The 66,216-nt window shown below is 56.5% G+C and overlaps 6 protein-coding genes across 13 annotated transcripts; 2 read left to right on the plus strand and 4 right to left on the minus strand.

Moving 5' to 3' along the window:
- Positions 1-443: 443 nt before the first annotated feature.
- Positions 444-5,757, plus strand: HSP90AB1 (heat shock protein 90 alpha family class B member 1). The gene is made up of 12 exons (XM_040983461.1): positions 444-520; positions 1,530-1,676; positions 2,020-2,226; positions 2,315-2,474; positions 2,568-2,701; positions 2,785-3,093; positions 3,348-3,513; positions 3,597-3,787; positions 3,891-4,038; positions 4,142-4,410; positions 4,966-5,299; positions 5,390-5,757. The coding sequence occupies exons 2-12, from the start codon at positions 1,530-1,532 to the stop codon at positions 5,497-5,499; spliced, it is 2,175 nt and encodes a 724-aa protein (XP_040839395.1). The 5' UTR covers positions 444-520; the 3' UTR covers positions 5,500-5,757.
- Positions 5,758-5,845: 88 nt separating this feature from the next.
- Positions 5,846-9,172, minus strand: SLC35B2 (solute carrier family 35 member B2). 8 transcript variants are annotated; one of them, XM_040983463.1, is made up of 5 exons: positions 9,049-9,139; positions 8,349-8,545; positions 7,768-7,922; positions 6,090-7,039; positions 5,846-6,054 (listed from the first exon to the last, which is right to left on the minus strand). In XM_040983463.1, exons 1-4 carry the CDS (start codon positions 9,057-9,059, stop codon positions 6,101-6,103), a joined length of 1,302 nt encoding a protein of 433 aa, XP_040839397.1. In that variant the 5' UTR covers positions 9,060-9,139; the 3' UTR covers positions 5,846-6,054; positions 6,090-6,100. The 8 variants fall into 8 exon arrangements, with proteins under 8 accessions (XP_040839397.1, XP_040839398.1, XP_040839399.1 ...); XM_040983464.1 differs by lacking the exon at positions 5,846-6,054 and having other exon boundaries at positions 6,072-7,039; positions 8,349-8,542; positions 9,049-9,172; XM_040983465.1 differs by lacking the exons at positions 5,846-6,054; positions 9,049-9,139 and adding an exon at positions 8,819-8,853 and having other exon boundaries at positions 6,072-7,039; positions 7,768-7,918; positions 8,349-8,542.
- A 537-nt stretch (positions 9,173-9,709) lies between these two features.
- Positions 9,710-16,380, minus strand: NFKBIE (NFKB inhibitor epsilon). The gene is made up of 6 exons (XM_040983472.1): positions 15,867-16,380; positions 13,672-13,774; positions 12,861-13,083; positions 11,818-11,906; positions 11,456-11,695; positions 9,710-10,608 (listed from the first exon to the last, which is right to left on the minus strand). Exons 1-6 carry the CDS (start codon positions 16,247-16,249, stop codon positions 10,543-10,545), a joined length of 1,104 nt encoding a protein of 367 aa, XP_040839406.1. The 5' UTR covers positions 16,250-16,380; the 3' UTR covers positions 9,710-10,542.
- Positions 16,381-21,614: 5,234 nt separating this feature from the next.
- TMEM151B (transmembrane protein 151B) lies at positions 21,615-27,121 on the plus strand. The gene is made up of 3 exons (XM_040982986.1): positions 21,615-22,039; positions 24,083-24,523; positions 25,421-27,121. The coding sequence occupies exons 1-3, from the start codon at positions 21,917-21,919 to the stop codon at positions 26,567-26,569; spliced, it is 1,713 nt and encodes a 570-aa protein (XP_040838920.1). The 5' UTR covers positions 21,615-21,916; the 3' UTR covers positions 26,570-27,121.
- A 2,802-nt stretch (positions 27,122-29,923) lies between these two features.
- Positions 29,924-37,962, minus strand: TCTE1 (t-complex-associated-testis-expressed 1). The gene is made up of 4 exons (XM_040983085.1): positions 37,701-37,962; positions 35,946-36,514; positions 32,144-32,593; positions 29,924-30,133 (listed from the first exon to the last, which is right to left on the minus strand). Exons 1-4 carry the CDS (start codon positions 37,960-37,962, stop codon positions 29,924-29,926), a joined length of 1,491 nt encoding a protein of 496 aa, XP_040839019.1.
- Positions 37,963-49,091: 11,129 nt separating this feature from the next.
- AARS2 (alanyl-tRNA synthetase 2, mitochondrial) lies at positions 49,092-59,621 on the minus strand. The gene is made up of 23 exons (XM_040983473.1): positions 59,409-59,621; positions 58,155-58,346; positions 57,530-57,675; positions 57,253-57,420; positions 56,632-56,776; positions 55,382-55,527; positions 55,146-55,254; positions 54,791-54,829; positions 54,583-54,694; positions 54,042-54,175; positions 53,505-53,649; positions 53,136-53,308; positions 52,932-53,045; positions 52,685-52,825; positions 52,160-52,297; positions 51,915-52,024; positions 51,663-51,771; positions 51,293-51,415; positions 50,965-51,075; positions 50,335-50,418; positions 50,122-50,232; positions 49,587-49,831; positions 49,092-49,505 (listed from the first exon to the last, which is right to left on the minus strand). Exons 1-22 carry the CDS (start codon positions 59,619-59,621, stop codon positions 49,667-49,669), a joined length of 2,928 nt encoding a protein of 975 aa, XP_040839407.1. The 3' UTR covers positions 49,092-49,505; positions 49,587-49,666.
- Between the last annotated feature and the right edge of the window lie 6,595 nt (positions 59,622-66,216).

Below are 66,216 nucleotides of genomic sequence, written 5' to 3' on the forward strand. Positions count from 1 at the left end.
CCCGCCCCGAGCGCCCCCCGCCCCGAGCGCCCCCCGCCCTGCTCGCCCCCCTCGCCCCCCGCCCCGCTCGCCCCCGGCCCAGAGCGCCCCCCGCCCTGCTCGCCCACGCCCCCCGCCCCGAGCCTAGTCGGCCTCGGCGGGGGCCAGTGAGGGCCTCGCTCGCAGAACCATCGTGTGCACATAGGAGCACTCGTCATTCCCGACCCCGGGCCGGGGGAGGGTCGCAGCTCGGGCCGCCGAGGCGCAGCTCGGGCCGCCGAGGCGCAGCTCGGGCTCCCCCCGGCCCGCCCCCCGCTCCCTGCCCCCGCCCCCCGCTCCCGGCCATGACGTCAAGGTGGGCGGGCGGCGGCAGGTGCGCGGAGGGCGGGCATCCCGCTTTAAGGCGGAGGGATCGGGGCCGGGCGGTGGGGCTGTGCTCCGCCCTATATAGGCCGGCCGGGCGCTCCGCCGAGCTCTCTCGAGTCGCCGTCCGGCTGTCCACCCCGCCGTCCTCCGAGCGCTTGCAGCCCTTTCCGTCAAGGTAAGGCCGCGGTGTCCTTCCGGGCCGTCGGCCTGGGAGCGCCGTCGTGCGGCCTCTCGTCCTCGTGCCGCCGCGGGGTCCGGCGCTGCGGTGCCGGTGAGGGGCTCGGGGGCGGCGGGGCGCGGCTGCCGCAGCCTGGCTCGGCGGGGTCCGGCGGGGTCCGGCGGCCCGGGGCGGCGGCCGGGGCAGCTGCACGTGGTGGCCGCGCCGGCCCGGGGCGCTGCCATGTTGGCCCCTGCACTTCCGGACGCGGCTCCCGGGGGCAGCGGGGCGGCCGGTGACTCAGCACTGGCCGCGGCTCCGCGAGGGCCGGGGCGGGCGGGGGCGGCTCCGGCGGGGTCAGCCGGGAGGAGAAGCGCGTTCGGCGTCTTCCAGGTCTTTCCTGCAGTCCTCGTGGTGGGGTGGGGGAGGGAAGGGGCACGTTCTGGAAGATTCGTGGACTCCGTCTCCCGCCCCTCCCTGGGAGCGCAGATCGTTCTAGAAGCTTCTGGAGCCTGATGCCCCGCCCCAGTGCCCGGATGCTGGGGCGATGGGAGGGCTCACGGCGGCGCCCCCCTTTCGCGTGGTCTCGGCCAACGCGTGTCCGACAGTGACCAGGGTCGCTCGGCGGCCCCGGCCACCATTTTATTTGGGTTTGGGGCGGAGCTGGGGAGTCCCGGTGGAGCTTTGTGCGGTGTCCTTTGTCCCGCGTGACCGGACCCCCTGCCCCCACCTGGTTACCCCTCATTCCTCTGCCGAATGCGGTGGTGACCGAGCGGGGGGGTTGGAGTTACCCTATGGGGAGCGATTGGGAAATGAGGTCAGCGCCGTTTTTGTGACACACCACCTTGTCGCCCACATGGCGAGGACCCTGCGCTCGTGACTGCACGTGCGGGGGTTGGAGTGGCGACCCCCGGTCCCCAGCGGTTTGGACGCCGGCTCCGGGGTCTGCTGGAGGTGGAGACGCGGCGTGTGGTCTGGCTGGCTGTGAGGCCCCGCCGTGTTCTGACTGGTGACCGGCCTGTTGCAGATGCCTGAGGAAGTGCACCATGGCGAGGAGGAGGTGGAGACCTTCGCCTTCCAGGCAGAAATTGCCCAGCTCATGTCTCTCATCATCAACACATTCTATTCCAACAAGGAGATCTTCCTGCGGGAGTTAATCTCCAACGCGTCCGACGTGAGTTTTGCGGGTTGAGTGTAGTGTTTCATGCTAGATTTTCCTCCGGAAGAGTATGCTGTGCTGTCAGAAGGGATAAACTGGCACAGTTGTTCAGGTACTGCCTGGGAAAGTGGGCAATCCAGTGAAGTCCAGTTCTAAGGATATTTCCAGGACATCTGTTTTCCTAGTTTTTGCTTAGTGATACGTGTACTCAGATTAGATGTTTCTAGTTGCATGTATAGGATGGTAGGAAAGTCCTGGAGCAGTCAGGATTAAGGACACTGGGGTAGAAATAATATTTTTGAAGAAATGAGTTCAAAAAAAGTCCAGTCCTACTTGGTTGTTCTCTGTTTGTTTACAGGCTTTGGACAAGATCCGCTATGAGAGCCTGACAGACCCGTCCAAGCTGGACAGCGGGAAGGAGCTGAAGATCGACATCATCCCCAACCCCCAGGAACGCACGCTGACCCTGGTGGACACGGGCATTGGCATGACCAAGGCCGATCTCATTAACAACCTGGGAACCATTGCCAAGTCTGGCACCAAAGCTTTCATGGAAGCTCTTCAGGTGAGAAGTTCTGCCGGTTCTGCAGTTTATTAGGCCGTGTTCTCTCTTGAGTTTTCCTCAGAATTTGCTGGTTTGTTTCTTCTGGCAGGCTGGTGCAGACATCTCCATGATTGGGCAGTTTGGAGTTGGTTTTTACTCTGCCTACCTGGTAGCTGAGAAGGTGGTTGTGATCACAAAACACAATGATGATGAGCAGTATGCCTGGGAATCTTCCGCTGGGGGCTCCTTCACTGTGCGCGCTGACCATGGTGAGTTGGGAGTGTCTTGTATGGAAAGCTGTTCTCTGGTTACCCCAGTTTGGCTTTTCAGCAGCACTCATGGGCTCTTGTGATGGACTGCAGGTGAGCCCATTGGCCGCGGCACCAAAGTGATCCTGCATCTTAAAGAGGACCAGACCGAGTACCTGGAGGAGAGGCGGGTCAAAGAGGTGGTCAAGAAGCACTCGCAGTTCATCGGCTATCCCATCACCCTCTACGTGAGTGTCCCTTCCACTCTGGGGCTGGGTGTGCTGTTAGGTTAGCCTGCGCTTCAAAAGCTGACTCCTGTCTGGTGCTTTAGTTGGAGAAGGAACGAGAAAAGGAAATCAGTGATGATGAAGCAGAGGAAGAAAAAGGGGAGAAAGAAGAGGAAGATAAGGACGATGAGGAGAAGCCCAAGATTGAGGATGTTGGCTCTGACGAAGAAGATGATAGTAGCAAGGATAAGAAAAAGAAAACCAAGAAGATCAAGGAGAAGTACATTGATCAGGAGGAATTGAACAAGACCAAACCCATTTGGACCCGAAACCCTGATGACATCACCCAGGAGGAATATGGGGAGTTCTACAAGAGTCTGACCAATGACTGGGAAGATCACTTGGCAGTCAAGGTGAGAGCTTGCTTGGTGGCTGTTGCAGGTAGTAGCCATTGAACTTGACTGATGGCATGGCTGTAAATGAGGACTGCCCTCTCCAGGGACCTTGCGCTTGGGTCTCACTGAGCCAAGTTCAGTGCAGCATGTACTGCTGTGGGTTGGCTCAGTGCTGGGGGAGAAATCCAGGTTTTGCTGGTTGGTTCTGGGGTGAGGAGTGCTCTCTGGTCCTGAGGTTCATGCTTGGCTCACTGTGGGCTTCTTGTCTGCAGCACTTCTCTGTGGAAGGGCAGCTGGAATTCAGGGCATTGCTCTTCATCCCTCGCCGCGCACCCTTTGACCTTTTTGAGAACAAGAAGAAGAAGAACAACATCAAGCTGTATGTCCGGCGTGTGTTCATCATGGACAGCTGTGATGAGCTGATCCCAGAATATCTCAGTGAGTACCCTGACAGGGCCGGGTACTCCGGGGAGAGAATCCAGGTGACTGGGTGAGGTCTGACTGTCACTGCCTGGTTGCAGACTTCATCCGCGGTGTGGTCGACTCTGAGGACCTGCCTCTGAACATCTCCCGTGAAATGCTGCAGCAGAGCAAGATCTTGAAAGTCATCCGCAAAAACATTGTGAAGAAGTGCCTTGAGCTCTTCTCGGAGCTGGCGGAAGACAAGGAGAACTACAAGAAATTCTATGAGGCTTTCTCGAAGAACCTGAAGGTAAGGCAGCAAGCGCGGTCCTCCCTTGAAGCACTTTCTGGCAGCTTTGTTATGAGAAAGGGTGTTTCCTGCCAAGCTGATGGTCTCCTCCTGAACCTTACAGCTTGGCATCCATGAAGACTCCACCAACCGGCGCCGCCTGTCTGAGCTGCTGCGCTACCACACTTCCCAGTCTGGAGACGAGATGACTTCGCTGTCAGAGTATGTCTCTCGCATGAAGGAGACCCAGAAGTCCATTTACTACATCACTGGTGCGTGCTTGCCTGGGTCTGTGCAGAGCTGTGGGGGTGGGGACGGAGATGTTGATGTCTGGCGGAGAGTTGGCAGACCTGAGTTGCTTTAATGACCTTCCAGGTGAGAGCAAAGAGCAGGTGGCCAACTCTGCTTTTGTGGAGCGTGTGCGGAAGCGGGGCTTTGAGGTGGTATACATGACGGAGCCAATCGATGAGTACTGCGTGCAACAGCTCAAGGAGTTTGATGGGAAGAGCCTGGTGTCGGTTACCAAAGAGGGCCTGGAGCTGCCTGAGGATGAGGAGGAAAAGAAGAAAATGGAGGAGAGCAAGGCCAAGTTTGAGAACCTCTGTAAGCTCATGAAAGAGATCCTGGATAAGAAGGTTGAGAAGGTATGCAGCCTGGGCTAGGGTGTATGGTGTAACACTAGGTGTGCAGTTCTTGAGTCCTAGTGTAACTGAAGTTTTTCTATGGTCACCCTCATTTGTGTAGGATCCCAAGCAAACCAGCCATCCTGTCACTCAGGATGGCTCAGTTGGTTAATCCTCCCCCTTCAAGTGCTGTAATCCTGTAAGGGAGGTGGTTTAAATCCCAACTGCTCCACTACCTAGCTAGCTCCTTGCTTTTGATCTAGTAAAGTAGTGGAAGATGGTAAAAAGCCCATATCCAGAGGCAGCTTCTGACTTTGAAATCCCTTGACTCAGGCTGCTGTGGCCATCTGGGGAGGAAGTAGATAGAAAGTCTGTCAACTTGTAAATCTGATTTGCTCCCAAAGTATTTTGGAAATACTTTTAAAAGGCAGAAAGAACACAGGTTATGGTGGCAGGGGTCCAAGGACTTGAGTCATTTTCACTGTCTTCTCGGGCACATTAGCCAAAACATGGATTCCAGGATGTTTGACTATGGAAGTCTGACTGTATACTCTGCATTGTTTTGGCTGTCCTTAGGTGACCATCTCCAATAGGCTGGTGTCCTCACCTTGCTGCATTGTGACCAGCACCTATGGCTGGACAGCCAATATGGAGCGTATCATGAAGGCCCAGGCGCTTCGAGACAACTCTACCATGGGCTACATGATGGCCAAGAAGCACCTGGAGATCAACCCTGACCACCCCATTGTGGAAACACTGCGCCAGAAGGCTGAGGCAGACAAGAACGACAAAGCAGTCAAGGATCTGGTGGTGCTGCTGTTTGAAACTGCACTGCTCTCTTCAGGCTTCTCCCTTGAGGACCCCCAGACCCACTCCAACCGCATCTACCGCATGATCAAGCTAGGCTTAGGTATGGGATGGCGGGCAGCAGCAAGGGGTGTGGAGTGTGGTGTAGGAGTCTGGAGCTTGCCTTCATGTGATTTGTTTCCATTTCTTGTAGGCATTGATGAGGATGAAGTGACAGCAGAAGAACCCAGTGCAGCAGTTCCTGATGAGATTCCCCCTCTTGAGGGAGATGAGGATGCCTCCCGTATGGAAGAAGTGGATTAGCTTCTCCTTGGAACCCTCATGCCCTCTGTATAGTGTCTCCCTGGCGCCCCCACAGCCCTGAGTGGCCCTGTCCCGCCTGGTTCCCCTGCTCATGTCTAGTGGTCTGATTCTCTCCTGTCTGGTGTCTTAAGGCAGGAAACAAGGGCCTGAAGCCCCACTCCCTCCTTGACAATGGGGTTGGATGTTGTGTATTGTTTTTTTGTTTTATTTTGTTCTGAAATTAAAGTATGCAAAATAAAGATGATGCTGTTTTATACAGTTCTGCTCTCCCTTGTACAGTAGATACACTGACTGCCCTCTCCCTTCATGAGTTAGTACATGGAAAGGAAAGCATTAATACACATCATCCATTGCATCAGTTTAATAAAATCACAGAAAGAAAATGTCATGTTTCCAAGAGTACCAAAACTTGGAACCAGCTTGCAGAGCAGCACCTGGGCCCCACCCTGGTCAACACGAGGAGCCCAGGTGGCTTGTGCTTGTCCCACATTAAAAAATGCAGGTGTGTAAGGAAGGTGTCCACAGCAGAGGGTTGAGACCCACAGGAAGTTGGCATCCTGCCCCCAGGTGATAGGAGGGTCCTGTGGTCCCCCTGTTCCCCTCAGACCTGCTGCACTTGGGCATCGTTAGGTACAGCCTTCTTTCCTCTTTGCTTTAGTCGGCCTCGAGCATAGACTCTGAGCAGAAGTGCAACAAACACCAGGGCCACCCCCAGTCCTCCCAGCACAGTCACCGTGTGCCCATAGAGGAGGCAGGAGAGCAGGATGGCAAAGGCCTGGCGCAGGGTCATGATGATGGTGAAGACAGCAGCTCCGAATTGGCCAATGGTGTAGAAGATGAAAAGCTGGCCACAGGCTGAGCATATAGAAAGCAGCAAGGCGTGTGCGGCGAACTCGCTGTGCCGCCCCATGAAGCGGGTCCCCTCCAGGAGGGCCCCCTGCTGTAGCAGCGAGCCCATGGTGAAGAGGCAGGAGAAGAGGTTGACGCCAAACATCATCTGCACCGATGACATCTTGTAGGCAAACAAGGCATCCTGCCAGTTTGAGGTGAAGCTGTCGAAAGCAATGTAACCTGCTAGCAGGATGAGGCCAGACAGTGTGGTGGCTGGGGAGCTGCGGGGCTCAGGCCCGCTGGACAGCAGGAACATGCTGACCCCGGCTGAGATGAGGCCGGCTGTGAAGTACTCCCAGTGCTCGTAGCTGCGCCGGGACACCAGCTTGCCCATCAGCATGACGGGGATCACCTTGGAGGCCTTGGCCAGCACCTGCGTGGGGAAGCTGACAAACTTGAGGGCCTCGTACTGGCACCAGCTGCTGAGCACGTTGGAGAGGCTGGCAAATGCGTACCGATACATGGGTGCCCCATGCCGGGGCTGCTTGCAGAGCGCACAGTAGAGGCCAGCCACGACCAGTGCCAGCACACGGTTCATCAGCACCAGGAACTGCGAGTCTGTGAAGCGCTCGCCTGGTGATGTGGCGGTGGCCCCATAGCTCCGGGTCATCACTCTTTCCTGCAGCACGCCCCAAGTCAGATAGGACACCTGGGTGAGGGAGGGTGGGGACAGGAAGGAGACAGTAACCAAACCGGCTCTCAGCTGCCCGCCTCCTGAGCATGGCTGCGTGGCATGACCTGAAGGACACTCAAGAGAGGACACCGTTCCTCTCTAAGGCATCTCTGCCCAGCCTGGGCTCACCTTTCAGCCACTGAAGTGTGGAGGGGAAAACCTGCGGGGACAATCACCAAGTTAGGGCTGCCCAGGCACCGTGTCCCCACCGTGTCCAAAGTGCTTTCCTAATCCAACACTTGGAACCAATTTGGGGGGGAGGAGGGAAGAGAGGATGGGGTCCCTGCAGTCCCACCCACATACAAGGTAGAACTAGAGCCCAGGTAAAAAATGTGCCCCTCTTGGATGCAGTGCTGGGGAAGGCCGATGGTTTCCCCAGACTTCACGGGTGCAGTTTATAGGAGCTAAGACGCGTGTGCACAGGGGCAGGGTACTAACGGGACCGGTGAAACCCAGGGAAACAAAAGGAGCTAACTGCCAGATGTCATGAAACAACTGTGCAGTGAACCAGTGTTGGACAGGCAAGAAAGCAAACACCCCACCAACAAGGCAGGGCTGGGTGCCCCTGGGAAGGGGGGGAACAGTGGGCAGGCATGTGACAAACCCACCAGCAGGCCTTCGGGACCAGGATGGTGACAGATGCGGTCTCACACCCCCTGCCCGTGGGGACTCACACGTCAGAGAAGCAGGTCCTGCTGACCTACCTGAAGTCCCGATGCACAGAAGAGCAGCTTCAGGGCCTGCCAAGTGGGGGTGGTCTCTGTGCTCTCTGGCCGGGGAGCCAGGGGCACCTCATCAGAGGCCTTGGGCTCATTGCCAAACACGCAGGCCTTCACCAGGGGGAAGCACAGCCCCCTGCCTGAGGGAGGCACACAGTCAGGCCCCTCCCCCAGCCCCACTGCCCCTATGTGGGCAGCTGACTACCCGGCCCCCTCCTCCAACCCCACCGCCCCTACTGGCCGGCTGACCACTGGGCTTCCCTCCCCCAGCGCCACCACCCCTATGCGGGCAGCTGAGCACTCCTCCAACCCTGCTGCCCCTGTTGGTCTACTGACTAGTGGGCTTCCCTCCCCCAGCGCCACTGTCCCTGTGTGGCCGGCTCCCTTCCCCCAGCCCCACTCTGTGCAGACAGCTGACCACCAGGTTTCCTTCCCCCAGCCCCACTGTCCCTGTGTGGCCAGCTGACCACCTGGCCTCCTCCACCTGCCCCTCCCTCGGACAACGCACGCAAACAACCTATAACCTGGACCTAACCCAGTTCCCCACCCTTTCTCCACACACACACCTGTTTCTAGGTAGTTCTTCCGTTTGAAGTACTGCACCAGAAGGTAGCCAGGAACCATGAAGCTGGCATAGCCAGCAGCATTCACGAAAAAACGGAAGAACCATAGCTGGGTCCACGACTCCGGAGGGGCTTCGGGAGTCTCCCCACCTGCCCCCAAGGAGGGGAGGAAGGCCAGCACCAGCACTGTCCACCACCTGCTGGGAGGGCGGACACAAGGATTAGGGTGCTCTCCGTCATCCCTCAGCCCTCTCCAGAGGGGACCACGCTGGAGCAAAGGCCTCGACGCCTCCCCGCCCCCTTCCACCGCAGTCCAGCCCGGACAAAGAGCCTCTCTCTCTCTCGGGGGGTTCGGCGCCGGCCAGCTCGGGCCTCCTCCTCCGCCGGGGGGCGGACCCGCCTCTCCGGCCACACAGGTCTTCCTCTGTTCCCACCAGGGCTTCGCGGCGGCCACCCCTTACCCACTACGCCACCCCCACCTTCCCGGGGCGCCAGGGTCCACAGTCCCAAAGCTGAACGCTCCGGAAGCCCTCGAGCACCAGGCCCCGTCCCCGCACCGCACCACCCGCACCAGCCCCGGCAAGCGCTCTGCCGGCCGACAGCGCGGCAGCGGGGACCCCACCCGACCCCCGAGCCGAGGCCCGGCGGTCACGTGGGCCGGGGGCCCTGTCACGTGGGCCGGCCCCTGCCCTAGTCCCCCAACCTGGCGTCCATGGTCCGCGCCGCGTGGGGCGGACGGGGACGGGGGAATGGAGTCCCCGGGCGGCGCGAGCCCTCCGCTCCCGCCGCCGCCGAGAGCAGCCAGTCAGCGGGCGGCTAGCGGAAGTGCCGCGCTCTTCCCGCCTCCCTCCCCGCGGCCGCCCTCCGTCCCCTGCCCCGACCACGTAGCGCCCGCCGCCGGCCCACAGCGCCCCCGCGCGGCCCGGAGGCAACCTCAGCTCGGGTCCCGGCACGGCGGCCGGGAGCCCCAACCCTGGAGGGGGTGCCTGCCCGCTCTGCAGCGTCTTGACATGCGATGCTCACATCCCGATGTTCCGCGTGCCATGAACAGGGGCATCCCACCTTCGCAGGGCAGTAAGATGTGACCTTTTTGTCGCGGCCCCACTCCCGGTGACCTCCGAGGCCCCGCAAGGCCTGGCCCTGTAGTCCTCGCCCACTCACTCCCTGCACCCTCGTGCATGCTCTCCAGCTTATTCTCGGTTCCTCTAATGCATCACAGGTTTCCCGCACGCTCTGCACGAATCACAGTGACAAAGGACACTGAGTGTGCACCTCCACCCACCCCACTCTTCTCCCACACCTTCCCATGGCCCCTTGCCCCGTGCAATGGGACCGTAAGCTCCACGTGACCAGAGCCCATGTTGCTTTATTTCCCCTCTTTCCACATGCACATGGCACAACAGAAAAGAACATGCAAAGTCTGACTCCACTGCCGGGCCTGGATCTCTCTCCTTTCTCTTCCTCCTGCCATTGCTCTCAGCTCTTCCATGGGCAGAATCACATCGTGTCTGGGGCAGAGCAAAATGGGAGGGCTGTGAGATGGCAGACCTGGCCCAGCAAGGCCTCACTCAGCTCCTGGTCCTTCTAGAAGTCCCCAACGCACAACACAGGTGTGCAGCCATGCGCGTGCACATAACCATTCTGGAGGGGCCAACGTTTTGCAAAGAAAACAGTCTGTATTTTAGTGTCATGTTACTGAAACTTCTCTTCCCCAGCTGCTCAGAGCAGGGTCTTCCGTGGCAAGTCCTCAAGCAGGCACTGGAGCCCTTGGGGCCTGCTTGCTGCTGCTTGTACCCAGTCTCTCGGCAGACACTCCACATCCTTCTCCCACCTGCTGACCCACAAGAGCCTCCAGAGCCTGCAGCGAGGCTGGCCACCGGCTTCACCTGGGACCCTACGGGCTCTGGGAGGGGTGAGGCTTTTCCGGAAATCTCCATCCACCTTAGAAGTGCTTGCTTCCCACACTGGCTCTCTCTTTTCTTGCACTCCTTCCTCTCTGGCTCTGGACCCCCCCGCGCTGGATCCCCATCTCTGGTCTCAGCAGTCCTAGTACGCCCCCTCTCGCCCCCCGGAACAGCACATCGGAGCTGAGCTCAAGCTGTAGCAGTGTGGCGGCCCCAGGTTTCCAGAGGGGGAAGATGGGGAGCCCCGTCCCGGGGGGTGCAGGGGCCAGAGGGCTTCAGACCCAGCCCTGGCTTCAGTCAGCACACAGCAGCGGCTTTCCCGAGATCTTCAGGTCATCAAAGGGCAGAAGAGTCAGGGGCTGGGCAAGAAAATGCAGAGAAGCGAGAGAGATCAGAGGTCAACCTCAGGCAGCCCAGGGGAGCCTGTGGGACTGCTCCCTCCCACCAGATGGCAGCTAATGGACAAGGAACACCTCTTCACAGAACTTCCCACGTCATGGCCAGCCCTCCTGTCCCCGCTGGGCAGGGCGAAGATCTGAGGAGCCTTAGGGAAGCTGCTGGCTTTTCTAAGAGAATACCAGCATGGCTCCAGCTGCAAGTGACAGCAGAGGTCACCCAGCCCACTGACCTTCCTATTGGCTGCTTTTGGGGGGTGGGGTGGGGAAGACTACTCAAAAAACCCGAGTATCTTTCTGTAGGAGGTTACACAGGAAATCTGGGTTTGTCTCTTTAAAAAGAAAAACCTAAGCCCTGGGAACAGAGCTCTCAAGGGTTGCTCGCAAGCTTCTTGGCAAACGCAGCTGGAAGGTAGCTAAATGTGGAGCCAGCGTTGCGGCCACCTTGCCTAGTTTCTTCATCTCTGTGTCCTATACAGCCTTCTGAAGGGTCGCATCCCCTCCTATGCTACCAACATCTGCCGGAAGCTCCATGAAGAAGCCCCGTGCAATGCTCTCGGGGTTCCCCACCCAGCCCTCTTATCCTACACAGGCTTGGGTGGGGGCCACTTCACCCACTGCCCCCTGCAGGGCTCCAAGCTGGCTCCCTTTAGTCTCAGGGGATGCTAGGGACATAGGCTGGCCCAAGTGGGCACCGCAGGCAAGGGGTGGAGTCCTGACCCTTTTTCACTGCCCTGGTGCACTATCCCCTGCTATGTGTGATGGCAGTCCCCTGCCCCAGGGAGAGGAGAGCTGAGCCTGTGCCTCTTACATCCTCTGCCAGGTCCTGGGGAGTCTCGTCCTCCACGTTCCTTAGCAGGGAGTCAGCGCCTGCCTCGCACAGGGTGGACGAGATGGTGCTGAGGCCCCGGCCGGCGGCCAGGTGCAGGGGCGTGCAGCCGTTGAGCATGCGGGCATCCACGCGGGCCCCAGCCTGCAGCAGGAACTGCACCAGGCCCCGCTCTTGGGTCTCCACCGCCAAGTGCAGCGCCGTCTTCCCACTGGTGCCCTCCTGGAGGGGAGGAGGCAGAACTTCAGTCCAGGCAGGGGCGTCTCAAGGAGGAAGGCAGTGTGCAGGAACTGGGCTCAGGATGAGGATGGGGAAGAGGTGGGGGTGCCCTGACTGCACCTCACCTGTGCATCCACGTCAGCTCCGTTCTGCAGCAGTAGCTCCATGAGTGGTTGGTTCCTCTGCAAGGTGGCGACGTGGAGACAGGCCAGCCCTGGGGAAGTGGGGCCGAGCAGGGCCGGGCTGCTGATTTGAAGTCACATTCCCTCCCCCACCAAGCCCCAGGGGACCCACTGCCCACTCAGTGCCTCTCTCATCACAGGACCGTTAAAATGCACACACACCAAAAACTCCCTCAAAAGTCTGAGGCGTGTGTAATGGCGGGAGGGACTCAAAGTTTCCACGTTTTCGGTCATGTTATTGAAACCTTCATGCTTCAGGAGTCAGGCTGCTGAGTGACGCCCCCAGTGCACACCCCCTCTATACATACACACATACACACACACTGCACCTGTTCTCAAGGCAGTGGCAGTTCCCAAACCACTTATTCCTGTCCCCACCGTGCCCTCCAGCCCTTCCCCAGACACCTCTGCCACCTCTCTAGTGTGGGCTTCCTGAGTTTTTTTTTGTTTTGTTTTGTTTTGTTTGGCTCCTAATGTGCTGCATTGGACCCCCCACTGCTTGGCAATAGAGATTATGGTTCTGTAGCTGTCCTTTGTCCCCTCCACGTCTCTGCTCCACAGTGCCCTGCCACTATGCTGTTTATAAAGCATGTCCCCCGTTCTGCCTGGTGTGTGCTGCCTTGGGACCATACCTGTAGCATTCTGGTGTATTTTCTGCATGCCTCAGCTGTAGGTGTAAACCTACTCACAGGTGCAAACCTACTCCTAGGAGAGTGCCTGGCACCTAGATGGCTTGCCAGGATGAACTAAGTCCACTTAACCTCTAGGAAGCTGAAAGTTGAAGGCCCAAGATGTCCTTTGCAAGCTGGGTACACAACAGGTGCAGAATGAATTCTGAATCAACCATTCATTCATTCTTTCACTCATCAAATGCATACTGAGTGCTTCCTTGCATACAGTTGCCAGGCAGATAGGGATGGGACAGTCCTAGGGAGCCCTCCTCCCACCTCCCCACACCCCAACCACAGCCTCTGGGCTGCCCACACCTTGCCAATTCTGTAGCTGGAGATCCAGGGAGTGAGGTGGTCCTCTGCCTGGTTCTGGCTGCCCCTCCAGCAGGCAGCGGGCACAGGCCAGATGCTGGCGCTGGCAGGCCACATGCAGGGCCGTGTCGCCGTGCCGGTCCTGTAACGTCCTACTGGCCCCTTTTAGCACCAGTGCTTGCACTGCACCGGGCTGGTCCAGATGCACAGCCAGATGGAGCGCTGTCTGTAGGCACAATTGGGTGGGGGTCACCAGGGCTGGCAGGCTCCCACCTCTGGGTACATGGCAAGATGGGCATCTGCTTGGAGAGCAGCTTATCAATTCCACAGCCAGGTATCTCTAAGCCCTTCCCGCCATCACCTTCCCAGCACCTAACTCCTGGGACCCCAGTTTTGGAAGCAGGGATGTGTCAAGTGGTTTTCTGCTCTTCTTATAGGTCCCTTTAGGAAGGACACATGGGGATAGACGCAAGCTGTACCCCACTGCAGGGAACTATCCAGGGACAAGAGACGGGGCTTAGCCTGGAGATGGAAAGATGGAGGCACCAGGCAGTTTCTGCATGACTAGTCCCTCCTAGAAGATTCCACTTGGATTCCACCTGCTGTGGCTAGGCAGCACCTCCAGGCTGCTCCACTGTGACATGGGAACCCACAGCAGCCAGCAAGTGATATCCCAATCAGAAAGGCTGTGTGACTGGGCACTGCCACAAGTACCTCGGCCTGGGCTAAAGGCATTATTTATCTCCCTCCTCAGCTCCCATTCCATTTCTGGGCATACACGGGCATCTAAGCACAGCCTCTCATCCCTACCCACCTGGTAAAGGTTGTTCTGAATGTCCAAGACCTCCTGGGGCAGCAGAGCCAGGCAACACAGCAGCACTGCGGGGGCTTCGTGAATCACCGCCAGGTGCACCAGCCTGCGAGAGCGGATGAGGGCTAAGGAAGCAGGGCTTGGGCTGGGGTCTGGGCCCAGGCTGGACAGGGTGGGCTGGGGTCTGGGCCTTGGCAGGCAGGCACACATCAACCTCCAACTAGCTCTCCCTGGGGTAGGTACAGGAAGTGAGAGTTAGAGTCAGGAAGTGAGGGGTTGGTATGGAAAGCCAAAATCCTGTGGGTGTGGGAGGTCCAAGTTCCCATCACTGGCTTTCGGGAAGACTGGACGCGTGGGCAAGTGGGGCAGGGTGCTGACAGCATTGGAGCTTTCCTGTCCAGCCTGCCCATGCCCCACTCTTCCCCTCTGTGCCCTAGGCCCTGCCAGGCCAACTGCTGTGTAGAGGCAAAACGAAAGCTGTGGGCCTTGGGCAGAGGGGTTTTCCACTGCCGAGTACCCCACCACCCCTCCCTGCATGGAGGCTGCTGCGGGCTCCCACTCAGCGGCCTTCCACAGGCCCAGCCCGGACGGGGGCGTGGTCAGTGTGCCACCCATCTTGTCCTGCTGCCCAGCCCAGGGGAGTTGGGGAGGGGGAAAGGAGTGACCAGAGACCCCTCCTCCCCTTCCTGCAGGCACTACCTGCAGAGAGATGTGGGCAGTGCCAGCCGTGGGGGTTTGATGGGTGAGAGCAAGACCTTTGACCTCAGGACAAAGAGGGGGGCAGCTGGAGGGGAAGTTCCATTCTCTTGGGGTTTCCCCTGTACCAGGTGGGGAAAATGAAAGCAGAGCTGGAGGGTCCAGGCCCCTGACAGCTGCCTCTGGGGAGCAGGTGACTGAGGGGCCTGGCGGGGGGCCTGGGGAGGGGGCTGCTGTGGTAAGAGAGGCCAAGCTCCCGGAGCCAAGGCAAGGCCCAGGAGAGAGTGCTGCGGAAGGGACCAACGGCTTTGGAAATCCCCGCGGCCAGGCCTGCTCTCTGGGTCACATTCCTGCAGCCACCTCCCTCTTTCCCTCCGTCTCCCCTCCTCCCACTTCCTTTTCCCACTTCCACACCTCCCACAGCACAGACACCTCCGAGGCAGGACAGAGCCCCCTGCCCTCACCCTTCAACTTCTCTTCTCTCGAGACCCTCTGGGGACTCCTGACGCTCCTCCCCCAGCTGGACATGCCACCTGCAGAGGCCCAGGTTCCCGCACCAAAGGACAGTGACAGGTGTTTGGAATGGCACCTCCAGCACCTTGGGGTGCTAGGCCTGGGGGGTTGCTGATCCAAGTTCAGGGTTCCAGGAGGCCTGTGGTCTGAAGTGACCTTGGTCAATGCATCCCCCAGAGCAGGCCAGCCTAGGAAGGCCCTGGCTTCCCTCCCTGGCTCTTTCTGACATTTTGGATCTGGGACTTCAGCCCCAGTCCCCAGTTCCCGAGTTCACACTGGCAGACATTTCCTCTTGCTGGGACCAAGAGCCTCAGCTGGCACCTGTGCATCCCACCCAACAAGTGCCCCTTGGCAACTGCCTCCTGGCCTTGTCCCCACCAACTTCCACTTGGGCCTGGGGAAGGGCAGGACAGTGAGGGGATTTGGGGGGGTGCTCAGGGAGCCTGACTCCAACCATCACTTCCCCTTCACTGGTGGAGGAAGTAGGCTGAGGCATCCAGCTGTGGCTGTCTGCTGGAGTTGGTGTCCCCAGCTGGCTTGTCCCCTCCTCCTTGGGGCCAGCCCCAAGCCTGCACCTCCTTTCAGGGCCCTGACGGCACCACCTACCTTGATCCCTCTAGTTCCCCGAGACACCAGCCTTTCGAGGTGAGCAGCTGGGACTCCCAGAGATTGAGCAAACAAGGAGGCCCCCTCCCCCAGCCAGAAAACAAAACTGGACTAGTCAGGGGAATTTTCTACGGGTGGGTTCGCGGTGATTTCCAAGATGCTGGGTAGCATTCCAGGGGTTCTAGATGAAGGCCCCCCACTGCCACCCTCACCCCCTAACTAAGGAGGGCATACAGCTGATACTAGGTCTCCTGGTTCCAGCCTGGCTACAGCTCAAAAGTGGGCGGGCAGGGGCAGCGAGAGTGTGCAAGCTTTCCCTCCCAGCTCGTGCGCTTGGAGGCCCGGACCAAAGAACCCGTTGTCGGCCAAGCCCCCACACTCACGTGTCTCCATCTTCTGAGATGTAAGTGAGGGCTTCTAGCTGTTGTGGGCTCAGTGTCCCTGCACGGGAGAGCGGCGAGCCTGGGGCCTCCGCCTCGTCCTCGCCTTCAGCCTCTGGGCCCTCCAAGAGCGACAGGGGCTCGATGAGCGAGGAAGAGTCGTAGGTAGAGTCGGCCCGCTCCCCCTCCGCGTCTTCCTTCTCCGGAGGCTCCTTGGTGCTCCCCGTTAGAAGGGTCCAGCCTTGGGGACCGCCGCCGTCCGAGGGCGCAGCGGCCGAGGTGGGCGTGGGCTCGGGCAGGGAGCGCAGCGAGCGCAGAGACTCGATGCCCGAGTCACACTGGCCCTCGTCCGCCTCGTCCGCCGGCCCCTTGCGCGTCTCCGACATCCCGCGGTCGGGGCCCGCTGCGAGCGGGGAGCTGGTGGCCGCCGGCTCCCGCGCGCGCTGCCTGGCCGGGTGCTGCGCCGGGCGGAGCGCGCGCCCGGGCCGAGCTGCGGGACGCCGGGGCGGCTCGGCTCGGAGGCTCGGGCAGCGCCTGCGGGGTCCAGCTCAGCGCGAGCCCCCCGACTGCCCGACCGCTCCTCGGGTCTCCCCTCGCGCCCCGCCCCCGGCCCGCCCCCGCCGGGCGCTTCCGGGCCCGCGCCCCGCCTCTCCGGAATCCCCCGGAGGCGGGCGTGCGCGGAGGCTCGGAGCCGCCTGCGGTTTCCTCTGCCCTGCCCAGTCCTTCGTGGGCTAGTGCAGCCCTGCGTCCCTCTGCCAGTCCGTCCATCACATCCACTCATCCTGTCCTTTACTTCTATGGGTCCAGCCCCCTCCCGGTCTCCACCCCTGGGCGTCTTGGAGGAGGGCACGTGGCTGGTGGATGAGGCGAGGCAGCCTCGCTTCTGAGAGTGCGCGCCCATTTCTCTCCGCTTCCCTTGCTTTCTCACTTCTTCTTAGCAGTGCGCCCGGAGTAGGGGACGCGACAGGGAGGGGGACACCCATGATCTGAACGGGGGCGGCTTTCCCCTGGGGTCCCTGCATCCGCTCCCCAGGTGGTCACGTGTCCTGGGCAGGATGCTGTGTTTTTTGGAAAGTGAGCTTTCGCAGGAGCACAGAGCGGGTCATGGGGTTCCCGTGGTTACAATATCTGGTTACCGCTCCCTCGGGCCCTACTGTGGTTAGGGAACTTTAGTTCCTCGTGGTGGGGCCGAAGTGGGGAGCCCCCGGACATGCTGGGTTGCCCGATATGGAGGGCTCCACCCACGCCCTACCCCCAACCCCTCTAAAACGCCCTGGCTCCTTCTGTGTGTTTGCTTTCCCTGGCCGGGACGCCACCCACAGAGGAGTCCCCAACCGGGGCCCCATCCACGGCGGGCTGCTTTGTTCCTTTTTCCTACTCCCAGCGCCCCGCCCACCTCTGCCCAGCAGTACCTCAGGATTCCTGGCCCAAGCGGCCTGCCCCGTCTGCCTCTCATGTCTTGGGGGTGAACGCTGGGGTGAGTGTGGGCAGCATCTCAGCAGCCTGTCCAGGCAGCTGTCCACTAACTCAGACCGGCCCCCAAACACGGGGGAGTCTCTGCTACCCCACCACCTGGAAGCAGAGCCCAGGACTGCGGCACCCAGCCCCACCCCCACAGAGCAATCCCGGTCCTGAACATCACAAAATGCCCTGACAATTCCAGCAGTGACACGGTGACAACAGCTGTCACACGCAGGAGCCCGCAGTGGGGTGAGAGGCAGGGAAACCACCTTCTGAGCAAGACGTGGGAAAAGGAAGTGGTGTGGCACACGGGAACGGTGACCTGCTGTTTGGCATGCCCTGGAGATGGAGGAGTGTTGGGGAGAAAGTCCCAGGAAATCAGAGCTGTGCATTCCTGTGTGTGTGTGTGTGGGGGGGGGTCACAGTGACTGTGTCCCCAGCCTCCTTGCCTGACTTGTTTCTCCCTCAGACCCAGAAGCTGCAGCACTTGGTTTTGGGTAACATGCCAGGTGCCCACATCCCATATTAGCGTGCCAGGGTTCAAATTCCAGTTGCATTTCCAGCTCTAGCTTCTTACTGGCCTGCACCCTGGGAGGCAGCAGCGAAGGGCATGTCAGCCACAGGGCAGACCTGGACTGAACTCCTGGCTCCTGGCTTTGGCTGGACTCAGCACTGGCTGCTGCCAGCATTTAGGGAAAGAACCAGCCAGTAGGGCAATCTCAGGCCCTCTGTCTGCTTTACATAAGTGACAATTTAAAAATTTGTCATTATCGGGCCCGACGCGGTGGCGCAAGTGGTTAAGGTCCTCGCCTTGCACGCCCGGGATCCCACATGGGCGCCGGTTCTATCCCGGCGGCCCCGCTTCCCTTCCAGCTCCCTGCCTGTGGCCCGGGAAAGCAGTCGAGGACGGCCCAAAGCTTTAGGACCCTGCACCTGCGTGGGAGACCCGGAAGAGGCTCCTGGCTTCGGATCGGCATAGCATCGGCCGTTGCGCTCACTTGGGGAGTGAATCATCGGACGGAAGCTCTTCCTCTCTGTCTCTCCTCTCTGTATATCCGCCTTTCCAATAAGAAAATAATAAAAATAAATCTTAAAAAAATTGTCATTATCTCCTTGAAAGGTAGAGCGACAGAGAGGAGCAGAAAAAAGATGAGCTATCTTTCATCTGCTGACTCATTTCCCAAATGCACACAGCAGGAGCCCTTGAACTCCAGCTTGACCTCCTACATGGGTGGCAGGGGCCCAAGGACTGGAGTCATCAATTGCTGCCTCCCAACATGCATTTAGCAAAAAACTGGATCAGAAGTGGAGTAGCTGGAACTCAAACTGACAACTGTGATGTGGGATATAGGTATTGCACAAGCAATGGCTTAATTCTCTGTGGCAAAACACATTCCCCTCCGTTTCAAAAAAGATTTTAAAATTTTTATTGGAAAGACAGATTTAGAGAGAAGGAGAGATAAAGATCCTCTTCCTCTGGTTCACTCCCTAAGTGGCTGCAACGACTGGAGCTGAGCTGGTCCAAGCTGAAGCCAGGAGCTTATTCTGGGTCGCCTGCGTAGACATAGGGACTCAAGGCTTTGGGCCATCCTCCACTGCTTACCCAGGCCACAAGCAGGGAGCTAGATGGGAAGTAGAGCAGCCAGGACACAAACCAGCGCCCATACGGGATTCTAGTGTGTGCAAGGCAAGGATTTAACCACTGAGCCATCACTCTGGGTCCTCAAATACATTTTAAAAGATTTTATTTTTTAATTGCAAAGTCAGATATATATGCATATATAAAGAGAGAGAGACACACACACACACACACAGAGGAGAGACAGAGAGAAATACGTTCTGTCCAATGATTCACTCTCCAAATGACCACAATGGCCGGTGCTGCACTGATCTGAAGCCACAAGCCAGGAGCTCTTCTGGGTCTCCCACGTGGGTGAGGGTCCCAAGGCTTTGGACCATCCTCTACTGCTTTCCAAGGCAACAAGCAGGGAGCTGGATGGGAAGCAAGGCAGCCAGGATTAGAGTCAGCACCCATATGGGATCCCGGCGTGTTCTAGGTGAGGACTTTAGCCACTAGGCCATAGTGCCGGTCTCCCTCAAATACATTTTTATTTGAAAAGCAGAATTACAGAGAAAGGGAAAGAGAGAGAAAGCTCTTTCATCTGCTGGTTCACTCCCCAAATGGCTGCAACATCTGGAGCTGAGCCAATCTGAAGCCAGGAGCCAGGAGCTTTACCCATGTCTCCCACATAGGTGAAGGACCTCAAGGCCTTGGGCCACCCCATTCTGCTTTCCCAGGCCACAAGCTGGGAGCTGGATGGGAAGTGGAGCAGCCAGGTCTCCAAACGGAGCTCCCGTAGGATGTTGCTGTGGCAGGTGTTGATTTTACTCACTATACCACAACGTTGGCCCCACTTTCAGCTTCTTCAATGAAATCCTTCCTTATCAAAATCTAAACCACACGAGGCAGGCATTTGAGTACCCTGCGGGTATGCAGAACCCAGGAGCGTGAAATGACTGCCCACCTAATTCAAGCAGAAGCTGAACTTAAGGAATAATGTACCCCAAGCCAGTCCGAGCAGGTGTGTCAGTCCCTTTTCACACCACATGAGGTCAGCAGTGAGTCATCCATGTCTCCTAGCACCATGGCCTCCCCTCTGCCAGGGAGCCCTCCTGGCACTCCAGGATTGGGGAATGCACCATGGCCATGTCATCTGGAAGGATGACCTGGAGACTTTGACTCAAGGGGCAGCGTGACCAGGTCCCTGGGTCCCCTCCTCAGCAGGCGTCTTCTGCAAGGCTGGGTCCCTCCACCCCTCTCTTTCCACCAATGCTTCCCAGATCCCTTTGTCATTGCCCCCACTGCCTACCCCCGCCCACCCCAGCCAGGCTCATCTTCAGGGAAACAAGCCCTGTTTCCATGGTGACCAGCTGGTCAGCTGGCTCCTTGCACCTCCCCCTCCCTTCAACCCCCTTTTGGTGGAGCTTCCACAGAAGGGTAACGTGTATAAATGGTGGTGGAGGGTGGGAGAGCGATGAGCAGGGGTGGTCTTTTGTCTCTGGGGAGCTCCAAGTTTGGCTGCCCGTTCTCCAAGGCCCTTGAAGTAGTGACAAGTGGAGAGTCAGGAGAAAGATGAGAACCACTACATGGTAGTCAGGAAGGGCCCACGTTAGGGCCATCTTCTCCCCTGGAGAGGTTACTGCTGGGAAATGAAGGCAGGACCAGAAGTGGGAGAAGGGTGGAGGTGGAGCCCTTCTGCCCTAGACAAGGGCCGAGAACACAGCACACAACCCTCGGGACTTGGCCCCCATCTCCTGAGGTCATCTGGGCAGGCAGGCTCCACCTCCAGCTAACCTCCGACGGGCAAAAGCTGCCCCTCACCCCCCCCCCCCGCCTAGATCCTTGGGTGCAAGGGGGAGACAACCACGGACACAGAGCAGGAGACCACCACAGTGCCACCCTGCACAGCCCGGACCACAGTCACTTGGAAGCGCTGTTGTGCGAGTGCCCTTCTGTGGTGTGCAGCCCAAACAGCAGGTGCCTCAGCCCTTTCCCCCGAATGGATGCACGCAAGGTTGAAGACCCGCACCTGTGCCAGTTTCCTGCCTGTCTTTCTTAGGGGGACAGGGAGCAGCAGCCGTGTGGTGTGGACAGCTGGAAGGGCAGCTTGTGCCGCCTGTGACACTCCAATCCGCCCCTCGCCCTACACGCCTTAGGGTGGCCATTCCCTCCCTGGAGAAGGAGGTTCAGAGAGGAGAAGGCATTTGCCCAAGGTCGCACAGCCTGTCCACGGCAGAGCCAGGACTCAGAAGGGAGTGTGGGCTTCCTTACGGCCAGCCCCAGGGGCTGTCCACACTTGACCGCCTCCCTAGGGGTTTGTTCAAGGAGAGGCGGGTGTTCCACACGGCCAGCTGTCCTCCCCCTGCCCTCTGCCGGTCCTTTCCCCAGTCCCTCTGAGGTCTGAGTCCAGCTTTAACCCTTTGCCCACGCACCCTGGCAATAAGAATTTCCTCTCCCCACCCGTCAGCCCCAGGAACTTGGCGCGGGCGCCAGGGATGGGGAGGGCCGCTGGCTGGGCAGAGGCTTCTCCGGAGGGGCGCGCGGGGGAGCGGGCTCGGCGCGAGGCGTGCGGGGAGCCCCTGGCGCCTCTCCTCTTGGCGGGGTGGCTCTTTGGGAGGCTCGGGGAAGGCGGAGTTTGGGGGGCCGGGGGCGGGGCTCGACGACTGCGCTCGGAGGAAGCGGGGCGGGGGGAGCGCTGGCTCCGGCTCGGCTCAGACAAAAGGCGGCGGCGGGAGCGGGCGGGAGGCGGAGCGGCGCCGCGAGGGCCTCAAGGTGACACCCGCCCCCGGCCCCGGCCCCCCCAGCCCGGCCCCCAGCCCGCCTCCCCGCCCCGACCCCCTCCCCAGCCCCTCCCCGCCTCCCGCCACCCCCTCCCCCGGTGCCCTTCCCAGGCCCCCTCCCCCCCGGCCGGGGGGTGGGGAGCAGTGAGGGCCCCGCCCCCTGCGCCCCCTCCGCTGGGTCCCGCGCAGGATGCCCCCGGCCCCTGGCAGCCCCCCGGGAGGTCCTGAGCTCGACGCACCCCCTCTACGCCATGTCCCCCCCTGGCTCGGCCGCGGGAGAGAGCGCCGGCGGCGGCGGCGGCGGTGGCGGCGGCCCCGGGGTCCCGGAGGAGCCCACGGCGGCGGCGGCGGACGAGGGTCCCGCCCGAGAGGAGGTGAGAGCTGGCGGCGCCCCTTCCCCGGGCGCGGCCGCAGCCGGATCGGCCCCCCGCACCCCATCCCCCAGCCGCGCGCGCGCGGGGCCCCCGCCGGTTCCGCCGCAGCGCGGCCGGCGCCCCGCACCCCGAGCCGGCCGCCGCCGCAGCCGCAGTCCGGCGCCTCCGCCCCCACCTGGCGGCCGGAGCTGTCCGCGGTGTCGGGGAAGGGGCCGCGCCGGGGGCGGGGTCGGGGGGTCCTGGGGAGGGGGAGGGGCTTAGGGGCGGAGCCTCGCGGACCCCGGGGGTGAGAGAGGGGGCTCAGCTGCAACCAGTGGGAGGTGGGCGGATTCCTGCCTGACCCCAGGGGCATGCTCTCTGGAAGGGCGACAGAGACAGGGCTGGAGCCTGGCAAGTGCTGGGGTTACCACCTGCCCTAAGAAGGTCAGCTATGTGGAGGCCAGAATTCCTGGGGTGTGTGCCCCTGCTGCTCTCACCATGGGGTCCTGAGCCTGGGCTCTGGCAGTCTTACCCCGCTTTGTGGTCCCTCCTGCTGGTGTTCTCAACCTGCCAAAAAAGGGACTGAGGAAAGTACTAGAAAGGACCCCTCCTGCCCCATCTCCCATGCACACTTGTGCACACACATCCACACTGCACTAGCAGAGCAGCACAGGGCACACACACAGCTGCTTTCAGCTGTGCCCACATTGGGACAAGCACATGCCCAGATGGGCACACAGTGTCCACACATACACTCTTTGCAAGGACCGCTCCTATTCCCCCACAAAGGCTTGACAGCTCTCATCCCTTATCACCCAGCTGTGCTGTCCTTCCAGCCCTGGGGCCCCGGTTCCCTTCTACTGCTTTCCCTGGGGTTAGGCCCTAGGAACCGATGTACTGGAGGTGTGTGTGTGTGTGGTGGGACATGGGGTGTTCCCAAAGCCAGACAGCAGCGAGAAGGGGTGGGAAAGCATGGGCTATGGTGAGAACTCAGTGGTTCTTGATTAGGAAGCTGCTGGGCGTGCACCCCAGAGCAGGCATCCTGGTGCACAAAGCAGGTCTGGGCCCTGCCCGCAGGTTCACTCATTCTAAGTGGGTAGCAGATTCGTAAACAACTTACCAGGCCAACTGAGGGACAGAGCGTGCCAAGGACTTTGATGGATGGCCCCGGGAGAGCACCAAACACTGTTTTCTTTTTGACCAATGACTGGACTTCACAAGTCTTCTTCCCTACTCCCATCTCCAGTTCCCACTCCATCCACACCCCAGCCACCTGCCCCCACCCTTTGGGATACCTCCTCCTTGGCAGCTTTCCCTTCAGGGACCCTGGGTCCCCTCTCCTGGAACCCCTGGGAAGGCTACTGGGGTACGGCAGAGAGAGAAACAGTCAGACAAACTGACTCACAGGGGAGCAGGCGTCCAGAACTGTGGGAAGCAAAACAGAGCCTGGGCTGCTGGAGGAGTTATTAGGAAGCTGTTGGTGAGGGATGGGCAGGTGAGCTGACCTCCTCTGGAACGTAGGGTAGAAGCGATGTGACATACTGGGAGGTAGAGAGGCGCCTTGTCAGTGGGTCCCTCCCCAGCCTCCTGCATCCCCCGGAAGGGGACTGTCAGGGTACCTGCCTTCGCTGACGCCTGTCTGTCTGTCCTCCCTCTTCTCCAACCACACTTGCTCCTGTCTCACTGGCATCATCTGGCTTTGCACCCGTCCCTCTGGGTGCCACCCTCTCCATCCGTGTCTTTGCCCCCTGGGCCTCCATTTCTGGCTCCACTCTGCCCCTGCCTCTTGTGCGGGGTGTTCCCTCTCTCTCTGTACTCTCTCTGACTGGCATCCTGACCCCTTATTCTGTCCTCATGGCTCACACTGGGTCCCATCTGTGTCAATCTTTGGTCCCTGGCTTCCCTCATGATCGTGTTGTCACTCGGCATCCCCTGTTGTGTGTGATTCTTCCTGTCCTCTCTGGCCCCCGGTCCCTGCCCCTCCTCCATGCTTCCATCTCTGTGCCGGGTTCCCCACTTTCTTGCCGTCTCCCTTCCCACGCCTCTCCCCACCCATCTGAGCAGCAGCGTCCCATCCAGCCCTCTTTCACCAAGTCCCTCTGCCGTGAGTCCCACTGGAAGTGCCTCCTGCTCTCGCTGCTCATGTACGGCTGCCTAGGGGCCGTGGCCTGGTGTCACGTCACCACGGTGACCCGCCTCACCTTCAGCAGCGCCTACCAGGGCAATAGCCTCATGTACCATGACAGCCCCTGCTCCAACGGCTACGTCTACATCCCCCTGGCCTTCCTGCTCATGCTGTATGCCGTCTACTTGGTGGAGTGCTGGCACTGCCAGGCTCGCCATGAGCTGCAGCATCGCGTGGACGTGAGCAGCGTGCGGGAACGTGTGGGCCGCATGCAGCAGGCCACACCTTGCATTTGGTGGAAGGCCATCAGCTACCACTATGTCCGCCGCACCCGCCAGGTCACCCGTTACCGCAATGGAGATGCCTACACCACCACCCAGGTGAGGAGCTGTAGAGGGTGTCGGGGGGGAGGTGGGGAGGCACAGTGGGTACCCCCATGGCCATGGCAGCACGGCAGGCATAACCTTGTTCACAGCAGCAGACACTGTCAGAGCCAGGTGTGGCTCCAGTTGCAGTTATTAAACTACATCACAACCCTATGGGATGGGTAAGTATCAGACCCACTTTACAGATGAGAAGACTGAAGTGGCTGAGGGATTTACCCAAGGTCAGATAGCTTGTGTGTGCTGGAGAGAGGGACTCCAGAAAGTGGCCTGCTCAATGTGAACATGCTCAGTGCCCCACCTGTTCAGAGCAGCGACCCACCGGGTCCCCTTTCCCAGGGGAGAACATCTACATGCAGTGACTGGCCCAGGGTCTGCAGCTCCAAAGTTGCTGCATCCCAAGGTCAAAGTTCCCAGCAGAAGGCAGCCTGGCAGATCATGTGGAGAATAAAGGAGGGCAGCTGGCACTCCAAGGTTAGATGGTGGATGTGCAGGAAGGGGGCTCAGTGACAGCCAAAGGCCGGACAAGGACACTCCACACAGAAGTGTGGTCTTGGGGGGCACTCCTTCGGAGAGTCCATGTGGGGATCAGGGTGAAACATGCGACAACAGACAGCGGGGCCAACGGATGGGGCAAGGTGCCGGCAGGGTGGAGGAGAAGCAGTTTAGGGTGGCGGGCAGCTTCAACCCAGGGGAGGCAAAACTTAATTGCTAAGGGAGTGAGAACCAGCTTCAAGTCTAACTTGCTGGTTAGGCTAAAGGCCTCAGGTGCTCTCCAAGCCAGACAGCTGGCTCCGGCAGGTGCCCAAGTCAGAAACAGGCACCGACAGCGAAGATGAGCCGAGCCAGGTGTCCGTTGCCCGCGACTCCAGCTGCCTCCCCTGCAACACACAGGTCTATCACGAACGCGTCAACACCCACGTGGCAGAGGCCGAGTTCGACTATGCTCGCTGTGGCGTCCGAGACGTGTCCAAGGCGCTGGTGGGGCTGGAGGGCGCGCCTGCCACGCGGCTGCGCTTCACCAAGTGCTTCAGCTTCGCCAGCGTGGAGGCTGAGAACGCGTACCTGTGCCAGCGCGCACGCTTTTTCGCCGAGAACGAGGGTCTGGACGACTACATGGAGGCGCGTGAGGGCATGCACCTCAAGAATGTAGATTTTCGCGAGTTCATGGTGGCCTTTCCCGACCCGACCCGGCCTCCCTGGTACGCCTGCTCCTCGGCCTTCTGGGCCGCTGCCCTACTCACTCTGTCCTGGCCGCTTCGGGTGCTGGCGGAGTACCGCACGGCCTATGCGCACTACCACGTGGAGAAGCTCTTCGGCCTGGAGGGCCCGGGCTCAGCGAGCAGCATGGGCGACGGCCTGAGCCCCAGCGACGAGCTGCTGCCCCCTCTCACGCACCGCCTACCACGGGTCAACACGGTGGACAGCACGGAGCTCGAGTGGCACATCCGCTCCAACCAGCAGCTGGTGCCCAGCTACTCGGAGGCGGTGCTCATGGACTTGGCAGGACTGGGGGCACGCTGCGGCGCGGGGGCGACGGCCGGGGGTTACGCGCCCACCTGTCGCTACGGCGGAGTGGGCGGCCCAGGTGCAGCGGGCGTGGCACCTTTCCGGCGCAGCTGTGAGCACTGCCAGCGCGCCGTCAGCAGCTCGTCCATCTTCTCGCGCAGCGCCCTGAGCATCTGCGCCAGCCCGCGAGCCGGCCCGGTGCCGGGCGGCAGCGGTGGTGCCGGGGGCTGCGGGGGCAGCCGCTTCTCGCTCGGCCGCCTCTATGGCTCGCGGCGGAGCTGCCTCTGGCGCAGCCGCAGCGGGAGCGTCAACGAGGCGAGCTGCCCCACGGAGCAGACGCGCCTGTCCAGCCAGGCCAGCATGGGCGACGACGAAGACGACGACGACGACGAGGAAGAGGAGGCCGGGCCTCCGCCGCCCTATCACGACGCCCTGTATTTCCCCGTCCTCATTGTCCACCGGCAGGAGGGGTGTCTGGGCCACAGCCACCGGCCGCTGCACCGCCACGGCTCCTGCGTGGAGACCTCACTGTGACCTGTGGTCGCTGGAGTGGCCCGCGCCCTCCGCCCTCCTGCCCCTCGTGGCCTGTGTGCACAGCACTACCCCCACCCCCGCGAGCAGCGCGGGAGGTGCAAGGTGACTTGAGGCTGCACGTGGAGGGAACGACTGCAAGGGATAGGGACGAGGAGAGGGCGCTGGGTTCGGGGAAGGCCCGATGGGCCAAGAACCCCGCGGAGCCCCTGTACATAAAAACACGGGTGGCTGGGGAGAGAGGTGGACAGCGCCTGCCTCTAACAGCCCCTCATCCCTAACGGGGCACCACCTTTCCGACGTGCACACTCGACCTCCCTTTCCACCCCCCACCCTCACTTCCACCCCAGGTCTTCTGACTGTTACTTGGCGACTGTACTGGAGAGGGAGAGGGTCTGTGTTGATACTGGCTGACACTCCCTGGGAGGGAGTAGGGAAGGGAACCTGGGCTTCCCTTGTGGAGTTGCCTTGGCTACAACGGCAGGGGGCGTGGTTTGGTGAACAGCAGGGCTGGATTCCCCTACTCCCACCCCCCACCCCCCCTACACACCTACGGAACTCAGTGGGCTGGCAAGCTGGTGCCAGATGGCAGCCCCAGTGCGCCATCTGAGCGCCCTGGAAATGTTGGCCTCTCTTGGCGCTGGCCCTAAAGCTTGGCCTACCCTGGCGGCCGCTCCCTCTGCCCTTGTTTATCTCACTGGGGTCCCAGGAGTGTGGGTCCTTGGAGGAACTATGCTCTCGGTGCAGACGCTGCACATCTGCACGGGGTGGGGGAGAGGGCGGGGCTCAGCCCTGCCTCTGGGGGTGGGGGGACAGAGCCCAGGGGACACTCACTCAAGCTGGCCAGGGTGAGGGAGTAAGAAGACTGAGCATGGGACACAGCTGAGATTGAAGGAGGAGCTCTGGAAACAGGGCAGCAGGGTGCGGTGAGGATGTCTGTGGAATGGAGTGATGGGCGCTTGTCCCTGGCGTCTGTCCCCAAGGGTCCAAGTTCTAGCTGAAGGATCGCTCAAGGCCAGAAGTAGGAATTGTGTCTCTCGCTTGGCCCCTCCAGTCTCCCCTGCCTCACGTGCTGAAGTCCCTGCTGTGTGTCCCAGGGTCTTCACAGGTGGCATCCTGTCATGCCCCGCACCTGGGGTGGGGAGTTGATGGACTTGGTCCTGCTCCCTTCTCCCCACCTCCAGGGCTCTGGCTCGCCCTGTGTCCCCGTGCTGACCTCCAGCTGCTGCGTTTAAGTGTGCATGTCTGTGTACAACCCCTGCCCCTCCACCACGCTGGCTAACGTTGGTACAATCCCCTCTCCCCCCCACCCCCTGCAGATTTAGTGCCCAGGGACTGAGCTCGAATTTCTGGCTGCAGGGACTAACCCTTGGGCCACCCCCACCCCAGGCACTGCTGACCTCTGAGGCGTCTCACTTCACCTGCGCCATCAGCCATCAGAACCCCTCTCCCCTGCTCCACTCCTTCCCGTCTCTAGCCTGCCTGGTGTGCATCCTCCAAAGGATACACATGACCTCCACCTATGCAACATCACCTTTGGGAAACCCCTTCTTCCTGGGGAGTGGTGGGTGGGGAATGTGTGGGTCCCCAGTCCAATCTACTATGGAGATGCCAAGGTTCCTGGAACCCTGGCAGGTTGAACTTTGTGTTTATGAAGAGAGAATGGAGGGGGCTGGCCAGGGGGAGGTGACCCACCAGCCTGCCTGCCTGCCAGCCAGCCAGCACCGAACCAACCACCTGAACCCCGAGTCTGTGCTCCTCGTGGGGCCTGGTGGTTGGAGAGCCCCCTCTGTTTTTCCTCTGCTTGGACACCTGTGCAGTGCAGGTGGTGAGCTGTGACCTCAGGCCCCATCTCTGGGCCAGCTGGCACCTGGGTGTCCTGCCCTTATGTGAAGGTAGCCCAGGTTCCTTCCGGCTCCAAGAAGGGAGGCGCTTGGGCTCCTGCTGTCTTGGGCCCCATCCCAAGGCAGAGCCTGGCCTTGGAAGAGGGAAGGGGGCGGGAGCCCTGTTATTATTATTGTTGTTATTTTTGCCTGTATCGACCATCTCTGCCTCGGTCTTCTCACATGGACAGCCTCACCTCCCACACACGCACAGATTTAGAGAGAAACCAAGTCTTGGTCTGTTCTTTTTTTTTCTTGGTAGCTTTATTGATTGCCAGGGAAAACCAGAAAATTAATTAATCTCTAAAATTAAACTTTACACTGAATGTTCTTGTTTCTCTAATTAGAACCTCTGTTAGCAGCTGTGGCTACACACACACACACACCTTACATGTTTGCACTTGGGAACTGTCAGAAGGAATCAGGTGCAGACAGAATCTCGGTGGCCCGGACAGGCACACATGTGCGGTCACTTCCCGAGCCCCGTTTGGTGCTCTGCTTAATGCCCGCTTGTTGGAAGGAGGCCCTGAAGAGCAGGTGCCCCTGGACTGTGGGAATGTCTCTGAAGGTTCTGGGTGGGGGTGGGGCTCAGCCTGAATGCACCTGTGGTTTCTCTCGTGGCCCCCCCTGGGCTGAGGTGACTCTGTTCGGGATGGCTTCAGGGTGGGAGGACTCCTGCAGGGCTCCCGGAAGGCTCCAGGGGTCCTGGGGTGAACGGGCTGGGCTGGGCCTGGCTGCAGAGAAGGCCAGTCTCTCAGTCAGTTGGGTGCATCACACTGTGGCCTTTCTGTTGTGGATTTCTAGGCGCAAAGATTGTAGAAATCAAACGGGTGGATAATAAAGTTGGGGATGATTCACTGACTTCCTTTTCAGTGTGGCACTTATTCCCTACCTCCTGCCACTGGTGGGCTACCTCTGGATGCAAGGGAGAGGGCCATGCTGCCCGACAACACCCTTCCAAGGGAATCTACTGGTCTGAGCCCTCCCCCGATCCCTCTGTTGTCCCCTTGCCAGACTGGGGACTGTGGTAATAGTGTGACCTGTGGAACTGGATCACTTAGCACAGGATCAGGGGACAGGGAGGTGGAACTGGCAGGGGGCGCTATTGTACTCAGAGGGGTGTGTGTGTGGCAAGGGACAGGGTGTGTGTTGGTGGGCGAGGGCAAGGTCCAGGTCTGTCTTAGATCCAGGTGTGGATGGTCCCTTTGGGAGTCTGAGCAGGTGTATCTTGTCATGCAGCCTTTCCCATTCCCGGAAGTGATTGGCCACCTGAGGGAGGAGGCCCAGCTGCACATTCTCTCCAGGGACAGAGACTGACTGTTTCTGGCTTTAGATCTCATCCTGGGCCCCCTCTTCCCTGCATCCACACATAATTGAGCACTCCCCTTCCCAGGAACTTTCTGCCCCAACTCCCTGAGCAGTGTGACAGTACAGCAGACATGGAAGTGGAGGGCAGTGAGTCATGTCTGGGGTCTTATCCTACGGAGTTGTACAGGTTCTTGGCAGTGATGGAAGACATGAGGTGGTTGGAATTCAAGGTGCGCTGGCGGGCAGCTTCTCGGTTGGCACAGAGGGCCTGGCCAATGAGGTACTCGCTCTCCTGGGCTATATCTGACAGGCGCAGGTCGAACTCCAGGAGGGTCTTGTTGTCCAGGATGCCTTCCAGGAGCTGCTTGCCGCCATCCTGGGAGAGGGGCAGAAGGAAATCTTAATTTAAAAATTAAATAAATTTTAAAACAAAAGATGTTAGGGGTTGGCTTGGTGGTAGAGCACCCTAATCCTCCACCTGTGGCACCAGCATTCCCTATAGGCATCAGTTTATTTGCTTGTTTGTTTTTATTTTTTTAGGCATAAGTTTAAATCCCAGTTGCTCCACTTCCATTCCAGCTCCCTGCTTATGGCCTGGGAAAGCAGTGGAGGATGACCCCTTGCACCCATGTGGGAGACCCAGAAAAAGCTCCTGGCTCACAACTTAGGATCAGCCCAGTTTGGCTGTTGAACTATGGCTGTTGCAGCCATTTGGGGAGTGAACCAGAAGATGGAAGATTCTCTCTCTCTCTCCTTCTCTCTCTTTAACTCTGGCTTTCAAGTAAAATAAAATGTTTAGGACCTGGCATGATGGTTCAATGGACTGAATCCTCCCCTTGCAAAGGACAGGATCCCGTAGCAGCTTGTATCCTGGCTGCTCCCCTTCCCTTCCAGCTCCCTGCTTGTGGCCTGGGGAAGTAATTGAGGATGGTCCAAAGGCTTGGGAACCTGCACCCACATGGGAGACTCTGAAGAAGCTCCTGGCTTCAGATTGGCTCAGCTATGACCGTTGCGGCCACCTGGGGAGTGAGCCATCAAACGGAGGATGTTTCTCGCTGTCCCTCTTCTCCCTGAGTATGCCTTTCTAATAAAAATAAGTAAATCTTAAAAAAATACTCTTAAAAAGTTTGTATAGAGTATGTTTTTTGGCACAAAACACAATCATATCGAAGCAACAGATTCTCTTTGCACAACACTGTAGATCATCAAAAAATAAAAATTTGTAATATCAACAGCATGGAAGAGGGTACAAAGGTGGAAATGCCAATTGGTTGATTTGGCCAGCTCACACTGTAGGCACCAATTGAAGTACTGCACTGCATTTTCTCACAGGTGTACAAATATTACATAATGGGGCTGGTTTGTGACACAGCAATTTAAGCCACTGCTTGCAATGCCAGCATCTTATAGGGGCATGGGTTCAAGTTCCGACTGCTCCACTCTATTCCAGCTCCCTACTTGTTTCTGGGAAAGCAGTGGGATGTGGCCTAAGTGCCTGGGCCCCTGCACCCCTAGGGAGACCTGGAAGCAGCTCCTGCCTCCTGGCTTTGCTTTGGCCCAGACCCAGCAGTTGTAGTCACATGGGGAGTGAACTAGCAGATGGAAGATCTCTGTCTCTCTATAGGTCAGCATTTCAAATAAATAAAGTCTTTTCTTTTTTTAAAAAAGATTTATTTATTTTTATTACAAAGTCAGATACACAGAGAGGAGGAGAAACAGAGAGGAAGATCTTCTGTCTGATGATTCACTCCCCAAGTGGCTGCAATGGCCGAAGCTGAGCTGATCTGAAGCCAGGAACCTGGAGCTTTTTCCAGGTCTCCCATGTGAGTGCAGAGTCTCAAAGCTTTGAGCCATTCTCGACTGCTTTCTCAGGCCATAGCTGGCAGGGAGCTGGATGGCAAGTGGAGCAGCCGTGATACAAACGGGCACCCATGTGGGATCCAAGAGCCTCCAAGGTGAGGACTTTAGCCACTAGGCTACCATGCCAGACCCTGTATGTATACTTTTTTTTTTTTAAAAGATTTATTTGTTTTATTGGAAAAGCAGATTTACAGAGACAGAGAGAACGATCATCCACTGGTTCACTCCCCAAAAGGCTAGAATTGCTGCAGCTGAGCCAATTTGAAGCCAGAAGCCAGTTGCTTCCTCCAGGTCTCCCACTTGGGGTGCCAGAGCCCAAGCACTTGGGCCATCTTCTGCTGCTTTTCCATGTGCATTAGCAGGGAGCTGGATCGGAACTAGGGAATCTGGGACTCGAACTGGTGCCACTGAGTCTTAGCTTGCTATACCACGATGCCAGCCTCACGTCTGTGATCTTAACACTTGTCCTGCAAGTTTCTCAGGGCAGTTGAACTAGTCTCACACACACACACACACACACCCCTACCTGTCCAATGTGGTTGCAGGACAGATTGATGCTGGTGAGCGTGGTATTGACAGTGAACACTTGGGACAGGATTGTGGCTGTGGGCTCAGACAGCTCATTGCCCCCGAGGTGTAGTGTGGTGAGGCACTTGTTGGTCTGCAGGGCATGGGCAATTGCCTGGCCACCCTCGTCCTCGATGCAGTTGAGGCGCAGGTTGAGGGAGATGAGGTTAGTGTTGTATGCCAGGGCGTGAGCCAGTGACTGCGCACCAGGCCCACGGATCTGATTATTGGCCAGGTTGAGCACACGCAGGCGGCTGTGCAACAGTAGCTTGGCGGCCCCACGGGCACCACGGTCCCCAATGAGGTTGTGGGACAGGTCTAGCTCCTCAAGGGCTGGGTGATCCAGCAAGCTTCGAATCAGGATGCGTGCCTTGTCATCGTCCACTTTGCTGCGGGTTAGCCTGAAGACCTGCAGGCAGGTACAGAAGGGGTCTATGACAGTGGCCAGCTGGGGAGAAAATATCTGCTTACTCATATTTAAAGGCATTTATTTTTTAATTAAAAAAAAAACCCTTATTTTAGGGCCCAGCGTGGTAGCCTAGTTGCTAAAGTCCTCACCTTGCATGCACCAGGATTTCATATGGGCACCGGTTCTAATCCTGGCAGTCCCCCCTTTCCATCCAGCTCCCTGCCTGTGGCCTGGGAAAACAGCTGAGGACAGTGCAAAGCCTTGGGACCCTGCATCTATGTGGGAGACCTGGAAGAGGCTCTGGGTTCCTGGCTTCAGATTGGTGCAGCTCCGGCCATTGCAGCCACTTCGGGAGTGAATCAACAGATGGAAGATCTTCTTCTCTGTCTCTCCTCCTCTCTGTACATCTGACTTTCAAATAAAACAAATCTTAAAAAAAAAAGACTTATTTTATTTATTTGAAAGGCAGAGTTAGAGAAAGAAACACAAGAGAGAAAAAACACAGATTTTCTGTCTGCGGGTTTCCTCCCCAAGTGGCCTCAATGATCAGAGCGGAGCCAGGGTAAAGGCAGGGACCAGGAGTGATCCAGGTGCCCAAGCACTTGGGTCATGTTCCACTGCTTTCCCAGGCCCTTAGCAGGGAGTTGGAGTGGCCGGCACTTGAACCAGTGCCCATATGGGATGTTGAAGCATGCTACACCATTGCAGTAGCCCCAAGAAGCATTCATTTTGAGCAGGTGTTGTGGTACCCCTGGGATTTCTGCATCCCACGCTGGAGTACTGTCTTGAGTCCCAACTGCTCTACTTCTAATCCAGCTTCCTACTGATGTGCACTCTTGCTGGCAGTGGATGATGGCTCAAGGACTTGGATTCCTGCCATCCACATGGGAGACCCAGATGGAGTTCCTGGCTCCTGGCTTTGTCTATTGCAGGTATTTGAGGAGTGAACCAATGGACCAGAGGTCTTTCTCTGTTTCTCCCACTCTTTCTGTAACTCTGCCTTTCCACTAGGCCTGCCCCCTATCTGCTTCTTACAGGTAGAAAGGGAAGCCACAGGGAGGCTTGAGGTTGTGCTCAGCTGGCTGGCTCTTGGATGAGGCAGGCCTACCTGACCTAGTGGAGTGGTGCACAAGTGGTGGTGGGTAGTTGGGAAAGAGGTTGCTATTTACTAAGAAATCATTACTTTTTTGGAAATATTTATTTATTTATTTATTTGAAAGGCAGAATTACAGAGAGAGAGAGACATAAAAAGAGAGAGATCTTCCATCTGTTGGTTCATGCTCCTAAATGCCACAATGGCTGGAGCTGGACTGGTCCAAAGACAGGAGCCAGGAGCTTCTTCCAGGTCTGCCTCAGGGTTGCAGGGGCCCAAATACTTGGGGTGAACTTCACTGTTTCTTTAGGCATATTAGTGGGAAGCTGGATTGGAAGTGAAACAGCCAGGACTGAATCAGAACCCATATGGGATGCCAACATCCCAGGCACCAGCTTCATTTGCTGTACCACAACCCTTACTGAGCCATTATTATGTGTTGGCATGCTTCTGGAAGATTTCATAAGCATCATCTCTAATGCATAGTGTCCTGATAAAGTAGAGCAAGTTCTCTCCATTTTGTATGTAGATAATGGAGGCTTAGAGCAGAGGATTTTTATTAGGGTCAGAATTGGGAGAAAGGTAGGGAGGGGAAGAAGCAGGGAGGGGGATGAGCATTTTGAGCATTATTGATGGGCACTCCCCCCACCCCACCTCCTATTGCCTTGTTCCACCTCTCTGCCCTCGGGGGGCTATGCTCTCATGCAGCCTTCAGTCTCCTCTCTCCTTTAACCTCCCTTCTAGTTGGGGTTAAGGTCTCTTAGCCTCTGGCTTCTTCCTCAATCTACCTGCAAAGCTGCAAGGCTGGGTCAACGCCCATCTCTATTTTCTGTGTGTTTTGCCCAAGAATCTGACATCACAGAAGATGTCCCCAGATGGACTGGTGGGCATGATTGAAACCACCTATGGGCGCTCAGTGCTGTGTGCCCTTCAGTTCTCTGATAATACACTCACCATCTTAGACAACAATTTCAACCTTTTCCAACCTCCTCTGACTTGGAGGGACCAGGTGCTCCCAACAGAATCCTTCACTTTACTGACAGCAAACACAGACTTACTGCCTCTTACTTCCCCTCTCCCCTTCTCCAGGGCCACTTCTGCCCTAGATCCTATCCTCCTGCTCCCTTCAGGAACTTTCCCTGGTCTCCCTGCCATAGTCAATCCCTTTCTTGCAGCTGGATAGGATCTTAACCTTGTTTGCAAACACAGTCAAGTTTCTTCTTAAGCAAGGTGAAAGCTCTCACCTAGTACTGCTCTATCTGCCTGCCCCACAGCCAAGTTTTTAAATTTCGTTTTGTTTAAAAGGCAGAGTTACAGAGGACGAAGGAGACATGTCCCATCTGCTGGTTCACTTCCCAAATGGCCACAACGGTCAGAGGCTGGGCAAAGCCAGGAGCCAGGATCTTCATCTAGGTCTCCCACATGGATAGCAGAGATCCAAGTACTTGGGACATTCTCTGCTGTTTTCCCTGGGAGTTAGATGGGAAGTGGAGAACCAGGACTCGAACCAACACTCATGGGGTGGTATATTAACCCACCGTGACACAATGCTGGTCCAACAGCAAAGTTTTTGACAAAACAAAACAGAGCAAAAACTGAACACAGTCACCCATTCCTCACTTCTACTCTCCCCCATAAACCATAGCTACCTGATCTCTGCTCTTGGCACTTCACTGCCACAGTCCCCAGGCAGGGACCTCCATCTTGCTAAATCAAGGAGGAGCCACCTTTTTCTGTCTCTAAAGGTGCACATTATCAGGAATCAGGAGCCAGGAAGTGAACCCAGGCACTCCAGTATAGTGTACTGACATCCCCAAATAGTGTCCTTATTGTACGGTCACATGCCCACTCTTGAAATTCAAATACTGGGTGTCTTGCACTTTTATTTGCTAAATCTGGCAACTGTATTCTAGTCACAGTTTCACATTTATATCACTGCTGATGAGTGTCTTTCATCCCACCAGCTTGTCAGCTCCAGAAGCACAAATGACCTAATTTTGCTGTGCGTTGTGTCTTCAGCACCTAGGACAGGGCCTGGAATGCAGATGTTGGTTCCCTGACTGAGTGATAAACTGGGGCCAAGTATGGGGGCTGCACAGTGTCTAGATTAGATCAGCAGCCCCAGGAACCTGCTGGCTTGGTGCAAGATGCATAAATACAAACAAGCCTGAGTCAGCAAAGGAGAAGAAGATGACACAGAGGGACTCTCAGAGATCTGAGGGAGTGGGGCGAAGCACGGCAGCTGGGGGCCAATGGTACCTTGAGGGTGTGGCATGCCTTAATGGTGGCTGCCAAGGAGTGGCAGTCATGGTAGGTGAAGAGGAAGAGGTTCCACTCGAAGTTCATGCCACAGTCTTTGACTCCATACACCAGGTCCAACTCCTCCAAGTGGCTCAGGCCAGCCACCAGGTTTCCCAGCTGGTAGTGATCCATGATGGGCTCTTCCAGCTCTCCCTCACTGCCCGAGTCCGAATGGTCCCCGGCGTGGGGCGGGGGTGGGAGCCGCACTGGGGGGAGGAACTGGTCCACTCGGATCCTGCGCACGTAGTTCCTGCAGAGCGGCAGCAGGTCGAGGATCACAGCCGGGTCCGTGGTGCCCGGGATGAAGTGCCTGAGCAGGTTCTCCAGGTGCCGTTCAAAGAACATGCGCTTCCAGCTACCACCGTGCTCGGCCACATGGCACACTGGCCATCGTTGCATGCAACAGCGCTGCCAGTAGCTCTCGTGGTCGATGAGGTTAGCGGTCACGGTCAGTGGCAGGTCGGGTGCCAGGTGGTTCAGGACCTTTTGCTGGTGCTCTGGGAGCAGTTGCTTCAGGATGGGGTTGTCTTTGGGAACAGAGAGAGGACAATGGGGGTCACCTAGGAGTCCCCAGTTGCACCTGTCTGGGACAATGAGGAAACGCCCCAGGGGAACTTCAGTCTGAGGAAGGCTCAAGCTGAGAGGAGACATAGGCCTGGCATTGGGGTGCTCCCTGCCTGATGGGTGGGCCATCAGGATCTGGTCTCAGGGAGCTCGAGTCTGAGATCCGGGACCAACCATCATTATCATCTAGTCTGATGGAGGAGGCAATCTCAGACTGGAAGTCCCAATCTAACAAATATCAAAAATATAAACTTTTGTGAGCACCTAATATAACCCACATGCTATTCTGTGTGTGGAGATTTAGGAATGAGAACAAAGAGAGTTTCTTCCTCTCCGCTTTTTTATTCTAGTGAGGGAGAGGCAAACCACAAAAAACAAAAGGAGTGCAGCCGTGGACAAAGGAGGCCCTGGCCTCAGGGGGCTCCCCAGCCAGTGGGAGAAGTAGCCTGCTCCTCTCAGGAAGGGGCAGTGTCTATAGACATTACTGGTCTGAGTGGAGTACAGCTTGCCAGGGAAGTGGACCAGCAAGTGTAAGGAGCTGGTATTTTGTACAAGCAGGCTGGATTTTGCATGAGTAAGTGATGGAAACAGCAGGGAGAGCTACTGGGCTGCAGCACCGGCATCCCCTAGGGGTGCTGGTTCAAGTCCTGGCTGCTTCACTTTGGATCCAGTTCCTTGCTAATAGGACTGAGAAAGCAGTGGGAGATGGCCCAGTTGCTTGGGTCCCTACACCCACATGGGAGACCCAGGTGCATTTGCTAGCTTCTGGCTTAGGTCTGGCTTAGAATTGGTTATTGTGGCCATTTGGAGAATGAAGCAGCAGATGTAAGAGTTCTCTGATTTTCTCTTTCAAATTAATCTTAAAAAAATAAAAAAAGGAAAAGCAAGAAGGTGGCATCAGCATGGAGGAGGGCACAGTGTGAGAGGGGGTTCGGTGAGCCCTGGCTAAAGGCACGGCAGGAGATGCCATCTTCACCCTGAGAGGAAGGGAAGCTTAGGCTTGGTATGAGGGTGCTGTGTGGGAAACCGGGGACAACCTGGAGGTCAGGGGACTTGGGGGTCTTGGTGCTGGGATATCGGCTCCAGGCTGTTCCCACCACCCGTCCCCATGCCGGTGAGCCCCTGGGCGTCCCGCAGGGCCAGACTCACTGTGAAAGTTCTGGACGATGTGCTGAATGCAGAGCTCTGTGAGGAGGGGCACGATAGCCAGTGACCACTCAGGGTCCTCAGCAATGATCCGGCGCATGCGACGGAAACTGGAGGTTTTAGACTTGGCAGGCAGGGTCATGGATGAGGGCTTTGTGGCCTGAGAAGTCGGGGGTGGAGCTTGGCTCGCAGAGGAAGGCCGCTCTTGGGCAGAGGTTGAGGACCGGTTGGAGCCAGAGTCCTGCATGCTGGGGACTTGCAACATGGTGGCGGTTAGCTCCTGGGTGGCCACTCAGATCTCTGGATCCTGGATGTCGATGGGGACCTAGAGCAAGGAGGAGGAGGCAGAGGTGTGTGCGTGTGATTTTGGAGGGCCTCAGGGGATATTTGCGTAGACAGGTGGCATGGAGTGGTGCCACTCAGGGCTCTGGGCCCACCATGGAGCAGTGAAGTGCACATCCCACTGTCTCACTGTATGGCCCTGGATAGGTTACTGAGCCTCTCTGAATTTCAGAAGGGTGATGGTGACCAGCAGTGGAGGAATGGATAAAAGGAAACATCCAGGGCTTGGCACGGTTGTGTAGTGGATTAAGCCTCCTGTGGTGCTGACATCTCACATGAGCACCGGTTCAAGTCCCAGTTGCTCCACTTCTGATTCAGGTTGGGAAATCAGTGGAGGATGCTTGGGTCCCTACACTCACATGGGAGACTTGCAGAATGCTCCTGGCGCCTGGTTTTGGACCAGCCCAGCTCTGGCCCTTGTGGCCATTTGGGGAGTAAAATAGAGTAAAACAGCAGATAGAAGATCTCTCTCTCTTTCTTCTGTCTTTCCTTCTCTCTGTGTAAATCCACCTTTCAAATAAAAATAAGCAAATATTTTTAAAAAGTTACTTAAAGAAAGCAAGCACATCCCAGGAGTCACAGTAGATGATCCATGTAGCCCCAAGAAACTAGCAAGGAGCTGTCAGAGTTTCAGATAATCACAGCTACACAGTGATCACGGTCCTTGCCACATGCCAGATGCCCTGCTTTCCAATTCAGAAATACTTATTTTTCATTTTATTTGAAAGACAGATAGAGGTTTTTCATCCGCTGAATTCACTTTCCCAAATGCCTGTATCAGCCAAGCCTGGGCTAGAACCCAGAACTCAGTCTGAGTCTGCGTTGTGAGTTGGTAGAGACACAAGTCCTTTGGCCATTGCCTGCTGCCTCCCAGCGTGTGCATGGGCAGGAAGCCGGATCAGAAGCAGAGCAGCCCACACTTGATCTAGCCACTCCAGCCTGTAATGTGGGCTGCCCAAGCAATGTCCTAACCGCTGAGCGCCTGTCCTTACCCTGCCTAGAAATTTCCCAGTTCTTTTTGCATATTAACTCATTTATCCTCACAGAAGTTTTCCTGCTAGAGGCACTCATAATATTCCCTCTTTGTTATTGTGAAAGACAAGCACAGATAAATTAATTAATCTGCCCAGTATTGCACAGCTTATAAAGAACAAGAGTTAATTTAAACTCAATCTACCAAAAAGTAAAAAATTTAAAAAATAAAAAAATAAATTCAGTCTACCAAGGTTAAAAACAGAACCCTACATGGTAGTGTCTTAAGTGTGAGGGGTACCCCAAAGGCAGAGGAGTAACAAAGAACATTCAGCTCCAAAGAGATTTCCATGTGAAACATTTCATGGAACAGCAACTGCTTCAACTAGGGGACCGGGTTAACAGAGTCAGCCAAAAGAAATATAGTGCAAGCCATGAATGTTATTTTAAGTAAGCTAGTACCCATATTAAATGGGTGCAATTCTCCTTATATTTAATTCAGTAATCCCAAACATTGTCACTATGTATGTAATGAATTAAAAAAATTGCGATTTTCTTTTTTAAGATCTACTATTTTTATTGGGAAGGCAAATCAGATTTATAGAGAGAAGGAAAGACAGAGAGAAAGATCTTCCATTTGCTGGTTCATTCCCTAAATGATCACAATGGCCAGAGCCGAGTCAATCTGGAGGCAGGAGCAAGAAGCCAGGAACCTCCTCCAGGTCTTTCATGCAGGTGCAGGGTCCCAAGACTTTGGGCTATCCTCTACTGCTTTCTAAGGCCATAAACAGGGAGTGGAGCATCTGGGATACGAACCCAGCAGTCATATGGGATGCTGGTGCTTGCAAGGTGATTTAGCCCACAATCTTTTACATGAATGTTTTCATACTAAGTGTTCGATTTTGAGGGCTCAGCAGTCACACTGGTTTTTGATGTGGGCAGGACTCGGTGCAGAGAGCAATGAAGGGAGACCAGACCACCAGCACCCACCCCAGTGCCCATATCTTCCTTTCCTCCTCAATACTGAAGGCTCTGGCTCTGGGCTTCCACCTTCCCTCTCCCCGTCCCAATCTTCCTCGCAGCTTCCTGGCGCTCCAGACAGCAGCGGGCAGGCGTGGGAGGCGAGAAGCCAGCTAAATTTGGGACTAGAGACAGAAGCCAGGAGACCGAGGACTTGTCAATGTCTGAAGATGTCTTTCCCCACCCCAATTTGCTTGTTCTTGCTCCATGGCGCCTCCCCCATGAAACCAGGCGAGGGGCAGCAGCACAGGGCCTCAGGCTCCAGGTAGTAGTTGGCAGGCAGGAATACTGGGAAGCAGCAGGGGCATCCTTGGCAGCAGAAGGGACCAGATGGTGCTCCCCAACCTGCCAAGATGCCAAGGAGGAAAAGCCTGACAGAAGGGGGAGGAACGGCGAGAGGGAAGGACATCTATGTATTGTGGCCCCTCTTACGTAAATGAGATACAAATGTACACACAGGCTGTGTCCAGAATAGTGGGATCATTGCTCTCTGAAGGCCCCTCAGGGAAGTGGGCTTGAGAGGAGGTGGTGCTGCTGAGAAGCACATCAGCTGACATTGCATTTCTGACTGCCTGTAACTAGCTGTGTGACCTTGGCCAAGTTCCCTAACCTCGCTGAGCTGGTTTCCTTGTTAAAAGGGGGCACCTATCTGGGCTGCTGCAGCAATTTCTCTGATAGAAGGCCATGCACTGACTCTGCAGAGAGCCCTGGTGGGATGGGTGCAGGGTGCAGGGTGCAGGGTGCAGGGGTAGTATTCTTTCTTCAGAGTCCTGCTCCCTGAGGGCCAACCAGAGGTGGCATCTCTGAGTAGGTACAGGGCTCTCCAGGCCTCTTTCTGTGTCCAGGGGAGAGCAGAAGGACAGGGGGAGGGGCGCTGGGCAATGGTCTGGAATGGGAGCTGCAGGCATCGCTCACACCACCCCCCACCTCACTGTCCTGCTAGGTGGTTCTTTTTACTTCCTCCTGGAAGCCTGGACCTGGAGTCAGAAATGCCCCATGACATGGGATGGCCCTAGGCTCATGACCTAGGATGCCACTCTCAGAGGGAACTGGCAGTTCTTCACAAAGTCTGGCCTGAGTTGCTCTTGCTGCTGCTTTTGTGCCTGCAGCCTGTACAGCAGGACCCAGCTAAGGGCAGGGCCTTGTTCTGCCTGGTTGCCCTGAGCCAGGCTGATGCAGGAGACAGCTGCCAAAGGCCCTGGGATGCTTTGGCTGAGGTCTGTGACATTTTCAAGGCAAATGTTGAAAACACTAACCATACAATAAGGTCAGAGTTCATGACTCTTGATTTTTGAAACATATTCTTGAATTTGACAGTTAAAGAGAGAGTGATCTCCCATAAGTTGGTGCACTCTAAATGTGAACGGCTGGGGCTAGGCCAGGCCAAAGCCGGAAGCCAGGAACTCAATCTGGCTCTTCCACCTGGGAGTTACCACCTGCTACCTCCCACGGTGCACATTAGCAGGAAGCTGGAATCAGGAGTGAAGCTGGGACTCAATCCCAGACATGCTGACAAGGGATCCTGGCATCCCAAGGTATGGCCTAACTGTTGTACTCCTTAAGAATAGCTATCACAGGGCCCAGCATGGTAGCCTAGTGGCTAAAGTCCGCATCTTGCATGTGCCTCTATCCCATATGGGTGCTGGTTCTAATCCCAGCAGCTCTGCTTCCCGCCCAGCTCCCTGCTTGTGGCCTGGGAAAGCAGCCGAGTATGGCTCAAAGTCTTGAAACGCTGCACCCGCATGGGAGACCCGGAAGAAGCTCCTGGCTTTTGGCTTTGGATTGGTTCAGCTCTGGCTGTTGTAGCCAATTGGGGAGTGAATCATTGGACAGAAGATCTTTCTCTGTCTCTCCTCCTCTCTGTATATCTGACTTCCTAGTGAAAAAATAAAATAAATCTGAAAAAAAGAGAGAGAGAAATAGCTATCACAAAGCACACTTCCGGCAGGCAGACTTTCACTAAACACAGGGGATACTTTCTTCCATGGATTTTAGTTTCATATGTATTTATATATATAGTTGTATATATCTATATGTAGTTTATATATCTCTACCTATCTATCTATTTATCTATACATACACACATAGATACACACACAAAATTGGGCTGTTAGTGTGGCATAGCGGTTAAAGCCACTGCTTACGATGTGAGTATCCCATAGAGGCATCAGTTGAAGTCTTGGCTGCTTCACTTCTTTTTTTTTTTTTTTTTAAAGATTTATTTTTATTATTTTTTTATTGGAAAGGCGGATATACAGAGAGGAGAGACAGAGAGGAAGATCTTCCGTTCGATGATTCACTCCCCAAGTGAGCCGCAACGGGCCGATACTATGCCGATCCGAAGCCAGGAGCCTCTTCCGGGTCTCCCACGCGGGTGCAGGGTCCCAAAGCTTTGGGCCGTCCTCGACTGCTTTCCCAGGCCACAGGCAGGGAGCTGGATGGGAAGCGGGGCCGCCGGGATAGAACCGGCGCCCATGTGGGATCCCGGGCGTGCAAGGCGAGGACTTAACCACTTGCGCCACCGCGCCGGGCCCGCTGCTTCACTTCTGATTCAGCTCTCTGCTAACGAGCCTGGGAAAGTAGTGTAGGATAGTCCAAGTGCTTGGGCCCCTTCAACCACATGGAAGCACTAGGTCCCTGACTATGGAGCAGCCTATCTATGGTTGTTTCAGCCATCTGGGGAGTGAGCCAGAGGATGAATGGTCTCTTTCTCTGTAGCTCTGTTTTTCAAATAAATAGCCCTTAAAAAAAAAAGAAAAGAAGAGAAAGGAAAAAAAATACTGAAACCAAGTCTATTTAAAAGGGTCAGGAGGGGCCCAGTGCGATAGCTTAGCGGCTAAAGCCCTCACCTTGCACACACCAGGATCCCATATGGGTGCTGGTTCTAATCCCAGCAGCCCTGCTTCCCATCCAGCTCCCTACTTGTGGCCTGGGAAAGCAGTTGAGGATGGTCCAAAGCTTTGGGACCCTGCACCCACGTGAAAGATCCAGAAGAAACTCCTGGCTCCTGGCTTTGGATCAGTTCAGCTCTGGTCGTTGTAGTAACTTAGGGAGTGAATCATTGGATGGAAGATCTTGCTCTCTCTCCTCTCTGTATATCTGCCTTTCCAATAAAAATAAACAAATCTTTAAAAGGGTCAGGAGCACAACAACTGCCTCCCAGTAATGCATGTTTTAAAGATGGCAATGACTATGACTTTCATCTGGACAGGTGGGGCCTGATCACTGTCCTTGGGGACCACCACTCAGTCCTTCTCCTCACTCCTGATGTGTTCTTTATCAAAGGGATCCTGGGGTCCCTTGGGGGGTCTCCTGGGATTGCCCCACCTCACTGCTGAGTCTGAACTGATGGGCCTCGCTGAACTCCACCCAGGCTTGGCCCCTCAAACGCAATCAAGGCCCACAGGATCAGGCTCAGCTGGGGACTTACAGCAGCCAGGGAGTCACTTGAAACCTGCAGGGTCCCACACTCACTGAACCCTTCTGTCCAAGCTTCTCACCCTGGTGGCCTCTCTCTCCTCTGTTTGCTGCAGCCCCACTCAGGGCCTCTCCTTTGCCCATGTCTTCACCTCAGCTGTTGGGCGTGCAGGTCTCTTGCAGCCACAACGGGGTATCTATGTCAACCTGTCCCTGGCTCACCCTCACCTACCGGGCCAAGCCAGCCTCCCCAGGCCTTCTGGGAACAGATGCTGTTGCTAGCCTCGCACAGGGCAGGCTGCAGCAGGTACATGACATGGGCCTGTGTCCCGGCTGTTCCACCTCTGCCTGGGAGGGTGATGTTCTCAAGCCCCACTTCTTCAGCCTTTCTTGTCCCCCACCCTTACACCAGGCCTGTCTTGTTTGGGCCCCAGCTCTCTGGTAGTTATATCACCTGAGTGATGTGATTTCCCATCTTCCCCGACCCCATCATGTGCTTCTGCCCCGAGTCCATCCCATTTGCCTCTCTGGTTCCTAGTCCAACTCTGGAGGCTGGGCTTGGATCAGGCAGTTGGCACTTGTTCCTTTGGGGTAACCCTGCATCTGATAAGAGCATTTGTAGATCCGGGCCAATAGGAGTGCTCTGTGGTCAGAGTGAGGGGTGTGGCAGTGGGCTCCTGAGCCAATCAGGTTCCTCCTTGGGGTTTGTTCCCATGCTGGCAGGCAGAGACCGTCTCCTTGAAGGAGGTGTGTGGTCTGCTGCTGGAGCCCCATCAGCAGAAGGGAAGAAAGCCTGGCTATGAGCAGGAAGCTGTGACAGTCACTCAGAGACAGCAGCCGGGGATCTCCAGGCTCTCATCCCAGGCCCTGAAACCCCGCAGAACTGCCCTGCTCCTCGGCAGTGACTTCAGCTCCCAGATCTCATGGGGCAGGCAGCCTTTTGGACAGCTCACACACAGCTCAATGGATGAAATAATGGGAGATATTGGAAATGAGCAGATGAAAGAGTTCAAGGGCACAGCTGGGAAGGGCCAAGGGTGGGTGGTATGTACAGAACCATTTCCTCCCTCAGCACCCCACAGGGAGGCAGGGCAGGCTCCCCACCTTATTCACCCACCTCCTTATCCAATTCGGTGTGGAAACTGGAGACCAGGAACAGGAAGTGATGGCCTGATCACAGTGAAGGCTGCACACAGCACATGGATGACTCCTTCCCCCCTCCAGGTAGGCCTTAAACTGCCTGTGCCTTCATTGGCTATAGCTGACAATGTTGATAATGGTGAAAGGTGGCATTATGTTCCCTGAGAGCCTGCAGGGATGAGCTGGGAGCAGCAGGGCACCCAGACAGCTCCTCAAGGCCCCCACGGAGGGTGGTCCCAGAGGGACCTGGGGCAGGATTCCTTCCTGCCACCAGAGAGGTGGGTGGGGGACACGGGGAGTGAGTGCCTGTCGTGCCCTGCTCTAGTGTCCCCAGCTAAGGGCACCTTAGCCCTGCAGGCGGGAAGCAGGAGTGAGGACATGCGCAGTGGAGTGAGGACATGCGCAGTGGAGTGAGGACATGCGCAGTGGAGTGAGGACATGCGCAGTGGAGTGAGGACATGCACAGTGGAGTTCGGGGCTCCTGAGCATTTGCTCCCAGTGTGGAGCCACCCTGGGCTATTTCCTGCAGTGCTGACTTAAACAGCGTCTGTCCCTTATGTTTCTTGCTGCTGGGCACAGCAGGCCCTGACCCATGTGCCCGAGGCGGCAGCCCTGGGCCCTCCATGCTCTCCACAGTCACTGGAATCACATCCCCTCCTCACACACGAGCTCTCACACCTGCTCCAGTCATCCTCAAGTCCCCAGCTGAGCCTAATCCTGTGGGCTGAGGCTCTTCCCTCCTGGCCAGATGTTGGGGTAGCCTCTCCCCCTTGCTGCTAGTCCCAGCTTTTGCCAAGCGGCTCTCCCACCCTCCCGCCTGTTGACTGGGCAGCTGAAGAGGGGCCCGGCCTTCTGTCTCGGCGGGAAAGTGCCTCTGTGCCTATGGTCCCTTCCCTCTGAACGGTACCAGCTTTGACGACCCATACACCCATCTGGCACCTTGCTTTCCCTGCTTTTTTAGCCAGCTCTCCCATCCATCCCCTGGTATCCTTGGCAGACAGTCCACCTCAGGCACCTACCTGTCCAGCACGTTGGTCTATGGCCCAGTGAGGTTGCACCTGTGCCTCAATTTTCCACTCAGGTCTGTTGTTTCAAAATAACACTCGGGTTCGCTCTTCCCCTTCCCACCCCCTACCTTCAGCTCTGAAGCCTCAGCAGGAGGCGCTCATCTCCAAAGGTCAGCGGGGGCCCTTCTCCCATCCTACCCCAGGGTGAAGAGGTCCCGTCAGCTCCTTGGTAGCCAAGGGAACAAGGCAGCCAGGAATGGCAGCCCTGGATGGGAGACTGGACGTCAGGACTGCTCGTCGCCAACCCCTCTCCTCCTTCCCAGGACCCAGGCAGTGGGTGGGATGAGGAGCTGTGTGTTGAGGAGAGGGGCGCGCGGGAGGTACGAGACAAGATGGGGGGATAGCTCTGGTGGATACAGACCGGCCCTTCAGCCACGCGGAGCCACAGCAGCGATGGCCAATGTGGGCGAGGGTCGAGGGGGAAACTCCGGGTGGGTTGTGGGCAGCCGGCTTCTGCAGCTCCGGGAGCCGTCGTTAGGGACGCCTGTGTCGCCAGGGGGCGGGGCCGTCCCGCGAGGGACTTGCCGACCTCTGGAGGTTCGCGTGCGAAGGGCAGCGAGGGGCCTCAGAGTAGGGAGGAAACGGTGCGTCCTTGGGTTTGCTCAGGGCTTGTGGTGGGTGTACTTAGGAATGGGTGGGCTTTAGGGGTTTGATGAGAAGAGGTGGAAGGCCGAGGCAGGGTCAGCCGAGGTCTCCTTGGGTGGAATTAGCTGTGCGGGGTGGAGGTGACAGTGGAAGGACTCGTCTAGGGCACTCATGGGAGACCTGCAGGCCCAACTTGCAGGCCCACCTCTCTTTAAATGCCAGGAATCGCCCTCCGCTTCCTAGGAGGAGGCCATGCCCCCAGCCCTGGTATGACAGGATATGGCTGGTGCCCTGTTCCCCTGCCGCCTCTGGGGGCAGGAGTGACTTTTTTGTGGGGGGATGTTGGCTGGTGAAACAGCAACTTCTATAGGAAGAAGAGGCAGCAGGAAGGCAGTGTAGTTTTGAGCTGGGCCTGCCCACTACCCCAGTTTACCATGCAACACAGAGACCACAATGCCTGGCTGGGGTGGAGAGGGAGCATGCAGGAGCTGGGCCTGTGTTGGGCACTATGCAGTGTGGTCACTGCTTGGTTTCATGATCCTGCAGCAAAGCTTTGCCAACAGTGCTAGAATCAGTGATTTGCTCACAAGCCATCAGGACAAAAACAGGTACAGGAAAGGATGACGGGGGCCCACTCCGCTCTCATTTACCATCTCATTTACCAAGCTCATGGAACCTGGGGACTTTTTAAAAAATTATTATTATTAAGATTTATTTATTTGAAAGACAGAGAACTAGAGAGGGAAGAAGAGAGATCCTCCATTTGCTGGTTCAGTGGCTGCAACGGCTAGGGCTGGGTCAGGCTGAAGCCAGGAAACAGCAGTTCCACCTGAGGTCTCCCCTGTGAAAGGTAGAGGCTTGAACCCTTGAATCATTGTTCACTGCCTTGCCAGGTGGATTAGTAGGGAGCTGGATCTAAGTCAAGCAGCCCAGACTTGAACCATTGCTCCAGTATGGCATTGCAGCCAGTAGCTTACCTCGTGGCACCACAATGCTGGCCCCTGTGCAACTTGTTTAAAAAGCTTATGGCTGCGGACTGGTATTGTGGCATAGCAAGTAGAGCCACCGCCTGCATTGTCAGCTCCTCATTTGGCCATTGGTTCCTGTCCCAGAGGTTCAGCTTCCACCCAGGTCCCTGCTAATGTGCCTGGGAAGGCAGTGGGACAATGTGCCTGAGAAAAGCAGTGGAAGATGACCCAAGTGTTTAGATCTCTTGAACCCTCATGGGACACCTAGAAGATGCTTCTGGCGCTGGCCTGGCCCAGCCCTGGTTATAGGAAGACGGGAATTCGTAGGAGGACAATGGGAAACCTTGCTGGTGTGAAACCATAACCAACTGTAATCCTGAGAAAGCCAAGAGGACTCGGGGCAAAGGTCCTGAAGCAATTGGAACAGAAAAGCATGGATGCAGGAACTCCCTGATCCTCAAGTGTTGATAACAGACCAAACAGCAGTGCCTCTTCTAGTGCACGCTGTTTAATTATTAGAACTCATTGTTTAATTATTAGAACTGATTGACCCCCCCCCCCCCCCCCCCGCTTGCTAGCATGGAAGCCACACCCTGTTCTGGACCTTCCTTCCTTATGCCTACTGATCTTCAGTTTTTAAAAGTCTTTTGCTGTTATTAAACTTTAGCTATTGACTATCAGCGAGCAGTCTGTGTGTACGATCGTTGGCTCTGTGCACCAAGTCCCTCATTGCTGGACAGTGAACACTGATCGTTGCAGCCATTTGGGGAGTGAACCAGCCGATGGAAGATCTCTCTGTGCCTTTCTATTACCTCAAATAAATCTTGGTTGGTCCAATCCTGCTCTCTAACCCTACCACCTGCTGCTAAACCAGCTCCTAGCTCAGAGCCACAGGCTTCCTTGCCACACCTCCAGGCCTTTGCACTGGCTCACCTCCTCACCTCCCAACTCTGTGCTCAGATGCCACACCTCGGGGAGGCACCACCTGCCCCCTTGGGCTCCCTGTTCTTGCTTTTCCTCCATGGAACTCCTCCCTGCTGTTGGACACACCTTCTCTTGGCCTGCTCCCCACTGGGATGGAATGCCACGCAGGCAGGAACTGTGGTTTGCTCGGCGTCTGCCACACCTGCAGCAGCTGTCCAACACCTGTGACCCTAATGATCCACAAAATCAACAGGTGTTCTCGAAGACAATAAGTTACTGCTGTGGAGTGACCACAGAGGCTTGCCCGGCCATCCTGACCACCGGGTGACAGCTCTGGGTCTTGGTGCACAGGGAGCCCTCTGCTGGTGCCAGGTGTGCCCAGGCTGCATCCTGTACTGAGCATGCCCACAGATACCGCTGACATGTAAAATGATGAGTGATGGGGCATCTATTCCAGGTTCCTGGGAGCAGGAAGTCTGCTCTCTTCCGAGTAAAAGGGATCACCTGTCTTCTGAGGCACTTCTTGCACTGTTTTTAATAGGTACATAAAAACTGCAGAAATTTATGGAGTACCAGGTAATGTGTTGAAATTGTATATATTGTGCAATGTCCAATGAGGGTAAATATAACTTTTGTTTTTAAAGATTTATTTGAAAGGTAGAGTTACAGAGAGAGAGTCTTCCATCTGCTTGTTCACTTCCCACATGGCTTATAACAGCTGGCGCTGGTCCGGGTCAAGGCCAGGAACCAGGAATTCCATCCGGGTCTGCCACATGTGTGGCAGAGGCCCAAGTGCTGGGGTCATCTCCTGCTGCCTTCCCAGGCATCTGAGCAGGGAGCTGGACGACGAGTGGAATAGCTGGGACTCAAACCAGTGTTCTGATATGGGATGTTCCAGTGTTGCAGGTGACAGCTTAATTTGCTGTGCCACAACAGCAGCCCCAATGTCAAAGATTTTTCTTTTTCTAAAGATATTTATTTATTTCAAAGTCAGACAAAGAAAGAGGGAGATACAGTGATCTCCTGGCTCATTTTCTAAATGACTGCAATGGCTGGAGCTGGGCCGAACCGAAGCCAGGAGCGTCTTCTGGGTCTCCCACGTGGGTACAGGGACCATACTTAGTTACCTTCCCAAGCACATTAGCAAGAAGCAGGATCAGATGTGGAGCAGCTGGGACTTGAACTGGTGCCCATGTGGGATGCCAGCACCACATTTTACTTGCGATGCCCCACAAACAGACTTGCAGCTGACATGGCTCATATCTTCATGTTCCCAGATGTGTTACTTGTATCCCCCGATACCTCTGTCTCTATGTGCTGTAGGGCCCGGTGCTGGAAGACTTTGGCTCAGCCACTTGACCTGTGGTGTCCAGCTTACGGATGGCGATATTGGTGCGCTGCTGCAGCCCCTTCAGTGTGGCCTGGAGCTGTCGCCTCTGCCACTGAGGCATCACGGCAGTGCATTGCCTCTGGGGGAGGTTCCGCTGGCTCTTGCCTAAAATCCATGTGGGTCACTGGGAGGGCCTCCCAGGCCTCAGAGCTGGTTGAGAGCGTAGGCTCGGGCTGTGTTGAGAGCAGCTTCCAGGTTAGCTGTGCTTCCTGTGCCCTGGGCCACCACTCGTGAGCCCCAGGCCTTGCCACCCATGTGGCTGCACACGGCCAGCGCCCAGGCCTCTGCTGTGAAGGCAGGCGTGGCACCCTGTGAGCAGAACAGAAGGGGAAGTGCTGTAGAACAGTCTCCCCAGCCAGAGGGAGTGGCGTGGAGGAGCTGCTGAGGAGGTGAGCGGAGAGTTGGGCTGGGTGCACAGGTGCAGGTGCAGGGATGTGAGGCCTGGGAGCATGTGGAACTGCTATGTCCCAGTCTATCTAGGGAGAAAAGGAAGTGCCCTGCTCTCATCCAGGGGTTTCTTGCATGTCACCTTCACCTGGACTTTGCTCATAGGGTCGGAACTAGCCTGGACTCCAGGTGGGGGTGACAGCTGCTCTCACCTGGGCCACCTGACAGGCGCAAAGCACATTGCCCACGGGCTGGGGGCTGAGCAGGAGCACGGATGTACTGGGGGCCTGCTCACACAGCTGCCGTACCACCTTCACCAGCATCTGTGTGAGGGAGGACGGCTGGTGACCCCACAGCTCCCCAGGCTACTAGCCACTGCCCACCCATACCCCCATGGCTCAGGTGGTCCCTCTGGTTGCACTTACAGAGAGGGACTCAGCAGAGACCGTGTCCACAATCAGGGGTGCCCCTGGGTGCCGTTCGAGCAGCTCCTGGGTTTTCTTTGCAGCCTATGGAGGGCGGGATGGACAGAAGTGGGGTCAGGCCTCTGGAGAGGCACACTTACCATTGGCTCCAGCCCAGTCGTGAAGGTGGAGGGCTCCAAGGAGAGGTGCAGACCCTTGGCCCAGGCTGGCCAGCCTCTGCAGGGTCCTGCCTCTGCCCTGTCATCACAGCTTCAGCCTCAAACGGGTTGCTGAAGATGACAGCAGAAAGGCCAGAGCAGAGATGGATGCAGGGGAGGAGGGGAGGAGTGGAGGGGAGGAAAGGAGTAGGGGAGGAGAAGAGGAGAAGCGGACAGACAAGGAACAATTAAGGCTGTCAAGCTAGGTGGCTTCCTAGAGGTTTAGTCTGGGCCAGACTTGGGAGCTGGGGGAGAGAAGTAGTTGGGCAGGAGGGGAAGTGGGGAAAGAGCCTGGAGGAGATGTCTGCCTGGGGCAGAGGTGGAGGAGGAGGTAGGGAAGAACCTGGTGGTGGCAGCAGCTTGCCCTGACTGGCAGCCAGCCCTTGAAGCTTGTTAGGCATCTCAGATGCTGCTGTGGCCACAGCTTACTTACCTGGCCCTTCTCTAGCTTACGGATGGCGGTATTGGCGCGCCGCTGCAGCCCCTTCAGTGTGGCCTGGAGCTGTCGCCTCTGCCACTGAGGCATCATGGCGGTGTCCACAGCCTATGGCCAGAAATGGGAGGTTGACCACGCCTGCTCCCAGAGGGGGCCATAGCCTTTAAGGCAGGGCGGGATTGGGGGCCGGGGAGCCATCACCCACCCGGACAGCCCACCAGAGTCCAACCCAGCACACAAGTGCCACAGAGATAACCAAAAAGGTCCAGGGAGACATGGGCTCAGGGAGGGAATGGAGACAGGGGATGGTGGGGGTGGCCCTCACGTCAGTGAGCCGTCCTATGTCCTTGGATAGCCGCTGTGCCTCTGCAATGCCCCGGCTGCCCCGACTCAACCGTTCCGTGGCTGCTTCCACCTCCTGGGCCAGGCTCTGGCCTACTTCTCGGGCCTGCCGTGGGGAAGGGGAAGAGCATGGTCGGGATTATGCTCGCTGCTCACCTCCCCAGGATGGGGCCTGTCCACATACAGTGGGGAGGGGCAAAATCAGAAATCCTTAACACCAGCTGAGGCCTCAGTACCAAGGGACCAGGACGGGTGCTGGCTGCCGCAGTGCTAGGGTCACAACAGTGAGCATACGTGAACCCTGGTAGCACCTCTCCCAACCCTGCCTGGGCCTGCTGCCATGCCATGCTGACCTGCTGGGCCTGCTCCCCGGTGACAGCCAGCAGGCGGGTGGTGCCCTTGGTGAGCTGGCGCTCTCCGACAATGACCAGATCCCCCACGGCCCCTGTACGCAGCAGGTGTCTATGGGCGGGAGGAGAGAGTCAAGGATGATAACATGGGAGAAGGGAAAAGGCTGTGCCCCACCCAGGGTCAGGGTAGGGTGTGATGGAGGTGGAGTGAGGCTGCAAGGCCCCTGGGGCCAGAGCATGCACATGGGGACTCACGTGCCACAGCACAGCTCCACGGAGGTTTGCAGGGCCACCTGGGAGGCCGGTGCCAGTGCCTGCGCCACGGGTACCCCCACGGACACAACCCGCACAGGATCTGGGTATACCTGTGGGGAACAGGAGACAGACCTGAGAGCCAGGGGAAGAGGGTAGAGGAAGGGAGAGGAGGAGGAGCAAAAGGAGGTCTCCTGGGTGTGTCTGAAGCAAGTAGACCACCTGCAGCCAAATGGCCCCCAGCTTACCTCATCCAGGGAGCGCAGGCCAGGGACACAGGCAGTGCGTGCCAAGGCCACCTGTTCCATGTGCACGGACTCATTCCGCTCCACGGCCTCCTGTACAGTGGCCTCCACCGCCCGGAGCTGCTCTGTAGTCAGTGGGGCCTGGTGGTGGTGGTGGTGGGGGCAGGTCAGGGAAAACCATCAGACCAACTGGTCGGTTGTCAGCTTTGGATTGCCTGACATGAGCCTCAGAGCTGTCGCTGTCTGTTGGACTCCCCTGGGGCTCCAGTTCAGCGTCTGGTACCTAACAGGTGCTCTGTGAGCACTGGGGAAATAGGCAGTTCTTTTTGCAGCAGAGGGAGATGGCAGCCTGGTTAGAGCCAAGAATGGAGCATGGAGCAGCAGAGACAGGGAAGGAAGGTGGCGGCTGGAAGGGACAGGAGGGCCCCTGGGAGTTGGCTTCCTTGCCTAACCCCTTGTAGATGTCGGAGCGGACTGACGGGAAAGGGCCCTGCCCAAGGTTCCAGTCTCCTTCTGGGCTTGGCTCACCTGGGTGGCCACGTCAAAGCGCAGTCGCTCGGGGTTGAGATGGGAGCCCCGCTGCTCTGTGCCGGGGCCCAGGGTCTGCCGCAGTGCCCAGCTCAGCAGGTGGGTGGCCGTGTGCTTCTCCATGCAGCCCAGACGCCAGGCCTGAAATGTTCTGGTCACCAAGGACCCGGGGCAAGGGCTGGGGTGGGGATTAGGGGGAGGGCAAGAGCTGCAGGGTAGCAACAAGAGTGGGGTGAGGCTTGCTTACCTTATCCACGTGTAGCTGCACCTGGTCCCCAACCTTCAGGCACTGGGGAGCCATCACCTCATGCAGGATGAAGCCGCCGCAGACCTGAGCCCGGGCCACTGGGAACAGCACATCCTGGGAACATAAGGACCAATAGCTGGGGTGGCCCATCCAGGTCCAGGTCGGCTTCCTATGGAGGGGCAGAGGGGGGTGGGAAGCACATACCTGTCGCCCCACCTGTACCAGGAAGCCACGGTCTGAGGCCTGCCCGCCCTGTTCAGCATAGAAGTTGGTTCTGTCCAACAGGAGGCCGCAGCGCTGGCCTTCCCCAACGGAGGCCACTGCTGTCCCATCTTCTGCATAGAGCTGAAGAACCTGCGCCTCGCAGGTGCCAAACTCTGCCGGTGTATGGGATGCTGATCAGGGCTAGGTGGGGTCAGGCACACAGGTCTGAGCCTCGGCAGAGGCCGGCAGGCACCTGGCTGGGGGCTGTAGCAACCCTGGGGGAATGTGGAGGGGGTGCCCTTCCTCTGATATCTTTGCTGTTCATGGCCAAGTGAGCCAGTGGTTGCCCACCTCGCTCTGGGCTCTTACCATAGTCACCGCTGGGTTGGAGGGAGTAGTTGTATTTGGGGCTGTCATCAGTGGGAGGCAGTCCTCGGCGCTGTAGCTCCCCCAGGGCATGGATGTCAAGCCGCAGGCCCTGGTCTGGAACTGGTTCAGCCTGCTGTGCCCGGTGCTGCAGGACAGGCATGCAAGGCAAAGGCGACACGGGCCATGAGCCTTGCGGAGCCCTGCTTATAGGGACTCTGGAGTCCTGGGTGGAGCAAGACCTCGGGACATGGTGGGTGAACCACCCATCGGTAGGGCCCTCCCCTGGACATGGCAGGCTTCTCCCCTTCTGCTTCCGGTGAGCCAGCTGCTGAGGAATGTTCCTCCCTACAGTCTACAGGCAGGGCTTAGGGTTTTGGAAAGCTTGTCTTATCACCCCCTCCGGATATAAGAGGACAGACTGTGGATCAGCTTTGGGATTCCTGCCAGCAGTCATGGTGCCCCCCTCCCAAGACCCTCCCAGAGAGCTCAGGGCTGGGAGTCCCGAGAGAGAACCCCGAACATGGGCCTAGCCTGTACCCGGGCCTCTTCCTCTGCCAGCCGCTGTAGCCCAGCAGTGTCCAGCTGCACCCCCTTCTCTTGCAGCATCAGCTCCAGCAGATCCAAGGGGAGCCCCAGGTTTCCAGCCAGTGACAAGGACCAGGCCACTTCAGCTGCAAGCAAGGAGGACAAAGGGTAATGGGGAAGGGAGAAGGAAGGCAGAGACAGGGTTCTAGAGAAGGGAGGGCCCAGGGTTTCCTAACCACATAAGGGCCCCACCAGGGGCCATGGATACAAGTTTGCTCCCCATAGTGGGCTGTCCCAGGTGAAAGGTCACTTTTTGGCTCCTTGCTCAAGGGCCAGCATCAGGGGTAGCTCAGGGTATCCCTGGGCACAGAGTACTTCATAGCGGGGAAGCTTGGGCTAAGCAAGGAAAACACCTTGGAATGCAGAGGTGAGGTGGGCAGCGTGGAAGGTGGCTGTTCTGGGTGTTGGGGTGAGTGCAGGGGGAGAGGGGTAGGAGAGCAGGGATGGGGGGTGCACAGAGGTTGGCTTCCAGCCCCCTTCTGCACCAACTCACCAGGGAAGGTGTCTGAAGGCCCCAGGCGTCTCAGGGTCTGCTCGATGACCCGGCGGCCCCGCTGCAGGGAGGCCAGGAAGGCCGCCTCTCCCTCCGACACCAGCTCAGCTATCTGCACAGGGCAGGCGGGAGAAGGGATGTTCTCACGATGGGGGAGGGAGGGGCTGAGCCTTTTTCCCCAGCTCCCCCATTACTTCCAATCCAGTACCTGGGCTGAGTTCTTCCGGAGTTCAGGGTAAGCGTCTCCCTGGAGAGGGGAGAGAGCTGAGAGGCCCCAAGGTAGCCAGCCTGTCCTCCCTCTCTCCCACCCCACCACTCCCCCAGGGCTTCTGCAGAGGATGCCAACATGCTGAGGCCTTACTTAGGCACAGTTTTGGTAGGAAGAGGGTCCTAAGGTCAGTGATCGGCAGCCTGAGTCCAGGGGCTCCCAAAGATGCCCCCACTTCCTAGCAGCAGGTACAGCTGCTCAGGGCAGGGTTGGGGGTCGGGAGAGGAAGAGGAGCTCTCAAAATCTGAGCTGTGGCACTGAATGTACTTGCAGCAAGCCCTGCAGGCACCCTTACCAGTGTTTCCACCACTACGGGCACCAAACTGCCTAGGAAGCCGGGGGGTGCCCTTAAGATCTCCGTGGAAAACCGCACAGCTCGGCGGAGGATCCGGCGAAGAATCAGCCTGGGGAGATTCAGAGCCCAGATATGAAGCTGGGGGATGGGCACGGGGGAGATGGACACACGGTCCACAGCGGATGCTCCCATCTGCAGGCCCCCTCCTGCCATCCCCACATGCCCTCCAGACTCACGGGGCACCTGACATCCCAGGAAAGATGCCATCAGCAATGCAGACGCTGAGCGTGCGGATGTGGTCAGCCACCACGCGGTAGGCTGTGTCGGTGTGGCCCTCATCTGCCTCCCCTACCCGGCCTAGGTAAGGGGGTGCCCCGCAGCCCTGGAAAGCAGGAGAGGAAGAGTAAGAGGAGGAGTGGCTGCCAGCCCTACCTGACCAGGCCTGGGGTATGCTCGTCTCTGCCTCTGTTCCAAAGCTGACCTCCTCCACAATGTCTCTGCCAGGCTGGGGAAGCCGCTCAGGAGAGTGGAGGCAGTCCCCTGTCCTGGTGGGGCTTCTGTCCCACACTGTCTGCCACCATCATTGCTGCAGTCACTGAATTCCTACAGCAACACGTGGGTACTTGAATAGTGCCACTTCCGATTCCTGACAGTACTTCTGGGATGTGTGATGCTCCTACCTGAACGGAAAAACTGGTGGAGAAGGCTCTGCTTGGAGCCCACGCTTCTGCAGCTCTGGCTCTTGGAACCCAGCCAGCCGTGACATGAACAAGCCAGAGCTGGTCAGGTGGCTGGACAACGGCAAATATCATCACCATCTACTGCCCCAAACTGACAGCCAGCCAACCTGCACAACCACAGGTTCATGCATGAGTCACAGATGACTGGAAGAATAACCTGGCTAAGCCAAGCCCACACTGTCAGACCACAGACCCATAAGCTAAAACCACAGGTTATTAGTCAGCACAAGCCAACTGATACCCGTTCCAACTATATTCTACTTTAGCTGCCTGGCACATCAAACCCTTTCCTGCCTCAGGGTTTTTTGGCAGCTGCTGTCCCCTCTGCCTGGAGTGAGTTTCTCAGGGTGGATTCCTCCGTAGGGAATCCCCAAAACCCTAAGATCTCTCTGTATCCTCTGCCTCCCAGTTACCATTACTCACATTTACTTCCTGCTCCCAGTCTGTAAGCTATGGTGTGCCTCATTCAGCTTCTCTCACACACTGAGCGCTCAATCTTTTTCCTCTCTAATGCTGTGCTTTCCATTCCAGCTACAAAGGCTTTAACATAAAGCAGGCACCCAACCTCTATTCTGCGAACGAGGGAGGGGGTTCAGGAAGCAGAGTGACAGAGGCTGGCCTTGTGTTGCATGCCTTGGGCTCTGTGGTTGGTCACCACTCCCATATTCCAGGAATGCAACTGAGATGGGAAGCAGGGAGGGCTGGGCGCTGGAGGTGAGCTCCGGGGAGGGAAGAGGCCAGCTCACCTGGTGAATGGCACTGAGCAGTGGAGAAAAGAGGTCGGTGTCGTAGGTGGAGTGCCGGCCCTGTAGCACAGCCACCAGCCTCTCCAGGCCCATTCCTGTGTCCACGTGCCGCTGGGGCAGGGGCTGCAGGCTGCCGTTAGCCTCTCTGCCAGGGAGGGGAAACAAGGTAAGGCCCTTCCCACCTCCGCAGGTGCCCAAGTGGAGAACAGATGGGGGACAGAGGAGACAGGCACCCAGGGCCCTCCCAACTTTGCTATGTCCACATTTGGACCTCATCTTCCATCTCAGCTTCTTCAACCAACACCTGCCAGCTTCTGGCTACAAACATCCCCTCTTGGGACAGAAGTCTTTGCCCTCAAGAAGAAACATGTGAAGGCTATGGAGGAAACCTGTGAGATCATGAAGCCGCATAGCATCAGAATGGCCAGAGGCCGGAGGGCCACGATGGCTAGTGGAAGACCATCCTGGGCAAAGCCTAGGCCTATACCAGTTACTGTCTGAGAAGTGCTCGGACACTGACTGGGTGCCTGGTGCACAACTAGCATGACTGAACTGAATCGAGCCACGGGTCCAAATCTTCCTCTCTCCCACCCTCTTCCTCCCATAAGGGCGGCCCGTCACCTGTTATGCTGCATGAAGACGAGGTTCCAAAGCTCCACCAACTGGGGGGCTCCCACCCCAGCTGCCAGGTCATAGTGGATCTCTGTGCAGGGTCCACAGGGGCCAGTGTCCCCCATCTCCCAGAAGTTCTCCTGTGGCCCGAAGGAGAGCACGCGGCTGGCGGGCACCCTGGGGAGGCAGGCAGGTGTGTAGTGGGAGAAGCAGAGAGCCCCTCCCCTCCAACTCTGCATCCTCTTGCCCCCAGCTAGGAGTGGCCATTGGAAGGGGACTGACTTACCCTAAGCTGAGCCATATGTCTCTGCTCTCCAGGTCCGGCTCCAGCCCTGCCTCGGGGTCACCACCAAAGTAGGAGACCCAGAGCCTGTTTTCTGGGATCCCATAGATCTGAGTCAGCAGTTCCCAGGCCATGCTGCATGCCTCCTCCTGTGGCAGTGGAGTGGGGGAATGGGGAAAGGTCACCCCAACCATCTGAGTACAGGCTTCAGCTGAAGACAAACAGCGTCCTCATGGCTCACCTACTCCCCAGCACAAGCCTGACCGTTGTCATTACTGGGTTTTTTCCTGTTCAGAAAGCTTCTCCCCCTCTTCTAACTCTGAGTTTCTCTCCAGTTCTGAAATAAATACCCACTTCTCCCCATGAGATCCTCTTGCAGTCCCCTAGCTTGGGGGTGCCATTGCATTTTAGCATTCCTCAGGAACCAGCCAGTAGGCAGCACACACCATCACTGTCCTCCAGGGACATACAATCCAATTAGCGAGGACAAACTCATTCCTATTATACATGCTCACCAAGCACCTCACCTGCGTATCTGCTATGAGATCCTGACTGAGCAGCCAGGGAGAACATGGACAGGACCCACAGCGACGCTCCTGCCCAATTTGGGCTGACCCCAGAGACTCACCTTAAAATATTCCCCGCCAAAGGCCCAATTGCCGAGCATCTCAAAGAAGGTATGATGGGACAGGTCTCGGCCCACATCCTCCAGGTCGCTGTGGCGGCCTCCGGCCCTCACACACTTCTGACTGTTGGCCACACGTCGGAAGCTTGCCATCTCGCTTCGGGGATCCATGGTGCCCAGGAAGATTGGCTTGAACTGGGAGTACGAGAAAAGGTTGGGGAGTACTTCAGGGTCTCCAAGAATGGATGGAGGGGGCATGGAGAGAGGATGTTGGGACTGGGATGGCTGTTTAGATGTGAGGCGGCCTGTGTCTCACAGTGTGGTGACCACAGGGGCAAACTGGGGCACATGTCCATGTGTGTCTGAGACGCACTGCTAGTGAAACAGGTGAGGCACAAGGGCACACATGACCTGGTTGCAAGCAGGAGATCCTTTAGGTCGGCTGCTTCAAGCACGTCCAGCAACTCCAGGGTACAAAAATGGGACCACAGGGTCTGGTGCAATGGCCTAGTAGCTAAAGTCCTCGCCTTGAAGGCGCCAGGATCCCATATGGGTGCTGGTTCTAATCCCGGCGACCCCGTTTTCCCATCCAGCTCCCTGCTTGTGGCCTGGGAAAGCAGTCGAGACTTGCCCAAAGCCTTGGGACCCTGTGCCAGTGTGGAAGACCAGGAAGAAGCTCCAGGCTCTTGACTTTGGATAGGCTCAGCTCCAGGCATTGTGGCCGCCCGGGGAAGTGAATCATTGGATGGATGGAAGATCTTCCTCTCTGTCTCTCCTCCTTTCTATATATCTGACTTTGCAATAAAAATAAATAAATCTTCAAAAAAGATGGGACCACAGAGTACCGGCCTGGTCCAGAATGTCAGCATTAGTAGGGACACTCTCTAAAATCACTTTTCTGCATGTCTGCCCTCTTCACAGACGGAGCAACTAAGTCTGGAGGGGCTCAAGGTTGAACAGGTGCACAACCAACATTCATCCAATGGATGATTATCTTAATGAAGACCTCCCCACCGGTCTGCCCCATGGGACCTAGAATTCACCCCAAGTTTGGTTCAACCCAGGTCCAGCCCTTCCTAAGGGCTAACTGGACTGTGAACTCCGCCCCCAATCGCTCTACCAATCACACACAGTTCTGTTTCCCCACACGCCATAAGCCCCGCCCCCTGCTTCTTCCGCCCAATCCCGCAACGGTCTTTCTCTGGGGGGGGGGGACTCGCCAATCCACGCTCCCCGTCAGTACGGCTCCGCCCTCACCTGGTTCATGCCCGCGTTCACGAAAAGCAAGCTGGGGTCGCCTCGGGGCCGCACGGAAGCGGAGGGCACCAGACGGTGGCCATGGCGGTCCCGAAAGAAGCTCAGGAAGGCGTCCCGCACGGCCGACGCCGGGGCTGGAGGGGGCGCGGTTGACAGCGACCTTCCAAGGGCCGGCCGCAGCCGCACGGCCGCGGCCGCCACCGACGCCGCCATCTTAGCTCCGGGAAGCGGCTTCACAGGGTCAAAGAGTACCGTGGGAAAGGGCGCCGGACTTGTCCTACAGCGGCCCCTGGCGAGAGGAGGCCTCAGGGGCGTCCTCTGTCGCTCATGTGGAGGTGCCAGGGAACGGGCGCATTAGTAGCAAAATGAACAAATTACCTTGCCCTTCGAAAGCTGTACTCTTGCCGTAATTGTTGTACTTAGTGATTTTGTAAGGTGCAGATGGAGCTACCAGGAACAGGTGTAGCTTGAACTCTGTGTCCATAAGCGCTTTGCAGGCCAAGGGAAGATCTGCATCCATTCAAGGGCATTCAGTCCATAGCCACCGGCTGCCATGGTGTACCAGGCACTGTTCTAGACACCTGCTAGTCCGCTTTGCTCTTGGCATTGAAGGTGGCAGCAGTTTGTTGGAGACGAACCATCTGCTCCATCAGTAATTGGGGCATCCATACCATGCGGTGTTTGTGCCTGGGGCTTGGAGAATCCGGGTCTCAGGACAAGATGGACGAAGCTATGGCGGCTGAGATTTCTCTGAGACTCGCAGTGTCCTGGGCTTGGCCCGTTGCCCTGCCTCCCCTTTTGTCTTCCTCTCACCAGCACAGTAAGGGCCACAATGCTAACACTGCCATGGTGGGTCCTGGCTGGCTTCTGCCCTTGCGTGAGGAGAGAAGAGTCTGGGTGGAGTGAAGGCCCAATCAGAACAGCAGGATTTAGGTCAGGGTGTTCACAGAGAAGGCCTGGGCCAGCCACGGTGCTTTGTGGAACTTGTTCTTCAGAGTCTTCGGAAAGCCAGTTTCCGAGTTTCTACGGCTATGGTGAATTCTCGACGTTGTGGTCTGACAGAGGCTGGGCGTTCGTTCGCCTACGCTGTAATCCTTGCCTGTGGAGATGAAAGGTGTCACTTGGGGGAGCGTGCTTGGCTGGATTTGGTTGTTTCCAGCGATTCCGGAATAAGAGGCCAAAGGCAGCCAGGGATTTCTGGGTGTCGGCTGGTCCTGAGACAAGGCTCTGAGGCTTTCCCCAGACTACGATGGGAGTCATTTCGTCAGGTGAGTTCAAGCAGGGCCTTTCCTCAGTGCTCAGGTCACAGTTATTGTTATTATTTTCAGATTTTGCTTACAGTTTTTGACAGTAGGAACTCTGCAGTGTGGACTAGCAGGGATCTGGTGTGAAGCCATGAAAAGCTCCGTGAAGCACTCTCACATCCCGCGTAACTCCCCTGTAAAGTGGACGATGCGGTGGCCTTGGTATATTCTCACAGGTGTGTTCTTCACCACAGGCCTTTTAAAACACTTTTGTTCCTTCTGTCTGTGTTCTGTGGACATGATCCTCTGCATCCCCCCAGCCCTCCCAGTCCTAAGCAACCCCTGATATACCTGTGTTTTTATTATTTTTTAAAGATTTTTTATTTTTAGTTTTTAAAAAAGATCATTATTATTATTTTTTATTGGAAAGGCAGACTTACAGAGAAGATCTTCTATCCACTGGTTCACTCCCCAAGTGACCGCAAGCTGGAACTGAGCTGATTTGAATCCAGGAGCCAGGAGCTTCTTCCTGGTCTCCCATGCAGGTGCAGGGTCCAGACTTTGGGACGTCCTCTACTGCTTTCCCAGGCCACAAGCAGGGAGCTGGAAGGGAAGTGGGGTTGCTGGGATTAGAACCAGTTGCCCATATGAGATCCAGGCATGTTGTAAGGTTAGGACTTTAGCCGCGAGGATACCGTGCTGGGCCCTATTAATCTTCTTTTGAAAGGCATATTTAAAAAGAGAAGGAGAGACAGGGAAAGATCTTCCATCTACTGCTTCACTCCCCAATTGGCTGCAATGCCTGGAGCTAAGCTGATCTGAAGCTAGGAGCCAGGAGTTTCTTTTGGGTTTCCCACATGGGTGCAGGGTCCCATGGTCTTGTCCCATCCTCTACTGTCTTCCCAGGACATAAGCAGGATTAGAAGTGAAGTAGCTGGGACACAAACCAGTGCCCCTTTGGGTGCTGGTGCCCAGTGGGAAGATTAGCCTGTGATCTGCGTATTCTGAACATTGTGGGTCAGGGGCATTGTCGGACAGGTGGCTCTTGGTCACTGGTTTCTTTCTCTTGGTGTAATGCTTTCAAGATACACCCATGTTGTAGTATGGATCATGGAATTTTAAAAAAAATTTAAAGTTGTTTTCTACATGAAGTAGGTGCTACCCACCCCTTGCCTTAAAAAAAAAATCATTTTCTATTCTTCCTGCACGGTGGTGTCTGGTGAGTCACTTCTGGGTGGTGGTTCCCAGCAAAGGAGGACGGTTCTTCTGGGAGTGGGATGTGTCTGCTCTGATTTGTCACCGCTGCTGTCTGATGAGGAAGTGGAACTTCAGGTCTGCAGCTTCCCGAGATGGACAGAGACCGAGGGTACTCACCAGACGGGGAAGTGACCGAGATGAGAACCACACCCGGGATCAGGGACTCACTGCCTCAGCGTTTGTAGAAATTCCACTGGGGGCCTTAAAATATAGCTGTGCGGTGAGAGTGGTGGTGCCGGACACGTGGGTAGCCCGTATGGGAATGCCAGTTGGGGTCCTGGCTACTCCCAGCTCCCGATCTTACTCCTCACTGATACACCCAGGAAGCAGTGGATGAAGGCTCCTGTGCTTGGATCCTGCCACCCATGAGGGAGACCCAGGCGCAATTCCTCCCTCTAGGTGTTGGCCTGACACACCCTGGCTGTTGCCTGCAATTTGGGAAGTACTGCCATGGATGCAAATGCTCTCTCTCTCATCACTCTGCCTGTCAATTAAATAAATATGTCTATGGGAAGGGGTGGAGCCTATTTCCTGTGAGTGGTGGATTGCATTTTGCTGCCCAGGGTCCTCCCTGCTTATCTTGACAGGTCTAAGGTGTCAGGTCGCAGACACGTTTTCCCACCTTGCTTAAAAGCAACAGCGATGACCCTGGGGTGGGAAGTGGTCCTTTCCGATTTCCCTGCTGACTTGCAAGCGGGAACCAAGGTAGCTGATGCATTCTGACCAGGACTGACGGTCAGAGACACGAGGGAATTTTCTCACAGATTTGAACAGTGGGAATTCAGCTGTGGGGACTTCCTCTTATAAGTCATCAAGACAAGTTTTTTAGGTTTTAGGTTGAAAGTTCGACCTACTGGAGGTGTCCATGGTTTGAGGTATTTGTTCATGACCTTGCCTTATCTGGATTGTAAAAGCAATGCAAAATGTGCACGTTAAACACACAGACAGCCAGTAGTAGGTCTGGGATGGGACTGAAGTTCTACGTTTCTAAGTAGGCTCATGGGCGAGGCTGTTGCTGCTGCTAGGGCGCCAAGACTTCTGTCCCAGTCTCCAGAATGGCAGGGTGGAGCTGGGAGCTTGTAGCGTGCATGCGTGCTTACTCCCCTCCTTTCCCCTCCCTCCTTCTCTCTTTTCTGGGGAAGTGAGGATGGCGATTGCGTCACTTGTGTGTTGCTTAGAGACAGAGGGGCAGTTGGTGACTGGTTGAGTGCCGTCTTCACAGGAATTTCGAGAATTAGTACATCTTTGAGTTTTCTCTTTATATGTTATCATTATTATTTTTAAACATGTATTTTCTTATCTTATTGGAAGGTCAGATTTACAGAGAGAAAGAGAAACAAAGATCTCCCATCTGCTGATTCATTCCCCAAGTGACTGCAATGGTGGAGGCTAAGCCAATCTAAAGCCAGGAGCCAATAGTTTCTTCCAAGCCTCCTAGACAGGTGCAGGATCCAAGGCTTTGGGCCATCCTCTAGCTGGAAGGAAAGTGGAGCAGCTGGATACGAACCAGTGCCCATATGGGATCCTGGCACAATGCAAGGCAAGGACTTTAGCTACTAGGCTGCAGTGCCGGGCCCTATATGATATTATTTTTGCAGAGGAGAGAGAGACAGATTTTATATTTGCTGGTTCGTTTTCCCCAAATGCCAACAGCAGCCCGGACTGGGCCAGGCCAAGTCATTACCCTGGAACTCAGTCTGGGTCTACGACTAGAGTGGGTGAAAGGCACCAGATATGGTGTGTGCATTAGTGGAGTCAGAAGCCGAGATGGGAATTGAACCCAGACACTCAGATATGGGATGTGGGCGGCCCATCACTGTCTTACTATTGCTGGTCTCAATGTCTGTCCATTAGAAATATTTAAATAATTACATGAGAAATATTTAAATAATTATTTGAGTATCTACACACTTGCAAGATCCTCTTATGCTATAAAACCAAAAATATTTGCTATCTCACCCTTTTAAAAAAAATTTGCCTCTGAGCCCAGTGCCATGGCCTAGGGCTAAAGTCCTTGCCTCAAACGCGCCAGGATTCCATATGGGCGCCAGTTCTAATCCCAGCAGCTCCACTTCCCATCCAGCTCCCTGCTTGTGGTTGGGAAAGCAGTCGAGCATGGCCCAAAGCCTTGGGACCCTGGACCTGTGCGGGAGACCTGGAGAAAGTTCCTGGCTCCTGGCTTCCGATTGGCACAGCACCAGATGTTGCAGTCACTTGGGGAGTGAATCATTGGATGGAAGATCTTCCTGATTCTCCTCCTCTCTGTGTATCTGACTTTGCAATAAAAAATAAAATAAAGTAAAATAAATCTTTTTAAAAAAAGTTTGCTTCGGGCCCGGCGTGGTGGCGCAAGTGGTTAAAGGTCCTCGCCTTGCACGCCCGGGATCCCATATGGGCGCCGGTTCTAATCCCGGCAGCCCCGCTTCCCTTCCAGCTCCCTGCCTGTGGCCTGGGAAAGCAGTCGAGGACGGCCCAAAGCTTTGGGAACCTGCACCCGCATGGGAGACCTGGAAGAGGCTCCTGGCTTCGGATCGGCATAGCATCGGCCGTTGTGCTCACTTGGGGGAGTGAATCATCGGACGGAAGATCTTCCTCTCTGTCTCTCCTCTCTGTATATCCGCCTTTCCAATAAAAAAAAATAAAAATAAATCTTTTTTTAAAAAAAAGTTTGCTTCTATGCAATGAAAGTTTATTTTTTTAAAAAAAAACCTCTCTAAAAATTACATAATAAAGGGCCCAGCACAATGACTCAGTGGCTAAATCTTGATCGTGCACATGCTGGGATCCCATATGGGCACTAGTTCACGTACCAGCTGCTCCACTTCCCATACAGCTCCCTGCTTGTGGCCTGGGAATGTGGTGGAGGATGACCCCAAAGCCTTGGGATCCTGCATCCGGATGGGGGACCTGGAAGCTCCTGGCTTCAGATAAGCTCAGTTGCAGCCATTGTGGCCACTTAGTGAGTTAAGCAGTGTATGGAAGATCTTTTCTCTCTCTCTTTCCAATAAAAATAAATAAATTTTTAAACATTACATAATAAAATGCAGATGTAGGGGACCAACACTATGGCATAGTAGGCTGAGTTTCTGTCTGCAGCACTGACAGCCCATGTGAGCACTGGTTCCAGTCCTAGCTACTCCACTTCCCACCCAACTCCTTGCTAATGCGCTGGGAAGGCAGCAGAAGATGGCTCAAAATCTTGGGTCCCTGAACTCCCTGAAGAAGCTCCTGGCTTTGGACTGGCTTGCCTCCAGCTGTTGCTGTCATTTGGGGAGTAAACTAGTAGATGAAAGATCTCTCCCTATAGATATACCTTTCTAATAAACTTAAGTCTTTAAAAGAAATGAAGTTGGTGCTTGAGGGCTGTACTGCTGGCTTCCAACTAGCACACTTTGCCTTGCTGCTTATCTCCACTTGTTTTGCAGAGTGAGGGAACTTGACCAGGTATAATCTAATCTCAGTCCCTGTGGGCCTCAGTGCCCTCTGGGATAAAGCAGAAGAGGACTATATTGTCAACCATCTTGTGACAGCCGTGGCACCTGACACCAGCAACCTGCAGCTCCTCTGTCACTCCTCCGTAAGCATCCGCATCTGCCCAACAGAACAGTAGTCCCTGAGACCCAGAAGTTGGCTTCGCTCTCATCTGTGGATGCATTCGACCTTCTCCTTTACCCCCCGCAAACCTTGTTCTCATTGTTTTCTTTAGTGCTGGGCACAGGGATGGAATTTTTGATTGCAGTAGTAATTCCTGCTTTGTATTTCTTGGTAGCACTACAATCCAGATGGACATCCTTAGAAGTCATAGTTATGCTGACTTTTCTTAAACAGTCTTGCTAGCATGTTTCAGTCTTTCCATTTATGTATTCCTCCTCATCCCCTTGCTTACATGGTGTCTATTGCTAGAGCTTGGGAGGTTTGACCTGGAGAGCTTCCCAGTCTAGTCTTTTGGGCTAACTGCATATTCAACATTCCACATGCAACTCACATCCAACGTGTTCCTCTGTCCTCGCCATCTCATGCAAATTGGCACCTGGGGGTGCACACTTGATGAGACACAGGCTTGGTTCCCTTTGGCAAGGACACAGATGCTTATTAACCAGAGGGCGTGTTAATGCCTGGGTGGCTGTCTTTCTGTGGTCCTGGCAGCTGGTGACAACATGATTGCCTACATATGTTAGTTCACCAGATTGCAGCAGGCTGATATTCTAATCCTATCTTGATCATGTGCTAGTTGGACTCATTCACAAAGAGATGCTTCCCCTAATGTATGGTCTGTTAACCAGCGATTCAATTAGTGAAGAACAGGC

The sequence above is a fragment of the Ochotona curzoniae genome, unplaced genomic scaffold (genome assembly GCF_017591425.1).
Source record: "Ochotona curzoniae isolate NIBS_2020 unplaced genomic scaffold, NIBS_Ocur_1.0 contig_3819, whole genome shotgun sequence".
Lineage (NCBI taxonomy): Eukaryota > Metazoa > Chordata > Mammalia > Lagomorpha > Ochotonidae > Ochotona > Ochotona curzoniae.

Bases quoted from the DNA above. Each gene is read 5' to 3' on its own strand.
- HSP90AB1 (XM_040983461.1), top strand. From the start codon at position 1,530: ATGCCTGAGGAAGTGCACCATGGCGAGGAGGAGGTGGAGACCTTCGCC. The intron at 1,677-2,019 runs GTGAGTTTTGCG...GTTTGTTTACAG, and splicing joins TAATCTCCAACGCGTCCGAC to GCTTTGGACAAGATCCGCTA. The intron at 3,094-3,347 runs GTGAGAGCTTGC...TCTTGTCTGCAG, and splicing joins AAGATCACTTGGCAGTCAAG to CACTTCTCTGTGGAAGGGCA.
- SLC35B2 (XM_040983463.1), bottom strand. The intron at 7,923-8,348 runs GTGTGTGTGTGG...TGCCTCCCTCAG, and splicing joins GAAGAACTACCTAGAAACAG to GCAGGGGGCTGTGCTTCCCC. The intron at 7,040-7,767 runs GTAGGTCAGCAG...TCCCTCACCCAG, and splicing joins TCTGTGCATCGGGACTTCAG to GTGTCCTATCTGACTTGGGG.
- NFKBIE (XM_040983472.1), bottom strand. From the start codon at position 16,249: ATGTCGGAGACGCGCAAGGGGCCGGCGGACGAGGCGGACGAGGGCCAG. The intron at 13,084-13,671 runs GTGGGTAGGGAT...TTGTGCCTACAG, and splicing joins TTCAGAACAACCTTTACCAG to ACAGCGCTCCATCTGGCTGT. The intron at 11,907-12,860 runs GTGTGGGCAGCC...CCACTTCCCCAG, and splicing joins CCAGCTACAGAATTGGCAAG to GGCTGGCCTGTCTCCACGTC.
- TMEM151B (XM_040982986.1), top strand. From the start codon at position 21,917: ATGTCCCCCCCTGGCTCGGCCGCGGGAGAGAGCGCCGGCGGCGGCGGC. The intron at 22,040-24,082 runs GTGAGAGCTGGC...CCATCTGAGCAG, and splicing joins AGGGTCCCGCCCGAGAGGAG to CAGCGTCCCATCCAGCCCTC. The intron at 24,524-25,420 runs GTGAGGAGCTGT...TGCAACACACAG, and splicing joins ATGCCTACACCACCACCCAG to GTCTATCACGAACGCGTCAA.
- TCTE1 (XM_040983085.1), bottom strand. From the start codon at position 37,962: ATGTTGCAAGTCCCCAGCATGCAGGACTCTGGCTCCAACCGGTCCTCA. The intron at 36,515-37,700 runs GTGAGTCTGGCC...CTGTTCCCAAAG, and splicing joins CATCGTCCAGAACTTTCACA to ACAACCCCATCCTGAAGCAA. The intron at 32,594-35,945 runs GTACCATTGGCC...ACCTGCCTGCAG, and splicing joins AGGCATGCCACACCCTCAAG to GTCTTCAGGCTAACCCGCAG.
- AARS2 (XM_040983473.1), bottom strand. From the start codon at position 59,621: ATGGCGGCGTCGGTGGCGGCCGCGGCCGTGCGGCTGCGGCCGGCCCTT. The intron at 51,076-51,292 runs GTGAGGGCCACC...TTCTGGCCATAG, and splicing joins ACATAGGACGGCTCACTGAC to GCTGTGGACACCGCCATGAT. The intron at 49,832-50,121 runs GTGAGAGCAGCT...TTCTGCTCACAG, and splicing joins GCGCCTGTCAGGTGGCCCAG to GGTGCCACGCCTGCCTTCAC.